This window comes from Anomaloglossus baeobatrachus, chromosome 3 (genome assembly GCF_048569485.1).
Source record: "Anomaloglossus baeobatrachus isolate aAnoBae1 chromosome 3, aAnoBae1.hap1, whole genome shotgun sequence".
In the NCBI taxonomy this organism is placed as follows: Eukaryota; Metazoa; Chordata; class Amphibia; order Anura; family Aromobatidae; genus Anomaloglossus; species Anomaloglossus baeobatrachus.
Window position 1 is genome coordinate 446,008,965 of NC_134355.1, and position 72,089 is coordinate 446,081,053.

A 72,089-nucleotide genomic window follows, 5' to 3' on the forward strand; every position below is an offset into this window, starting at 1 on the left:
GCTGGTTGGACGGGTCCCACATGAGGCTGCGGTTGTTCTCCTCCCGGTAGATTGATGGTGACTGCCTTTCCCTGCACCTGTGTTGTGTTTACGGTTCCAATGGCTTCCCACCGGTAACCCGCTCCCCAGCTTGGATGGATGTTGAGGGAGCCCCTTTTGCCCGCACGCTCTGGCCCTTGGAACTGTAGCCTTGGCGGTGACTGTGTTTCCCTCTATGGTGTGAGCTGTTGCCTTCAATCGGGTCTTGACTGCTGGGAAACCCCAGAGGTTCCCTTCGCTAACGGATTTGACCGGTTTTACGGCGACTTCTAGCCTGGTCGGGGTCCGTAGGCCCTGCCGAATATTGCTGGCTTCTCTTCACTCCCCGATCCGGTACCGGCGGGCCACCGCCCGTTCCCAGTCTGTACGGTTCACTCCAATCAGCCTCTCCTGCAGACAGTCACCACCGTCTGCCAACCTTGCTGTGTGCCCGGGCCACACACCCAGACACGGTCAGTCTCCTCTACTACCACATCACTCTCCAAAACTGATCTGAAACTCTTCCCGCCTCCAGGACCGTGAACTCCTCGGTGGGCAGGACCAACCGCCTGGCCCACCCCCTGGTGTGGACATCAGCCCCTGGAGGAAGGCAACAAGGATTTGTGTTTGACTTAGGTGTGCCTAGCCGGGGTGTAGGGTGTGTTGGTGTAGTACCTGTGACGACCTGGATTGTCTAGGGCGCTACACATACCGGCAAGGGCACAAAAAGAAAAAGGAAACCGGGGGGGCACCTGACAATGAAATGTATTGAACACCAGTATAATAAAGTGCAAACTCTTCATTAAACAGTATACATCCTACAAGTACAAAATATATCATGGTTAAAAATGCATTGATATATACTGTAATTAGTGATAAATTAGTATAAATTTCCCAAAATAAGCCCCCCCCCGTGATCAAATACAAACAGGAACTAAAGGCAGGAAGGGGGAGAATATAAAGCCATGAAACAGAGGAAACAAGGGCCAAAATAAGTCTTATGTTTGAATGGTAATAGCCATAGAAATCATGCTGTGCAGTTTAGGCATTATCTGCAGGATCAGTCAACAGGGGGGTAATACGTAAGTCAGGGCCCCCACCACACCAAAATGTATTAGAAAAAGCACTAAACAGTGTACATAGTGCGATAGAAGCTGTACAATTTTTATTGCTAATAAATTTTGATTTTCTTTTTATGGAGCTGGACCTTCTTTCTTTGATAATGCAATATAGAATCATTCAGGGCCCCACTTTTAATATTGTTCAAGACCACATTTTATCTAAAAACTTCCACATGATCCATATGACACACAATTGTATATCAAATTGTAACGGGGTGCCAGGGGTGCCTCGGGGATTGTAGTCATGGCCCCTCTTTCTCTCAGGCTTACCCCTGGCTCCGCCGTCACTATCGGGACAGGAGATGACTTGATGGGGCAGAGTGTGGTGGTGCAAATGTCGTCCGACGTACAAACACTTTCCAGGCATGATTCGGTGCAAATAAAAGACATTCTTTATTTTACAGTTCTTCCCACAACCGGCAGGTACAGATGCCTTCACGTTTTCTTTAGCTGGGGAAAGCCTGTCCTGACGTCTCCTCCAGTGGGGATGTGCCCGGCTAATCTGCTTCACCTGGCTCCCACTACGGCTACCCACAGACCGGACCCACACCGGTACTGCGTCGCACTTTGAGGTTCCGCGCGCTCCTTTTCTCTCCGGCTTCCCTATTCATCCAGCTCCCACACTCTGCCCCTTCTCTGCTTCTTCTCTCCCGTCCCGGACTCAACTGCCTGCTTACTCCCACTTTTTCCTCCACATCTTTTTTTCTCCCTCCCCTTCATCTTGCCGGCTCCTCCTACCACTTGTTTCTGTGAGACAGCCGTCCCACCCGGCCACTAGGGGGAACCCATTAAAACAGCGTATTAACAATAAAAACATTTTTATTAAACAACATCAACATTCCGGGCTTCTTTGTAAGGGGTCTGCCCACCCCTTACACACCTCCCCTCTTTAAGCCTAAGCCTCCCGGCAAGGCACAAATCTAAAAATCACATTTAAAACTGCGAACATGTTCACCTTAGGACACCCGCCAGGGGCGCACCAGTCCGGTGCCCGGAGTTCCTCCTGGAAGCTCCCGGTCTTAGTCGTGCCCGGAGGCCTTTAGGCAGGCACTCCCGGTCTTAGTAGAGTTTCTGCCCGGAGACTTTTGCAGCACTCCCGGTCTTAGACGGCAGGAACACACATCGGCAAAAATCTTCGTAACAACGCAGAGGAGCCCCTGGCTCAGTCCAGCATCAGGCTCTCTCCGGGCTCAGCAACTTGAACGGTTACAAACAGCAAAACTTCTTCCGGCTCAAAACAACGCCGGTGTTTAACAAAAACAGGCCCGCTATCTTCCGGTCTTGAAAAGTCACTCCGGATGATAGGCACGTTGCCATTCAGCTCGTTGGGCCTTCACGTACTTCGACAAGGACTGCCTGGGCAACCGGCGCAGCCTCCGGAAGGGTTCGTAATTGGCGGGTTGCTCCGATGTCTCAGTCTCCGGCTTTGTCTCTTCTACCCCCGACGGGGGTGAGGGGGTCGCTGCACGGGACGGCTGGGGGCTGCCCATGACGATTACCGGATGAGTAGTCAGGTTTTGGTGAATAGCCAGCACCGCCGGGGTTCCCTTCTCTGGGTCAGTGCTCGGTCCAGGCAGGACTTCCGGGGCTACGGCCAGTGTGCGTCTCGGGTGGGAGAGCTCAGCTAGTACCGGTCTTTGCTGTACCCGCCGCCGGTACTGGCATTCCTCCCACTCAAGTTCTTGCTGCCATTGATCAGCCTCTTGGGTAGTAGGCATCTGGGTCACTCCGACCGCAAAGAGGCCTCGGCATCCCACCTCTCTCATAAACCGCACCTTTTCTCCCGGATATAAAGTGTGCAGGCGTTGCGGCAGGCCTTCAATGTCCAGATTCACCCGGTTATAAAAGTAGTGGTCACCGGTTTCCTCATCCTCGATGAAACCATACCTCTCCTTCTGGTTAAACTTTACCACAGTTCCTATGGTACACTGTTGTTCGAACTCCGCACTCCGGGGACCAGCCATCATTTCCCGGGCCACGGTCTCGGCCAGTAGCCTCTCCTGTACCGGATCCGGTTCTGGGGATGGGGACTTTCGTTGAGGCAGGGGTGACGGCTGTACTGGGTCCCAAAAGAAACCCCACTCGTCCTTTTCTAGCTTCCGGGCGTGTGATTCTTCCGGAGCCGGAACTGGAACGTGTGTTGAAGATCCCACCGCGACAGGCGGGGGTATCTCCAGGTATGGGTATGGGGTTCCCAGGGGCCGGTTTCCCGATGGCAGCTGAGTGGTATACGTTGCTCGGACCTCGGTCGTGGTCTCTCCGGTCACGGCGTCCCAGGTCGTCACCCAGGTCACTTTTGTGGCCCGCCCCGGTCCTCCGGGCACAGCCGGTAAGTGAGAGGGAAATCCCTCCGCAGACGCAGCCGCAATCTGCTTCTGGTGTCTTCTGTCCAGACCAGGCGCGACCAACACAGCTTGTTGTCCCTCGGAGTTCTCCATCTTGCCTGCAGTACGTGTCTCTGGTACGGGCGTCAGGGTCGGTGGAGATGCTGGAGGAAGTGGAGGCGGGCTTACTTTTCCCGCTCTTGGGTATACTCCACCCCCAGTCTCACACATCAGGTTGCCCCCTCCGCGGCGGTTCTTCTTTTTCTCTGGAACACCGCCCACTTCACATGTCTTCATCAGTGCCCTGGGACCGGCACCTCCCCTCTTTGGGCGGAGTACTCCGAACTTCTTTTTCGGCACTGACCAGCCCCAGGCTCTTCTTTTGGCGCCAATTTTTCCCGCGCTTTCTGTGTCCTTGAAGATGACGGCCATCTTGCCGCCATCTTGTGCCCGGTCCAACGCCTTAGGCACCACTTCTTCCCACCATGGGATCGGGACTCTTCTACAATAATCCGGATCCTGTGCCCTAGGCACCACTTGGTCTCCGTCTTCTTGGGTCGGGACCCCTTGTATACAATTCGGATCCTGCCGACTACGCCACATGTAACGGGGTGCCAGGGGTGCCTCGGGGATTGTAGTCATGGCCCCTCTTTCTCTCAGGCTTACCCCTAGCTCCGCCGTCACTATCGGGACAGGAGATGACTTGATGGGGCAGAGTGTGGTGGTGCAAATGTCGTCCGACGTACAAACACTTTCCAGGCATGATTCGGTGCAAATAAAAGACATTCTTTATTTTACAGTTCTTCCCACAACCGGCAGGTACAGATGACTTCACGTTTTCTTTAGCTGGGGAAAGCCTGTCCTGACGTCTCCTCCAGTGGGGAAGTGCCCGACTAATCTGCTTCACCTGGCTCCCACTACGGCTACCCACAGACCGGACCCACACCGGTACTGCTTCGCACTTTGAGGTTCCGCCCGCTCCTTTTCTCTCCGGCTTCCCTATTCATCCAGCTCCCACACTCTGCCCCTTCTCTGCTTCTTCTCTCCCGTCCCGGACTCAACTGCCTGCTTACTCCCACTTTTTCCTCCACATCTTTTTTTCTCCCTCCCCTTCATCTTGCCGGCTCCTCCTACCACTTGTTTCTGTGAGACAGCCGTCTCACCCGGCCACTAGGGGGAACCCACTAAAACAGCGTATTAACAATAAAAACATTTTTATTAAACAACATCAACATTCCGGGCTTCTTTGTAAGGGGTCTGCCCACCCCTTACAAAATTACAAGCAATAGTTCCAACTAAAGGTTTACATATACCCAAATGAAGTACAGCCCCTTTTCAATTTAATACAGGTATACTTTGGTATTTAAAGAGAATCTATCAGCGGGTTTTTGCTATGTAATCTGAGGACATCATGAGGTAGGAGCTGAGATACTGATTTCAGGGATGTGTCACTTATTAGGCTGTGTTGTTGTTTTCTTAGAATGAGTATTTTCTTACCAGGAGATAAAAGGGAACCTGTTACATGAAAAAACGCTATTAACCTGCATATATGGGGTTAATATGCAGGTTAATAGCTCTTGGAACTTCCCTAGTGCCTGCACGTCAAACCTCGCTGCCAGGAGAAAATTAACTTTAATCCTCCTGGCAGCATTCAGGTTTCAGTCACAGGAGAGGCACCGACGCGGGTTCAGTCATCGGTTTGGGAATCGAGACTGTCGGCTGTAACAGTGCCCTCAGCACACACTGACAGCCACTCTTCATTAGAACCTGATATCAATCAGAGCAGGAGGCGTGGTTACAGTCGTTGCTCTCGATACTCAGAGGCGTTGACTCATATTGTGCCGTTACCTCACCCATGACTGAAACCCGAATGCTGCTGGGCGAAATAAAAGTTAATTTCCTCACAGCAGCAGGATTCGATGTCCAGGCGTCTGGTGACAGATTGACTCTAATGCCCCACTCAGGAGCATTAGCTTGTTGTTGCAGAGGTCGCGATCAGCCCAGGGATTGCAGGGGTCTGCCAACCCCTGCACCTACTTCAGCTGGATGTGCATTCTCGGATGCACATCCAGCTGAAATGCATCATAGCACAGAGACCTGCCAGGTCAAGAGACTGCGATACACACTGCCAGCCAAACAGTGGCTGGCAACTGAAGTTTATACCGTCACTGGAGTCAGCGCAGAACAGTGACGTCATGCGCCATGGTGCACACTCCGATGTCAGCTGTCACCCACTGCACACTGGCTACAGAGACGTGAGAGCGGAGGGAAGATGAGTAGAATATTTTTTGCTTTGGTTTTAATTATGTGTTAGAGACAGTTCCAGACCATGTATACCAGGAGGAGGACCATATATACCAGGGTGTGGGCCATATATATCAGGATGAGGACAATATTCACCAGAAGGAGGCTCATACAGTGGGAAAAATAATGTTTTGATACACTGCCAATTTTGCACGTTTTCCCATCTACAAAGAATGGAGAGGTCTGTAATTATTATTATAGGTGCACTTCAATTGTGACAGAAAGAATCCAAAACAAAATCCAAAAAATCACATTGTAGGATTTTTAAATAATTCCTTTGTATTTTATTGCATGAAACCAGTAATTGATCAACAACCAGCAAGAATTCTGGCTTTCACAGACCTGTTGTTTTTTCTATAAGAAGCCCTCCTACTCTGCACTCATTACCTGTATTAATTGCACCTGTTTGAACTCATTACATGTATAAAAGAAACCTGTCCACACACTCAATCACACTCCAACCTCTCCACCATGGCTAAGACCAAAGAGCTGTCTAAGGACACCAGGGACAAGTACAGCCCCAAGAACACGGTCCCAACATGGGAAGCATGGGGGTGAAAACATCATACTTTGGGGTTGCTTTTTTGCAAAGAGGACAGGATGACTCCACCGTATTGAAGGGTACATGGATGGGGTCATATATAGCAAGACTTTGGCCAACAACCTTCGTCCCTCCGTAAGAGCATTGAAGATGGGTCATGTCTGGTTCTTTCTGCATGACAATAATCCGAAACACCCAGCCAGGGCAACTAAGGGCCAAATTTATTTCATGCAATAAAATGCAAATTAATTATTCAAAAATCATTCCATGTGATTTTTTTTTTTTAGATATTTTTTAATTGTCTGTCACAGCTGAAGTGTACTTGTGATAAAAATTACATTCTTTGTAGGTGGAAAACTTCCAAAATCAGCAGTGTATCTAATACTTATTTTCCCTACTGTATATTACATGTATACCAGGATAGAGACCATTCATACCAGAATGGGTACATATATACCAAGATGTGTACATATATATACCAGAATGAAGACCATGTATACCAGGATGGGAATCATGTATATCAGGATGGGGATATATATGCTAGGATGGAGGACCATATATAACAGTTAGTGCACCATATGTACAAGGATGGGGACCATGCATATCAGCATGGGGACAATGTATATCAGGATGGTCCCAGGATGAGGAGATAAATTCCAGGATGGGGAGACACATATACCAGAATGGGAGACATACCGTATATTCTAGAATAGGGGACATATATATATCAGGATGAGGGACCTATATACCAGGATGGAGATCATATATACCAAGATGGAGTTCATATATACCAGGATGGGCCCAGGATAAGGATGATATATACTTGGATGGTGAACATATATAGCAGTATGTGGAACATATACAAATATACCAGGATGGGCTCAGGATGAGGGAGATATATACCATGATGGGAGACATACAGAGACATACAGTATATACCAGGATGTGGATGATTCATACCAGTATGAGGAGCATATACACCAGAATACCAGGTTGGGAGGTTGGGGACATATATACTAGGATGGGGGATATATACCAGGATGGGAGTCATAATACTAGGATGGGGGACATATGTACCAGGATAAGGGACATTACTATGCAATGAAGGGAGAAGGGGGGGCATTTGTATGTCTTTATAGGATTTAGAATGCAACAGGAGCCCATATCTCTGACCAACGTCAGTGGGCGTTAGGGGGCCAGGTCCAAATTGCGCACTGGGGCCCATCACACTCTAGGTACGCTACTGACCCCACCACTGCTTACCAGTGGGCCGTGCATTGGATTTTTTTTAGAGCTGCTTCACAAATAGCTGTCTATTATTCAAACTCTTATTTATCCTTAGATCAGTTACTCTATTGTGTTTATTTTAATCACATACTATTTTAGCTCTATTTTCAAATCTATCTTACAAAATTTAAACTCCATACAAATTACTGCATCCATTGTTTTATCTTTTGCACTAGTACATGATGTTGGCAGTTAATTATGATTTTTGTTGGGTGATGTGTAAAATAACAAAGGAAATTTGACCTATGTACAACTAATATCCACCAGGTGGCACTAAAAATCCTTCACCTAAGGCTGGTTTCACACTATGTCTTTTTAACATCCGTTGAAAACGTTATTTTAGCGGAAGTACGGATCCAGTGCAAATGCGTTTTCATTTCAATGCATTTGCAATGGACTCGCGTTAACATGCGTTCACCTGCGTTTGCGTGCGTTATAGTGCGGATCCGGTGACTTGCAGTTTTTTAACATGTTTCAAAAACGCTACTTGTAGCATTTTTGAGCTGCGTCAAAATACTGAAAGTCACCGGATCCTGACTAAACAGCACGCAAACGCAGGTGAACGCTGGCGTGCTGATAGACAGGATCCTGCTTTTGTACTGAGCATGCCCAGAAAGTACTGAGCATGCCCAGAACCAGTCTCGCGTGATCTGTCTCTCTCTCCTCCTCCCTCCCTCACCCTCTCTCTCTCTATCTATGTCTTTCCCCCTTCCTCTCTCTCCCACCTGAGAGCTGCGGACACTCGTAACCAAGGTAAATATCGCGTAACCACTTCTCTTAGTTACCCGATGTTTACGTTGGTTACGTGTGCAGGCAGCCCTGCTCCTAGCAGCTGCAGACACTCGTAACCAAGATAAATATCGGGTATCCAAGGCCGATGTTTACCTTGGTTACCAGCGTCTGCAGCTGTCAGAAGCCGGCTCCCAGTCTAGTTCCCCTCACTCCCGATCACATGACTCCAATGCCCGCCCCTAAACATCCAGTGCAGGATCCTGCAAAATACAGATGCGTTTGCATACGTTATTTGCTGTAAAAGCAGGATCCGTATTTCCGCTAAAATAACGTTAAGGACGGATGTTAAATAAACGTAGTGTGAAACCAGCCTTACTGAACTGGAAGTTTTAAATGACAGAGGAACAGTAATACTGTATTTTATTATGTGCAATTGTATTGTCACATATTCCTTATGAACAAATCTTGTGAAATCATGGGACAATATCTGCTGATAAAATTTATTTCTAATTACATATGGTCACAACTTGGTAACATCTCCAATTCTTGTATATATTAGTTTTAAAATCAATTGAAGGTTATTGTTTCTATTAGCATTTGCTTTTTTGTATTTAGTGAGTAGCATAAAAAATATGGTTGAAATGACCCAGGGCTTAACAGGGCTGGTTTTAAGTGTGACCCTTGGTAATATTAAATGTGGAGCTTTAAATGCCAAGAAATTGCACAATACAGAATCAAGTACGATGCATTTGCATAAGATGAGTTCAGACCATTAAACAAGCACCACATTCAAATCCTGCTTATTTATGGACCTATTTATACAGGTTGAAGAAGAATGAAGGAGACTGAACACTCACAAATATGATTTTTCTTTATTAGATTACTAGCTGTAGTAACCAGGTATTGCCCCGGATAGTAACTGTGTCTCTGTCTCTCTCCCATTCTCTGTCTGTGTGTCGCTGTCTGTCTGTCTCTCTCTTTCCTTGTCTGTCTGTGTCTATGTCTCTGTCTGTCTGTTTCTATTTCTCTTTCTGTATTTGTATCAGTCTGTCTCCATCTCTGTGTCTGTCTGTCTCTCTCTATCTCTGTGTCTGTCTCTATGTGTGTGTCTGTCTGTCTTTCTCTTTCCCCGACTGTCTCTTTCCCTGTCTGTCTTTTTCTGTCTCTTTCCCGGTCTGTCTCTTTCCTAGTCTGTCTCTTTCCTGGTCTGTCTCTTTCCAGGTCTGTCTCTTTGCCCGTCTGTCTCTTTTCCAGGGCTGTCTCTTTCCAGGGCTTCTCTTTGCCCAGCTGTCTCTTTGCCCGGCTGTCTCTTTCCAGGTTTGTCTCTTTGCCCGTCTGTCTCTTTGCCCTTCTGTCTCTTTGCCCGTCTGTCTCTTTGCCCGTCTGTCTCTTTGCCCGTCTGTCTCTTTGCCCGTCTGTCTCTTTCCAGGTCTGTCTCTTTCCAGGTCTGTCTATTTCCAGGTCTCTCTTTGCCTGTCTGTCTGTTTGCCCATCTGTCTCTCTGCCCATCTGTCTCTTTCCAGGGCTGTCTCTTTCCAGGGCTGTCTCTTTGCCCGGGCTGTCTCTTTTCCTGGGCTGTCTCTTTGCCCATCTGTCTCTTCCCCATCTGTCTCTTTCCAGGTCTGTCTCTTTCCAGGTCTGTCTCGTTGCCCGTCTGTTTCTCTGCCCATCTGTCTCTTTCCAGGTCTGTCTCTTTCCAAATCTGTCTCTTTACAGGTCTGTCTCTTTCCAGGGCTGTCTCTTTCCAGGGCTGTCTCTTTGCCCTTCTGTCTCTTTCCAGGTCTGTCTTTTTCCAGGTCTGTCTTTTTCCAGATCTGTCTCTTATCAGGTCTGTCTCTATGCCCGTCTGTCTTTTTCCAGGTCTGTCTCTTTCCAGGGCTGTCTCTTTCCAGATCTGTCTCTTTCCAGGTCTGTCTCTTTGCAGGGCTGTCTCTTTCCAGGGCTGTCTCTTTGCCCATCTGTCTCTTTGCCTGTCTATCTCTTTCCAGGTCTGTCTCTTTCCACGGCTGTCTCTTTCCAGGGCTGTCTCTTTCCAGGGCTGTCTCTTTGCCCGTCTGTCTCTTTCCAAGTCTGTCTCTTTCCCCGTCTGTCTCTTTCCCTGTCTGTCTCTTTCCAGGTCTATCTCTTTCCAGGTCTGTCTCGTTGCCCGTCTGTTTCTCTGCCCGTCTGTCTCTTTCCAGGTCTGTCTCTTTCCAGGGCTGTCTCTTTCCAGGGCTGTCTCTTTGCCCGTCTGTCTCTTTCCAGGTCTGTCTTTTTCCAGGTCTGTCTCTTTCCAGGTCTGTCTCTATGCCCGTCTGTCTTTTTCCAGGTCTGTCTCTTTCCAAGGCTGTCTCTTTCCAGATCTATCTCTTTCCAGGTCTGTCTCTTTGCAGGGCTGTCTCTTTCCAGGGCTGTCTCTTTGCCCATCTGTCTCTTTGCCTGTCTGTCTCTTTCCAGGTCTGTCTCTTTCCAGATCTGTCTCTTTCCAGGTCTGTCTCTTTCCAGGTCTGTCTCTTTCCAGGGCTGTCTCTTTCCAGGGCTGTCTCTTTCCAGGTCTGTCTTTTTCCAGGTCTGTCTCTTTCCAGGTCTGTCTCTTTCCAGGGCTGTCTGTTTCCAGGGCTGTCTCTTTCCAGATCTGTCTCTTTCCAGGTCTGTCTCTTTGCAGGGCTGTCTCTTTCCAGGGCTGTCTCTTTGCCCATCTGTCTCTTTGCCTGTCTGTCTCTTTCCAGGTCTGTCTCTTTCCAGGTCTCTCTTTGCCCATCTGTCTCTATGCCCATCTGTCTCTTTGCCCGGCTGTCTCTTTTCCCGGCTGTCTCTTTTCCAGGGCTGTCTCTTTCCAGGGCTGTCTCTTTCCCTGTGTGTCTCTTTGCCCATCTGCCTCTTTCTGTATGTCTGTCTGTCTGTCTGTCTCTTTCTGTCTCTCTCTCTCTGTCTCACCACTGACATCTTATTACCTCACACATAAGCTTCTCATACTAACAGTTTATTTTGTTCCTTTAGCAACCACTGACAGCTGCTATTAATAACTTGCCACTCCCAGCTCCATTCAGTTTAATGGAGGCAGGATTTTGGAGAGTAACTGTAAAGCGCAGCTAAATTTTCTCATCAAAATATAGTCTATGACGTTCCCTGAGTCACATGAGGTGTCTGTGCAAAATTTCGTGATTGTAAATGCGACGGTGCGGATACCTTTAGCGGACATACACACATACATACACACATACACTCAGCTTTATATATTAGATGTATGCTGACCAGCATCAGCACATTCCCAGTAGAAAAGACGTCATCTGAAAAGGACATGACTGATCCACACTCTATGCCACAAAAACACATACTATATGTTACACACACAATGCTACATACACACACACTGTTTGTTATATACTTACACTATTTGGTATACACGTGCTCTCTATGCTACACATTCCATGTTAAACACACAGGCTGTATGTTATAAAACACTCAATTCTAGGCACACAGACATTGTATGTTACATACAACACATTGTACAATATATCACAAAAGTGAGTACACTCCATATTTTTGTAAATATTTTATATCTTTTCATGAGACAACACTGAAGATATGACACTTTAATACAGTGTAAAGTAATCAGTGTACAGCTTGTATAACAGTGTAAGTTTGTTGTGCCCTTTAAATATCTTAACACACAGCCATTAATGTCTAAACTGCTGGCAACAAAAGTGAGTACACCCCTAAGTGAAAATGAACAAATTGTGCCCGATTAGCCATTTTTGCTCCCTGGTGTCATGCGATTAATAAGTGTTACAAGGTCTCAGGTGTGAATGGGGAGCAGGTGTGTTACATTTAGTGTTATTGCTCACCCACGCTCTCATACTGGTCACTGGAAGTTCAACATGGCCCCTCATGGCAAATAATTCCCTGAGGAGCTGAAAAACGAATTGTTGTTCTACATAAAGATGGCCTAGGCCAGGGGTCTCAAACTCGGCTGGGTGTATGGGCCGCATAGAGGAAAAAAATAATTTGGGGGGCCGCATTCTTTGCAGGACAAAGTGACATTTTTATTGGTACCATATATATTTTTTTTTACACACCTTTGTATCACTGATTTTGAATATTTTTCACTTGTTTATTATAATAAAGGTGCACATTCTTTGTTTCAATATAAAAAAAAAATTTGATGGTAAAAAAAATGTCATGCCTTACTTTGTTTTTGTTTTTTTTACATTTTATCCCTTTCTTGTAACTAATAGTGTTACAATTGTCACTATATAAAAATTTTGGCCATCTTTTAGTAATGTTCCCCATCTTGTTGTAATGTGCCCATCCTTGTCCCCTTGTAGTATTGTGCCCCATCCTAGTCCCCATCCTACAGTAATGTAGTAATGTCCCCAGCCTTGTCCCTATCTTATCATAATGTGCCCATCCTGTAGTAATGTGTCCAGCCTTGTCCCCATCTTATAGTAATGTTCCCCATCTTTGTCCCCTTGTAGCAATCTCCCTATCCTGTAATACTGTCCCCATCATATAGTTGTCCCATTCTATAGTAATATGCCCATCCTACAGTAATGTCCGTATCCTGTAGTACTGGGCCCATCCTAGTGCCCATCCTATAGTAATGTCCCCAGCCTTGTCCCCATTCTACAGTAATGTGCCCATCCTAGTCCCCATCCTATAGTAATGTCCCCATTCTATAGTAATGTCCCCATCCAATAGTATTATGCCCATCCTTGTAATGTCCCCAGCCTTGTACCTATTCTATAGTAATGTGCCCACCTTGTCCCCATCCTATAGTCATGTGCCCACCTTGTCCCTATCCTATAGTCATGTGCCCACCTTGTCCCTATTCTATAGTCATGTGCCCACCTTGACCCTATTCTATAGTCATGTGCCCACCTTGTCCCTATCCTATAGTCATGTGCCCACCTTGTCCCTATCCTATAGTAATGTGCCCACCTTGTCCCCATCCTATAGTCATGTGCCCACCTTGTCCCCATCCTATAGTCATGTGCCCACCTTGTCCCCATCCTATAGTCATGTGCCCACCTTGTCCCCATCCTATAGTCATGTGCCCACCTTGTCCCCATCCTAAAGTCTTGTGTCCACCTTGTCCCCATCCTATAGTCATATGCCCACCTTGTCCCCATCCTATAGTCATGTGCCCACCTTGTCCCTATTCTATAGTAATGTGATCACCTTGTCCCTATTCTATAGTAATGTCCCCATCCTGTAGTAAAGGGTGGGGGGGCAGTGGCGGCGGCTGAAAGGGGGCAGGGGCGCTATAAGTTACCGATCGCTCTCAGCTTCCACAGACGCCGGAGTAAAGGTGAGGGGAGCGGTCTCCGGCCCCAGATCCAAAGTGATTGGAGAGATCGGTCACAAGGCCGGTCTCTCCAATCAGAGCTGGGGGCGGGTGAAACTGAGGTTACCCAGCTCCAGCCAATGATCGGTGCTACAGCTGCACTGATATGGCTTGGTTTCAATGTTTCAGCCATTTTCAATGGCCGAAGCATTACACTGGCTGTGATTGGCTGAAGAACGCCGCTCAGCCAATCACAGCCTCCGTAGGTCCGGGGAGGAGACACCACCCCTCCTGAGGTCCCCTCCTCCCCGAATCTAAGGTGTTTGCAATGTAAAGCGATCGCAGCCACCGGGGCTCCGGGGCCATGATTTCGCCATGACGTACTGGACACACACACACAAACACCATTCTTCTCACCTGTCCTGTGCTCCCTTGGCTGCCTCATCTCTGCTTCATGCGGCCCCCAGGCCCGTGCCCCTTCTCACTATCGCGGCAGGTGCAGGTGCCACCCGCAGGAACTGTCAGTGATTTATGTCAGATGACTGTTTTGCCGGTGCAAGAGCGTAGAGTCCTTGACTCAGAACGCAGCGCCGCCAAAACATTCATCTAAGACAAAGTGCAGACAGTGCTGCGGCCCCTGCACCTGCCGCTATAGTGAACAGGGGCACAGGCCTGGGGGCCACACAAAGCAGCCTGAGGGGCCGCATGCGGCCCGCGTGCCACATGTTTGAGATCCCTGGCTAGGCAATAAAAAGATTGGGTGGCCAAAACCATACAGTGGTTTCACAAGACAGGTTCCACTCAGAGCTGGCCTCACCAGTGAAACTCTCTCCCTTCTGGCCATTTATAGCAAATGGCTGTGCATTGCAGTAGGGCAGTAACAAGGGGCTCCTAAACAAACCACGTTTCACAGCTGCTCATTTATTTTTTACTGAGGCAGTTGTGTGGACGCAATTTGCACATTGACTGTTCATTTGCTGTAAGAACATAGTCAGAAACATTTTTCATTAAAGGGAACCAATCATCAAGATTTTCGTATATAACCTAAAGCCAGTGCTATACTGTCACTATCAGGCTGATTCTGTACATACCTTTAGTGGGGAGCTCGGATGTTTAGGTTTTGAAATCCAAGAAAGTAAAGTTTATAAAATCAGCAGCTTCTTGAGTGACAGCAGCGAAGGAGCAGATAATATCTGGGGGAGTATTCATAGTTATCCCCTCCCCCTGTTAGAATTAGCATAAGTATTATACAATCATTTTACTCTTTCCCTTGCTGGACCTGTGGTGAAATCATACCCATGTGACCAGAAGGGGCAGGGCCTCAGCCAACAAAGTTGATACCAGCTGGTTACATGGGTATGAAAGCAACACAGGTCCTGCACGTAAAAGTAAATCGATGGTATAATACTTATGCTAATCAGCCACGCCTCCAACTCTCAGCAAGACGGGCGGGCTGGTCACAGACAGTAGGCGGGCCGCATCCGGCCTGCAGGCCGCCCCTTGCCCAGGTCTGTGTTAGAGTATAAATCAAATTTTATTTGACAACCTCCCAATGATGACAAAAAACCCTCAAAATGCACTGTTCCAAAATATTGTGAACATTTTATAAGTTGGAAAGATCACATTTACAGAAATCAGAAGTTTTTCCAATCAAAAACATCTTAACAGGCCAAGCTACAAGTTAACATAGGGCCCCTTCTTTGATCTCACCTTCACAATTCACAACAATCCATTGAACTTGTGAATTTCTGGATAGTTTCTACTCAAATTTCTTCGCAGGATGTGAGAATAGCCTTCCAGAGCTGCTGTTTTGATGTGAATTGCCTCCCACCCTCATAGATCTTATGTTTGAGGATACTCCAAAGGTTCTCAACACCACATGAGTTTCTCTCCTTTTATACTCATAGCCAATGACACAGAGGTATTCTTTGCAATATGAGATGGTGCATTGTCATGCATGAAGAATGTTGTTGCTACAGATGTCAGTTTTTTTGTTTTTGTACCATGGAAGAAAATGGTCAGTCAGAAACTCTATATATTTTTCTTAGGTCCAAACACCTGTTTGCTGCTTTGTAATGGTAATTTAGCAGCAAATAGAAACCTTCCTCACACAGCACAGACAACTTAGTGCAGATAAAGGTATAATGAACCTTTATCTGCACTAAGTTGTCTGTGCTGTGTATCATCCATAAATATCTTAACCCTAGAACGCATACCTGGGGCCTCGCAGGCCTGCTAGGTTACTTGTTTTCCATTGTAGATTTCTATGGTTGCACGTTCTAGGGTTAAACAGTATGATGATCATGATTAAGGCTAAGTTCACACTTCTGTTGTTTTGTATCAGTCACATGCGTCGCTTGACGCATGTGACTGATGCGTTGTACAACGGGTGACAACGGATGACAAAGAAAAGAATTTCATTGTCGGACTCCCTTGTGTGCAGGAGGGGGCGGAGCCGAGTGGGTGGCGGAGCCGAGCGGGGGGGGAGAGCCAGGCGCTGAGGATGTCAGTGGCATTGCTGCGGTCTGCATGGCTGGGGACAGGGGAGAGTGTGAGTGAGTGTTGTGAGTGAGTGTGTGTGTGAGTGTGTGAGTGAGTGTACACATGCGGAGTGCGGGAGGGGGCGGAGCCGAGCGGGGGGCAGCGCCAGGCGCTGAGGATGTCAGTGGCAGTGCTGCGGTCTGCATGGCTGGGGACAGGTGAGTGTGTGAGTGTTGTGAGTGAGTGTGTGAGTGAGTGTTGTGAGTGTGTGTGTACATGTGCGGAGTGCGGGAGGGGGCAGGGCCGAGCGGGGAAGTGTCGGCTCCCTGCACACGTAACCAGACTAAATATCGGGTAAAGCAAAGCACCCAATGTTTACCTTGGTTACCCGATATTTACTTTGGTTACGGGTGTACACCACTTAGCGCTGGCTCCTTGCACCGTAACCAGGGTAAATATCGGGTAACCAAGCAAAGCTGGTGACGTGTACAGGGAGCTAGAGAGCATGCGCAGCGAAACCCGACGGATTGCACTTCTCAAAAAATGTTACATGCTGCGTTCCTCCCGCCCAGCGGTCAGTCGTTCCACGACTGATCAGTCAGGCGGAGGGTGCAACGCAGCATCATCAGTCACAATCCGCCGCTCATACAAGTCTATGGGAACAACGGAACCCGCTAAATGGATTCCGTTGTTTACCAGAGCAGCGGATTGTGACTGATACAATTTAACGGAAGTGTGAACCTAGCCTAAGTCTTTGTGAAATATCTAATGTTTTCATACGTTGTCCAAGGCATTGCACTATTTGACACTTTTTGTCACCAGAGAGATCCTTTCACTTTCCATTATTGTTTGAAACCTGTGGCCTGCTTAACCATTTCCTGACATATGACTTATATGTCGTGTCCATGGCTTTGATGTGGGTAGGAACGCAGAACATTCCCAGCACATGACAACTAATTTTAACCAGTGAAATCCCACTATCAATCTCTGATAATGGGATTTAACATTCATCTGCCAGTAAAGTGCCACTATTCGCTCGCTCGCATCAGTGTGCCGTAATGTCATCACAGGGCGCCGATGGGTTGTTATGACAGCCAAGGGTCATCGACCCCTTTGTGTTTCTTGACAATTCTCCTGTGAATGCCAGCTGTGAACCGGTGTTCTTAGGAGACCATGATTTCAGTTATACAGTGAAATGCTGATTCACTACTCTGTATAGCAGAAGCGATTGGGCAATTGCAGCTATAAGTGTCACGATGACGCTAGGATAGCAGTGAACCGGGGCCCCTAAGCTGTCCCTCAAGCTAGGGGGCCCTATACTATCCCTAATCTCAGGGATAACCCTAATGGTGGGGATGCCTGTGTCTCCTTCCTGGCCCTGCTCCTGACCGATCCTGATCTCAATTCCCTCTCCACCCTGGGAGAGACAGGAGAGGAGTGTGATGCTAACCACAGATAAAGACAGACAAGGGAAAACCAAAACTCTGACACACTGCACACACTGCAAACACACACAGAATATGACAATAACATATTCAGGAGGAAAACAAGAGCCTTGAGGAATCAGCAAATGACAACAAGGGCAAACTTCCCAACCATACAAAGCTGTGAGAACAATGTCCACCAAAAAGCCTGGTACACCACACATCACCAGACTAACTAAGATAAACTATCGCTGGCATGGGTGAAAGGTCTCAGCCAGCATACATATAAGAGAAGCAGACGTGATTGGCTTTGGCACAACATGTGATCAAAGGAGCCTAACAGGCAGGTTAGCAGAGATTAACTCGTGCTAGCCACCTGCCTATGAGTCAGCACGTAGCAGATTGATGACCGACTCTGCCTGTGTTGATCCAAAACACCAAAGAATTTCTAAGGTGGAGGGTCAGAGTCAGTAATCTGAACAGAACCTGACACCGGCGAAGTTTAAGAAAATCTCTGTGTGTCATCAAATTCCCTAAGGGGTCCTGTTAAAACAATTAATACAATTTTTAAAAATAGGGGGGGGACTCACAAAAGTTCAAAACACCCCCTTTTGCCTCATTGAAAAATAAAGGAATTTAAAATATACACATATTTGGTATCGCTGAGTACAGAAATATACAATCTATAAAAATATAAAAAAAATAATCCAATCGGTAAACAGCGTAATGGAAAAAAAATCTAAATCTACATACTCCAACATGATAACAGTAAAAACATCAACTTGCAGCGCACATATTTGGCAAATATAAATAATTTTGGAAATCCTAATTGACCTAAAACAGAAAAGGCATATTATGATTTCATGTCAGATAGTGAGAAAAACATGCATATGTGTCTGTAAACTTCTGGTTTCGACTTTCCCATTGGAGTATGCTGAGCTACTTGCAAAACCTAACGTGGAGCACAACAGAGTTCAGTGGACCAGGGTGAAGAGAGGAGAGTTCCGACCCGGGACAGATGTTTAACAAATCTCCCCCCTCTTAGGGTCCCTCCCAAATGAGTTGGTAACAGCAGAAGCTAGAACTGTCATGTTCCAAGACCGGTATTCTCCGCTCTAAACTTTCCCAAACTTGGCCTGGTTATGTCAGGGATTAACTCCCATCAGCCTCGTTCTGGTTTCAGGAGACACTATATCTGGTCTCTGCACTTGCATTCCTATGCTGATTATACTTTTGCTCTACAGTCTGTGACTGGCTCTGGTGAAATTTCCTGTTTGATCTGACTCCTTGTTACTGTGCCCTGATCTGTACCCTCCCCCATTCGTCCATCTATCCCAGTCCCTGACTTCCCGCTCCTGTCTGTTGTTTGTATTTCCCTCTGCATACCTTATCTCCTTGCTTCTGACTCGGTTCTGTTTACTCACTTGATTTTGATCCTCCCTTTGCAGTGACCTTACTTTGCTGGCTAAGACCCTGACTGTTTGACTACTCTATTGCCCCCTGGTGGCTTGCCTGTTAACTGCCTGCTAAAGTTACTCTGCTGTACTTCAGCTGCCTTCTGTTACAGTGTTACTTTGTCTCTCCTTCACTACTCTGCTGCCACCTAGTGGGAAATACGCTCTTCTACATCTTACCAACTCTTTGTACAGTGTGACACATGCTCAGTCACGGCTTCACCGTGGTTCTTCTTGACCCCTTGGAGAAGACATCTGCAGAGTCCTGATAGGAGGCAGGAACATTAGAGGCAGTAGAAGCAGAGCAGCATTTTTTAGAAGGTATTTCAGGTAGAATCTTGGAGCAGTTATGAGAAGATGATCCCCACTAGACAATCTGCTCGGACGACCAGTCAATGACCAGAGCATGTAGCTTTAGTCACGGAAGTCCCAAAAGTACCAGTGTATCTGTAGCGCCCCTGAAGCCATCAGTGAGCTACAAGGTACTGCATCCTGTCAAAGATGCAGGGCCTACCCCCAGGACCCTGGAAGAGCATTGCTGGTAACAGCAAAACACATTATAATCCCAATTTTTCCCCATCCACAAGGACTGGTGACAGACTAGAGTTGGACCCAATGGATGGCCACCCAGGGGTGAAGCCGATCCAGTCCACTAGACGACAACCAAGTGGGAGGGGATGGGCAGTTAGACAGTTAGTAAGTGGACGTGAGAGAAGACGGACGTAACAGCACCGATAGGAGAGTGTAACGGTGACCTGAGGGCCCAGGCATGTGGTTGCCGGTGGAGAACGGTGTAGTACTCCCGGAACCATAGCACTGACGGGGTACAGAGCCGTAGGGCAGGCAAACGCTCCAGGCAGACCTGATAAAATCTGCACAGTGAGGGGACCATCCAGGACCTCACTGACCATAAAGTCTGGGGGCACCAGCAGTGACGGGAGAACCAGGAACCGGAACGGAATACTGACCCTACAAGGTTCAAACTGCCGCTGTATGGACTGAAGACTGAGAGACTACCAGGAGGGGACCCCCAGACGCTCAAAGCCATGGGGACCCACTAACTTTAGAAAGGTGCAGGGTAAGGAAGGCACCAGGTCACCAAACCAGCACTGGGACTAAGGGAACCAGTGGTGAGGACCAGCCTTCCTCCAGGTACCAGCCATTAAACTGCTGTGAGTAAAGAATCCAGTTACACTGCAATCTCTTGTGTGGCCTACCTTCTTTCCGCGTCTAACTCCATCACCTACCCCTGGGGCCCCGGCCCTACTTGCTGAGAGCCCAACATCCAGGCTGCCGTCAACATCAGCCCCAGCAGAGAGACTGTGCAGCGGCGGTTCTATATTCGTAACCGCAACCTGCAAGTGGCGTCACAACATAAAGTTTATAAATATTCCCCTGTACATAACCCCCTTCAAGCGACCCCTAGGGTCACGGAACTGGGCAACGGCCACCCAGTGAACGGTCCACATAAATAAACGGACTGAGTACCCCATAGCCGACAGGAGAGTGTAACAGAGTGGCAACATTAAAAAAAGAAATTTCCACAACGAGAAGTGCAGCAATCTGAAAAGTTACCTTCTCTGTCTGAAATTGGATATGACCTCCTGGAATTGCAGAGCCATTTGCAGAAATTAGATTTAGATTTTTCCGTAGAGACATAAAAGAAATTTTCAGCTTTTTTTTACCAAGGAAAAGTCCATGAAATTATCTGCTACTCAATAGTCAACGAATGCTTGTCCTGTAAAGACAGAAGAACTGAAAGATATAGACATACAGACATAGTAGGCACGTGTAATTTATCTTTAGTGGAGTACAGTGTTTTCGCGCATAGTGGCTTATGTGCACACGCTGCGTTTTTTTGAGGCTGCGTTTTTGTGCTTTTTTGGCCACTAAAAACGCACAAAAAGGCACCCGCGGCAAAAAAACGCGGCAAAAAACGCATACATTTTACCTAAAGGTAAGTTCACACAGTGCGTTTTTCGTGGCGTTTTTGCGCGTTTTTCAGGTGCGTTTTTGGCCTCAAAACTGCATGACTTTGCTTCCCCAGCAAAGTCTATGAGTTTTCATTTTTGCTGTCCGCACACAACTTTTTGTTTAAGCTGCGTTTTTGAGCTTAAAGGGGTGGTTCATCCATTTTTTTTATTTTCTGTAGGAGTTCTACTTACCTTTCTAGGCGTTTTCTCCATTGGCTTTTGTTTCCAGTTCTGGCACTGAGCGGCGCTATCCTGCACGCTCAGTGCCGGTCACATGACCCCCTGGATCTGTGGCCGCCAGCATCCTCTGACGTCCCGGCATTTCCGGGCTCTCAAACTGGACGGGTACGTCAGAGGAGGCTGGCACCACTCAGATTGAGTGACAGGGCTGTGGGCGGTAACTACCGCACATCACAGCCCAGCATCGAGGGGAGGAGCCGGAGGACGTCAGTGTGGAGCCGGCGTCCTGCAGATGGTGAGGCACGGGGCGCCAGTGTGCAGTACAGGGGGGGGGGTTCTTCAGCTGAATCCCTCCCTGCACGTAAGTATGTGATCACACTGTCCACCCGCCCGCTCTGCTGCGATGTCAGGAGAGCGGCCGGTGTCGGGCAGTGTGATCATCTGCTCCTCCCAGCAGCAAGACACTGACAGGCATGTCACCGCTATGCTCTGCCACCTGTCCTGCTGCATGGGACCAACTGTCTGCACTCTGTCACCTGCACCACAAGTCACAGAGTGGAGACAGTTGGTGACAGAGCACCTCTGCCCCCCCCCGTTCTTTCCCCATTCTCTTCTCTCCCCCCACTCTTCTCCCCCTCCCCTCTTCCCCCTCTTCTCTGCCCCCCTCTTATCCCTCTCTCCTCTCCCCTCTCTTTTCCCTCTCTCTCCCCCCCTCGCTCTCTTCCCCCCCTCGCTCTCTTTTCCTCCCCCCGCGCTCTCTTTTCCTCCCCCCCGCACTCTTTCCCTCCCCCTCGCTCTCTTTTCCTCCCCCCCTCGCTCTCTTTTCCTCCCCCCCTCGCTCTCTTTTCCTCAGCCCCTCGCTCTCTTTTCCTCAGCCCCTCGCTCTCTTTTCCTCCCCCACTCGCTCTCTTTTCCTCCCCCCGTGCCCTCTTTTTCTCCCCCCGCGCTCTCTTTTCCTTCCCCCCATGCTCTCTTTTCCTTCCCCCGCGCTCTCTTTTCCTCCCCCCCTCGTTCTCTTTTCCTCCCCCTCGCTCTCTTTTCCTCCCCCCCTCGCTCTCTTTTCCTCCACCCCGCGCTCTTTTCCTCCCCCCGCGCTCTCTTTTCCTCCCCCCGCGCTCTCTTTTCCTCCCCCCGCGCTCTCTTTTCCTCCCCCCCTCACTCTCTTTTCCTCCCCCCTCGCTCTCTTTTCCTCCCCCCCTCGCTTTCTATTCCTCCCCCCCTCGCTCTCTCTCTTTTCCCTCGCTCTCTCCTGGCATGGTCAGTACAGAAATCTCTCCATCGTGGAGGGGTGAGAGGGAGTAATAAACATGGAGTCCCTACTGTGTCTGTGTATTTATTTCTAATAAAGTATTTTTCTCTGTGTGGTCTTTTTTTTTTTTTTTAAACCCTTTATTGGAGATTCTTAATGGCCAGGTCAAACTTGGCCTGACATTAAGAATCTCGGGCTTTATACCAGCTGGTAAAACATAGCTGGTATTAACCCCTTATTACCCAGCGTGCCACCTGCCACCAGGGCCACTGGAAGAGTTGGATACAGCGCCAGAAGATGGCGCTTCTATGAAAGCGCCATTTTCTGGGGCGGCTGTGGACTGCAATTCGCAGCGGGGGGCCCAGAAAGTTTGGGCACCCTTCACAGCGGATTCCAATCCCCAGCTGCCTAGTTGTACCTGGCTGGACTCAAAAATTCGGCGAAGCCCATGTCATTTTTTTTTTAATTATTTCATGAAATTCATGAAATAAAAAAAAAAAAGGGCTTCTCTATATTTTTGGTTTCCAGCCGGGTACAAATAGGCAGCTGGGGGTTGGGGGCAGCCCGTAGCTGCCTGCTGTACCTGGCTAGCATACAAAAATATGGCGAAGCCCACGTCATTTTTTTAAAAAAGTTTTCAGGCAAAAACCGTTATAAAAAAAAAATGCTTCCCTGGATTTCTATTGCCGGTGAAAGTAACACCAAGCAGCGGGGGTTAGCAGCCAGTAGCTGCTTGGGTTACCCTTAACAATAGAAAATGCAGCGGGAGCCCACAAACAATGTGATTTTTTGTTTGTTTGTTTTTTTTAAGTGAATTTTTAAAAAAAAAATATCGAGCACCAGAGCATTTTACTGCTCAATTAATCCCAAGTAATCAGATGACTCCAGTGTTGGCCGATTACTTGTTCTGTGTCCCCCTGCATCCATTGCAGCGTGTAAGGGCTGTGAGGTCAGCGGAGTTCACTCCAGCACTAGAGTCAGCTGATCTGAACGCAGCTGAACTCCAGCCTGCACACGCTGTGATGGATGCAGGGGGACATAGAACAAGTAAGGTCTAAGCCACACGGCGAGAAACACAATGCGAGTGGAGTGCGATCAAACATCGCATTCCACTCGGACCAATATTAGCCTGTGTATTAGCGCACATGAGTGATTATTTTCTCCGCCCTAATTGGACCGAGAAAACAATCGCAGCATGCTACAACTGTAATGCAAGACTCTCTCTTTTACCCATTCATGTGTATGTGGTGAGAGAAAAATCGCACTTCACTTGCGGTACATCGGTGGACTACGGAGGAGAGAGGGAGAGAAATCCCTCCCACCACTTCTCAGTGCTGGCCCACCCCTCGAGTGGCGGACCGCCCCCCGCAGCTGAGGTCTGCTCGCAGAGTTGGACCTCAGTCGCAGGGACACACGCATGACACTTAGCTCTGCTGTACTAAGCGTGAGCCGAGTGTAATGCGAGGGGATCGCAGTAATCCCCGTGTGGCCCCAGCCTGATCGGCCGACACTTGAGTCAGCTGATCTGAACTCAGCTGAACTCCTGTACACACAGCCCGCACACACAGCCCGCACACGGTCACATGTGATCGGCAGCAGGCAGCGACTGCTGTTAAGGCTACATTCACATGACCGTTCCGTTTTTGCGGGCCACAAAAAACGGTCCTTTTGTTTCACGGATGCATCCTAGTGGCATCTGTGTGACATCTGCGTGCCTTCCGGGTTTTTTTGCGGACCGCAAAAAAACGGAAGCAGCAAGAAAGATAAATAGATGAGTAGATATAGAGATGGATAGATAGATATAGAGACAGCGGGATAGAGGGATGGATGAATGAATGAATGAATGAATGAATGAATAGAGGGATAGATAGATAGATAGATAGATAGATAGATAGATAAGAAAGACATATATAATGTCCTACCCCCCTGCATATTCTAAGCTGGCACCCTTTTGTGACTGTCATGTGGCACTAAGGTGCTTAGTCTTGTATTTAGCCAAAAAATAATTAAATTAAAAAAAAATGACATGCGGTCCCTCTATCTTTTGTAGCCAGCTAGGGTAAAGCAAATGGCTGCAGCCTGCAAACCACAGCTGGCAGCTTCACCTTGGCTGGTAATCCAAAACAGAGGCCCCCACACTGTTATTTTAAATTAACTAAATAATTTAAAACAAAAAACACGGGGTCCCCCGAAATTGGATCACCAGCCAAGGTAAAGCGGACAGCTGTGGTCTGGTATTCTCAGACTAGGGAGGTTCACCGTTATTGGACACTCCCCAGCCTAAAAATAGCAGGCTGCAGCCGCCCCAGAAGTAGCGCATCCATTAGATGTGCCAGTCCTGGTGCTTCACGCCAGCTCATCCCGTTGCCCTGGTGCGGTGGCAAATGGGGTAATATATGGGGTTAATACCAGATGTGTAATGTCACCTGGCATCAAGCCCTGGAGTTAGTGATGTCAGGCGTGTATCAGATACCCGACATCACAAACCCAGGCAGTAATAAAAAAAAAAAAAATAGACAACAAACACATTTTTATTTGAAAAAACACTCCCCAACACATTCCCTCTTTCACCAATTTATTAGAAAGAAAAACAAATCCAGGTCTGGTGTAATACAAGGGGGTCCCACGATGATCCATACCATAGTCAATGTCCCAGTTAATGAAGAACAGAATGTTCCCTATTTGCTGGGAGAGCCGTGCAGTGACCTGAGCTAACATCAATAGGTCAGCCCAGGTCACTGCAGGGCATGACGAGTGCTGCTATCAGGAGGTTAGCGAGGTATATTACCTGCGATGATCGCTGAACTCCTGACAGCAGCGCTGTCACCGAGTTCAATGACCGCCGCCTTCACAAACAAAGTATCGCGAGCGGCCCGTGACGTTACCACTAGTCACAGTCTCGGGTCGACAGCGAGAGGTGATGTGACAAGCGGCGGGCATAGAAGGCAGTGACGACCGCTGACGTCAGGAGGGCAAGACTTCATCACCGTATGTAATGAACTTACTAACCTCCTGACGGTAGTGCTTGTCATCCCCGCGGCTGCTGACACTGCAGTGCGGGCCTCTGCTGACACTGCTGAGCGGGCAGCCACGGGGCTGGGGCTGGAGCGGGACACTGACTGCACGGGCACCCAACGGAAGTCACATGGAAGTGCTTCCGTGTTGCTTCCGGGAATTTTGCGGACCCATTGACTTGTATTGAGTCACGGTTCGTTATTACGGAACAGAATAGGACATGTTCCATAATAACGGAGCGGACATACGGCATCTGATGTGGTTTTTTTTGTAGGATCGGATGCACATGGAAGTGCTACCGCGTGCCATCCGATCCTACACAAAAGACATTGAAAAGATGGTCCTGTCTGTGGGGCCGCAAAAAAACAGGAACTGACCAGGACAAACGGAACGGTCATGTGAATGAGCCCACCTGCAGCCATTGCAGCGTGTGCGGGCTGTGAGATCAGGAGTCAGCTGACTCCAGCGCCGGCCGATAAATTCTGTGTCCCGCTGCAGAAGGATCCGGTAAAATAACGGTTGCATGCGCTGCACATTTAATCCACAGGATCCGGTCATATGCGGTTTGCGGATGATACGGACGACACACAGACTAGGCAAGAGGGAAAAAAGCAATCTCATCACCCCGTCACTTTTTTTTTTCCCCAATTATTTTTTTCACATGTTGCGCCGGCTAATAATTATAATTTCTGTGTACACACACACACACACACTCACTCACACACTCACGCACAAACACTCACAAAAACACACACACACACACTCACACACACACAAACACTCACAAACACACACAAACACTCACAAACACACACAAACTCACACACACTCACGCACAAACACTCACAAAAACACACACACTCACACAAACACTCACAAACACACACACAGTCACACACACTTTCTTCCCCTGGTTGTGTGCAGAGCTGGCAGCTTCGGATGTCTCTGTGTGATGATTTCTCTCATCCACACAGGGAAGAGACAGGGAGGAGGCTTTGTGTGGAGAGCTGAGGGGGGTGTGTTAGATAAGCTAGACACCGCCCTAGAGCCACAAAGAATTCTGGAACTTGTAGGAACTGAACACAGGAAGTCAGAGGAGAGATTAACCCCATCAGAGCTGGAGCCAGCAATGAGCATGTGCTGCTAGTGCACAATAAAACCTAATTTTGCTGAAAAAACATAATAGATGTGTTGAGGGGCACATATTAGCAAGATTTATCAGAAAAAAAAAAAATCAGTTTTGGTAACTGGACAACTTCTTTAAAAAAAAAATGGACATGTCAATTCTTTCCTGCGTTTTTCTGCGTTTTCCCCCCATGCAATGCATTGGAAAAATGCAAAAAAAACGCAGAGATCAAAAACACAGCCAAAAACGCACCAAATCGCGGTAAAAATGCATGCTTTTTTTGCCGCGGGTGCGTTTTTTGTGCGTTTTTAGCGGCCAAAAACGCACAAAAACGCAGCGTCAAAAAAATGCAGTGTGTGAACATAGCCTAAGTTTCCCTCTTTAGCCTGCAGTTTGGAACAACCTGTGTGAGAACTATCCTGTGCATCACAATGTAAACAAAGTCCTTGTGAAAATTGAAGGGATCTTTCAGCCGCTGACAATCACTTCCAATCAATTTGCATAGGTTTCGGTGGGACTGGTTTGGGAAGGTAATTTGAAGATACTCATGGAAGAGAGACATGAGAATCCTAAGTTTTATCAATAGAACATTCCTTAAAACTTAAGTCCAAACTTAAGTAACATTACATCAAGTGATGAAGACAAATCCCTACCCACAAGTTCATCTTTGACATGTAGCACACACCAAAGCATCACCAGAGCATAAAGAAAAAATAGATGCCACTTTACACCGGTCAAAAGAAAAACGCTCAGGACACAATTCAAAGTGTAAGGTGTTTTGATTTACAAACTTTCAGCATGGCTTTAGGATTGCTATTAAATTGTGCAAGTGTCGCGGGCGGAGGAGGGGACGCCGCGCTCTCCCACTGCTCGGGTCCGGCTGCCGCTGCTGCTGCGGCCTGCTGCTGCTCGGTGGCTCGAGCGATGGGCCGGATCCCGGGGACTCGAGCGGCGCTCCTCGCCCGTGAGTGAAAGGGGTTTGGTTGTTGGGATAGTTTATTGTCCGTGACGCCAGCCACGGTTGTGGTGATTGTATGGACACCACCGCTGCTCTGTATGGGGATCCCGGGAGCGGTGACAGGGAGCAGCAAAGTTGTTAGTTCTCCCCTCCGTGGGTATGGGGTGGTTGTCCCGGGGCCCAGTGATGAGGTGGGGGATGCTGGATGGCAGGGCCGGTGCAGGGCTTGGTGGGGTGCAGGGACGCGGGGGCAGCGCTGTGCCTCACGGCACTGTGGTACTCACTCAGCCTGAGACGGTGACACAGTTCTCGGTAAAACACACGGCTGGAAAGACGGTTCCCACGGACGGCTGCAGTTGCTTTTCCCCAGTAGTTGACGGTGACGGTCCCTTTTCCTGCACCTGAGATGATGATGGTAGCAATGGGTTCCCACCGGTAACCCGCTCCCCGACTTGGATATGGGCCGGAGGAGCCCTACTTTGCCCGCAGGCGCTCGCCCTGAGAAACTGGTGCCCTGGCGGTGGCGGTGTCTCTCTCTAACGGTTGGACTGTTGCCTTCAATCAGGACTTGGTTGTTGGGAGACCCAGAGGTCCCCTTCACTGACGGATTTGGCAAATTCACGGCGACTTCTAGCCTTGCCGGGATCCGAAAGGCCCCTGCCAATGGTGCTGACTGCTCTTCGTATACCGCTCCGGTACCGCCGGGCCACCACCCGTCCACGGTCCTTCCGGCAACCTCCAAGCAGCCTCTCCTGCAGACAGTCACCGCCGTCTGCTGACCTTGCTGTCTCAGTCCGGGGCACACACCCGGACCAACTTCAGGCTTTCTCAACTGTCACCTTTACTGTCACTACTCTCACTTGCTCCTCTCTCTTGCTCCTCTACCACTTCCCTCTTAACTCTCACTCTCCCTAAACTCATCTGCCTGGTTTTCCCGCCTCCAGGGCTGTGAACTCCTCGGTGGGCGGAGCCAACCGCCTGGCCCACCCCCTGGAGTGGACATCAGCCCCTGGAGGAAGGCAACAAGGATTTTTGGTTAGCTTTGGTGTACCTATCTGGGGTGTATGGTGTGGTGGTGTTATGACCTGTGACCCCTGGCTTGCCCAGGGCGTCACATTCCCCCTTAGCAAAATGCAGACCGTCCGCGGGCTGCCTGTCCAACACCGGTTTAATTTTCTGCAAAGATATAAAATGTAAACATACAAATAAAATAACTTCATCCCACATCGGGAGGTTCATTTCTTAAACGTTACTAACATTTTAAACGGTTGCGGCTGCCGCTCTCTCCCACCCAAGTAACTGGCCCTGATGCTGCCCCTAAAACCCAGGCAGCACCCCTTGACCCCAGTCCTGAACCAGTTACCCGAGCGGGATCTGTCCTTCCCCTCCAGAGGGTAGCCACCGGTTCCTGTGGTGGCTGGGCCCCAGCCTGCTCCACTGCGGGCCCTCCCTCCATCCTGCCTCTCCGGAGGCGGTAACGGTTAGCTGCAACAACACATTTTATTTACAAGCCACTAATGTTTGTGGTTGCCCTGCAAGTTCACGGGCTTGTCCATAGGAGTTCCTATGCAGCTAGATGGTCCCCACGGGGACAACGGTGCCGGCAATGGCCGGTTTCAATCACGGTTAATCAGGTTACTGTTCGGTAATCATTTATTTTCATTCTTTGGCAAACTTTTCAAAACTTTTGAAACACACATACTTTCTCCCCCCCCCTTTTTAAAGAACGGTTTCCCTGTACCTAAGTGGGGGCCTACCTAGGTTGGGACGGGTGGACCTCCGGGGTCCGGTGTCAGTGGGGCTAGGCAGTGGGGCAGAGGAACAATCAGTTCCTCCTCCCTGCTATCGTGTGGGGCAGGCGGAGGCATAGGGGAGCTGGGCGCAGGTTCATCCCTGGGCACTGGCACTGGTTCTGGCTCACGGTTGACCGCCTCCATCACTTCCTCATCCACAGGTTGTGGGAACAGTATCACTGGAAGAATCACCGCGCCGTTCTGTGTAGGCCAATCTGCTGGGAAGTCACCCATCACAGTGTGGATCACCTCTTTTGCCTTCTCTGCTGGTGGTGGAACCGGTACTTCAGGCGTTGCCCTCAATGCTGGTGGGCACCTTTTCAGATGGTCCCGAGAAACCGTGGCCAAAGTGCCCCCTTGGTCACGACTGATCTGGTAGGCCTTCCCATCTTCCCATCCTGTGGGCTGTATGACGTATGGGGTTTGCTCCCATTGATCATCCAGCTTGTGGGTCTTCCTCTTCCGCTTTAACACCACATCTCCAGGCTGGAAAGGGGCTGCAGACGCCTTCTGATTGAAGCGCCGCTCCTGTTGTTCTCGACTCCAACTTAAATTCTTCTCCACATACTCCTGAATCTGTCGGTACTGCACCCTCCGCCGGGTGTCCCATTCAGCCGTCGAGGGGAGTGTCTCTGGGGCTTCCAGTCCCATTTACAGGTCCACCGGCAGTCGGCCGGGCCGAGCCCTCATCAAATATGCTGGGGTGCACTTCGTTGAGCTAGACGGGATATTGTTGTACATATCGACCAAGTCGGGCAGCTTCTCCGGCCACAGGTTCCGCTCTTCCAGCGGCAACGTCTTGAGGAGGCCAAGGACCAAATGGTTCATCTTCTCACACATACCGTTGGTCTGGGCATGGTAAGGCGTGGTCCGGATCTTCTTTCAGCCGTACAGCTGACAGAACTCATGGAACACTTCTGCTTCAAAGGCTGGGCCTTGGTCAGTAAGCACCTTCTCAGGGTATCCATGGGGTCGACAGAAGTAAGCTTGGAACGCTCTAGCGGCGGTACGGCCGGTTAGGTCTTTGACCGGGACAACCACCATGAACCGGGAGTAATGATCTACTATGGTCAGAGCGTAAGTGTACCCACTTCGGCTGGGGGTGAGCTTTACATGGTCCAAGGCGACCAGCTCCAGCGGTTGATGTGTAATGATCGGGCGTAGGGGCGCCTTCTGGCTAGCTTCGTCCTTCCTCCTCAGCGTACATGGACCGCACTCTCGACACCAGGCCTCCACAGACTCCCGCATCCCACTCCAATAGAACCGCTCCCTCAACAGCATCTCCAGCTTCTTCCAGCCGAAGTGTCCGGCACCATCATGGTACGCCTGCAGAACAATGGGTACATCAGCTTAGGGAATAACCAACTGGCGGATTTTCTTATGAGTCTTCGGGTTGATCAGCTCACGGTACAACTTCCCTTGATGTAGGTACAGCCGGGTCCGTTCCTTCCACAAGCATTGGGCTTCAGCTGGGGCGGCAGGGTCCATCCCAACAGCGCCTTGCTCCACCAGGGTCTTGACTAGGCGGACAGCGGGCGCCTGATTTTGAGCTTCCTGCCACTCCCGACTGGGCAGCGGATCCAGGTTCACCCGTTGTTGGTGGACATGTATCTTCTCAGTTGGTGGCTGGTGAAATGCAGGCAACTCAATCTCTTCGAGGTCGTCATCCTTGCACCCTCCTTCTGACAAGTGGGGCATCCGAGAGAGTGCATCAGCATTAATGTTGACACGACCGGCCCTGTATTTGATTGTGAAGTCATAGTTGGCTAGTCTGGCCACCCACCGCTGCTCCAACGCGCCCAATTTGGCCATGTCCAGATGAGTCAACGGATTGTTATCCGTGAAAGCGGTGAATTTTGCTGCGGCCAAGTAGTGGCGGAACCTCTCGGTGATAGCCCATACCAGTGCCAGGAGCTCGAGCTTAAAGGAGCTGTAGTTCTCAGGGTTCCTTTCAGTTGGCCGGAGTTTTCGGCTAGCATAGGCAATCACTTTCTCCTTTCCGTCCTGGACCTGGGACAGGACTGCCCCCAAACCCACATTGCTGGCGTCTGTGTAGAGGATGAATGGGCAGCCGTAGTCAGGGTACGCTAGGACCTCTTCTTCAGTCAAGGCCGCTTTCAGCTGGCGGAAGGATTCCTCATGCCTGCCCTCCCACACCAGTGGGGCTCCGATGGGTCTACCACCTTTGGTCTGTCCCACGAGGAGGTCTTGCATAGGGGCAGCCATCTTCGTGTACCCCTTGATGAAGCGTCGGTAGTACCCCACCAGACCCAAAACTGCCTTACTTCTATCACGGTGGTTGGTCATGGCCAGTCCTGGATGGCAGTGATCTTCTCAGGGTCGGGGGCGACACCTTCCGCACTCACCACATGCCCCAGGTACTGCACTCTGGGTTTCAGCAGGTGACACTTAGAGGCTTCAACTTCATCCCATATTTGGCAAGGGACGCGAACACCTCAGCTAGGTGCTCCAGATGGGCTTCATACGTCTGAGAGTACACGATCACATCATCCAGGTATAACAGGACGGTCTCGAAGTTTAGATGTCCCAGACAGCACTCCATCAGCCTTTGGAAGGTTCCAGGGGCATTGCACAGCCCAAACGGCATACTATTGAATTCACAGAGCCCCATTGGGGTGGTGAAGGCGGTTTTCTCCCGGTCCTCCGGGGACACTGCCACTTGCCAGGACCCACTGGTGAGGTCAAGGGTAGAGAAGTAATTTGCGGTTCTCAGGGCGGCCAAAGACTCTTCAATACGGGGCAGTGGGTAGGCATCTTTATGCGTGATCTGATTAATCTTCCGGTAGTCCACACACATCCGCATGGTGCCATCCTTCTTCTTGACCAGTACCAACGGAGCGGCCCAGGGACTACAGCTGTCCCGAATAACCCCTGCCTCTTTCATGTTCCTCAACATATCTTTGGCACACGGGTAATGCGCAGGGGGAATAGGCCTGTACCTCTCTTTGATAGGGGGGTGCTCACCGGTGGGGATGTGGTGTTGGACCCCTTTGATCTGCCCAAAGTCTAGTGGATGTTTGCTTAAAACTTGCTCATACTCCCGCACCACCCTGTATACCCCTGCTTTGTGATGAGTAGGGGTATCGTCAGTGCCCACGTGTAACTGTTGGTGCCACTCATTCACCTCCCCTTGGGGCGGGGGATTGCTGGTAGTAGGTGGGGAAGCTGGGGGAGTTGCTTTGTTGATGGTGTGGGGATCCAGGATAAGCAGTTTGGCAAGGGTGGCATACCGGGGAAGCCTGACTTCTTCCTCCCCGCAGTTCAGTACTCTCACGGGCACTCTCCCCTTCTTTACGTCTACCACCCCTCGGGCGGCCATTACAGTGGGCCAGTGCTTGGAAGGCATGGGCTCCATCATGGCAGGGTAGTCACGCCCCTGAGGCCCTACTGCTGCCCTACACCAAAATCATCATCTCACTCCTAGGGGGCACAATCAATGGAGCAACATCCATCACTCTCACTCCACCAATCTCTCCTCCTGTTGAGTTCACATGCTGGCGGTACATCAAGGCTCGGATCTCACGCTGCACAGCTCTCTGTCGGCTCCCCGCCGCCGTGGCGGCCAGCTGCTGCAGTAGGGCTAACACATCACCCATACAGTGCTCCATCACATTGGTTCCTAGCACTATCTTCGGGTTATGATCACTGGGCTCATTCATGATCACAATCATACCCTGCTGTTGCAGTTCAGCTCGCCCCACTGTCATAGCCACTTGTTTATACCCCACTTGGGTCGATGGGAGTCCATTAGCAGCAATCAGTGTTATACTAGTATCTGGGGGTGCCAGCTCGTCTGCCCCCCAATACCGCTGGTACAATGTGTATGGTATGGTGGTTACCTGTGATCCAGTGTCCAAGAGAGCCATCACCGGTATGCCGTCCACAGCCACGGGGATGATGGGCCGGGCCCAGATATACCGGTCCCGCCAGTCTGGGGGGCCACGGGGTTCTACTCCTGAGGATTGGCCCGTGGCCCCAGGGGTTGCTCGTTTTACGGGCACTGTCGGAAGTAATGACCAGGCTTACTGCACTTGTAGCAGGTTGGAGGTCTGCTCCGCGAGTTGTTAGCACTTCTCCGCTGCATCCAGGGAACATCCTCAGGGCTGTCGGCAAGCTGTATCTTTGCTGGAGGCTGGGATTTGGTCAAAGGTTGGAGTGCAGCGAGGATCTTGGCGAGGTCTCTGTCCATGCGGCGGACCTGGGCTGCCAGTTCTTCCATCGTGCTGCTTGGGGCTGTAGGTATTGGAGAGGTTGGTAGGGCAGGGGCCACCACGACGGGGGCCGTCTCAATGGGCCACGGGGCTGGCTCCAAGATTTCTGAAGCTGGGGGTTGCAGAGCTTTAATGGCCCGTTCCTTTAACACAGCAAAGTCCACATCAGGGTGTTCCAGGGCCCACAGCCGGAGTTGTTTGCGATCCTCAGGGGACCTCATCCCCTGCACAAATGGCTCTACTAACATCTTGTTGCTGTCCGCCTCATTGATAGTGTCCACCCGCTTTAATGTGCGGAGGGCGGTTTGCAGACGTAAAGCATAGTCCCGAATGCTATCCACAGACCGTTGCCGGCACTGGTAAAACTGCATCCTCAGCTCAGCTTCAGTACGGGTCTCAAAGGCAGTCTGTAGCTTCTCAAAGATGGTGGCTACAGAGAACCGGTCCCCCTCGGCCCAAGTCTCCGCCTCCTGCTCAGCCGCGCCGGTTAGCTGGCCTAGCACTACCGCTGCACGTTGCTTATCAGTCAAGGGGTACAGTTCTAGCAGCGGATTAAGCTTTTTCCGGAAGACCTGTAAAGCATCAGGTTTCCCGTCATACTGCGGTAGCCAGGTAGCTCCAGGCGCATAGGGCAAGGAGAACGACATCACCTGAGCGAGAGCGGGGGCTGCGGCACCTCCTGTCAGCACGGCCGGGACCTGGGCAGGCCCATTCCCATCCACGGGTGCCACTGCGGCTGCGACCACGGCTCCTCCAGCGGCTCCGTCGGGCGCAGACATCTTGTTTCTGTCCCCCTTAGCCTCTTTCCGGCCCCTCCTCTATCGGGGCGGGGTCTTGGCCTTCGCGCCTCCGCTACTCGAGAAGACGCTCGAGCGGGAACTTTTCGCGCCAAAGATGGCGGCTTCTGAAATTTTGCGGCCGGACACCTCCGGCGGTAACAAGGCGCACCTCTACCCAACGGCAGAGCGGTAAGATCCTGTTCGTGACGCCAAGTTGTCGCGGGCGGAGGAGGGGACGCCGCGCTCTCCCACTGCTCGGGTCCAGCTGCCGCTGCGGCCTGCTGATGCTCGGTGGCTCGAGCGATGGGCCGAATCCCGGGGACTCGAGCGGCGCTCCTCGCCCGTGAGTGAAAGGGGTTTGGTTGTTGGGATAGTTTATTGTCCGTGACGCCACCCACGGTTGTGGTGATTGTATGGACACCACCGCTGCTCTGTATGGGGATCCCGGGAGCGGTGACAGGGAGCAGCAAAGTTGTTAGTTCTCCCCTCCGTGGGTAGGGGGTGGTTGTCCCGGGGCCCAGTGATGAGGTGGGGGATGCTGGATGGCAGGGCCGGTGCAGGGCTTGGTGGGGTGCAGGGACGCGGGGGCAGCGCTGTGCCTCACGGCACTGTGGTACTCACTCAGCCTGAGACGGTGACACAGTTCTCGGTAAAACACACGGCTGGAAAGACGGTTCCCACGGACGGCTGCAGTTGCTTTTCCCCAGTAGTTGACGGTGACGGTCCCTTTTCCTGCACCTGAGATGATGATGGTAGCGATGGGTTCTCACCGGTAACCCGCTCCCCGACTTGGATATGGGCCGGAGGAGCCCTACTTTGCCCGCAGGTGCTGGCCCTGAGAAACTGGTGCCCTGGCGGTGGCGGTGTCTCTCTCTAACGGTTGGACTGTTGCCTTCAATCGGGACTTGGTTGTTGGGAGACCCAGAGGTCCCCTTCACTGACGGATTTGGCAAATTCACGGCGACTCCTAGCCTTGCCGGGATCCGAAAGGCCCCTGCCAATGGTGCTGACTGCTCTTCGTATACCGCTCCGGTACCGCCGGGCCACCACCCGTCCACGGTCCTTCCGGCAACCTCCAAGCAGCCTCTCCTGCAGACAGTCACCGTCGTCTGCTGACCTTGCTGTCTCAGTCCGGGGCACACACCCGGACCAACTTCAGGCTTTCTCAACTGTCACCTTTACTGTCACTACTCTCACTTGCTCCTCTCTCTTGCTCCTCTACCACTTCCCTCTTAACTCTCACTCTCCCTAAACTCATCTGCCTGGTTTTCCCGCCTCCAGGGCTGTGAACTCCTCGGTGGGCGGAGCCAACCGCCTGGCCCACCCCCTGGTGTGGACATCAGCCCCTGGAGGAAGGCAACAAGGATTTTTGGTTAGCTTTGGTGTACCTATCTGGGGTGTAGGGTGTGGTGGTGTTATGACGTGTGACCCCTGGCTTGCCCAGGGCGTCACACAAGCGTAGTCAGATGTGGAGCTGTTTCTCAAGCAAACTGTTATATATTAGGCTACTTTCACACTTTAGTCGTTTCAAATCCGTCAGGTCCATCGTTACGACGGATCAGTCGTTTTTTAGCTGCCAACTGACGCAACGGATGAGTTATTTCACAGAATTCCTTTCACAGGAATCCTGTGAAATAACTGATCCGTCGCCTCCGTTACATCCGTTGTGCGTCCGTTTTATGATGAATCTGTACCGCCCCCGTGTGAGCAGCCGGGCTGCTGCTGCTCGGATCCGGATCCGCGGTGGCTCGAGGGGTCTCCAGACCCGGGGGTTGCACGGCCACTCGATTAAGAAAGGGGGGAAGATATGTACAGGGATTTTTTGGAAAGTTCGTGACGCCACCCACGGTGTGTGGTAATGTAAGGGACCACCGCTGCCGTTGGGGAGCCCGGTGACGATGGTGTGGCAGCCTGATGTTTAACCCCTCCGTGGGCAGGGGGTTTGTGTCCCAGGGGCCCGTTGATGGTTGGGATGGTATTTGGGTGCCGTGGGGGATAGGAAGAGGGATTTTCAATGTACTCACTCAGTCCTAGAATTACAGCTTGTAAACCAGAATTCTGAGCACCACTGCAGCTTGCGGGGACTACGCTTGGATCCGTGCCCTTGGTGTAGCTATTAGCCTGTGGCCCTGTCCTTGGCACCTTCGTCTCTGTTGGACCTGTGGGTATAAAACTCTTCGGGTCCCGCTCACCCGTATGGCTAACGGAGTGAGCTTGCTCTCAGGGTTCACGCGTAGGATTTCTTTGGACTGTAGTGGGAAAGTCCTATCCCATCGGTGCGCTAGTACCCCGATTTTGGAGCGAGTTGGGGATGATACTTGAAGTCTTCACCCTCGTCGGGTAAATTACCGGAACGCGTGAAGCTACTTTCCGGCCTGGGGTCCGTGTACCCCGTTGTGCCCTGGCCCCTGCCCGGTGATAACTCAAGGCCGCCGGCTGCCCTCCTCGGCAGTCCGTGCCCCTTGACACTGTCCCCGCCGACTGGGTTCCAGCTTCTACCAGGCCCAGACCAACGTCTGCCACCTAGTACACATGAGCTCTCCTCCGTGACCTCTCCCTCTCAGAGAGTCACTTCACCTCCTCTCCTTTCACTCTCCACTGCTCAACTCGACTGCTCCAGCTCAACTGTCACTTTCCTCACTTTCCCCTCACCAACTCCCCATGTGGGCGACCCTTTTCAGGCCCCACAATGGTGTGTCTGTTAGGTTAAAGTGGGAAGTGTTCCTAGGATTTTGATTGGCTAAGCTATTAGCAACACCAAAGGACCAGGATCTGTAACCAAGGAGGGCGGATACTGTGCAGAAGGGCAGATTGCACAATACCCTGTGACGACCTGATAGGCCAGGGCGTCACATTCTCCCTTGGTTAAACATAGCTCGTCCGCGAGCTACGGGATGCCAGAGGTTTATTTTTGTTTTGCTTAAACCCGAAAAAGATGAAACATGAATTAACATATTTTTATTCAATGGATCCATCCCACACAGGGGAGGTAATGCACTTAACGTTACTAAAATTCTACTATACTAACAGTTCGTCGCCCAACGGTGGCACGCTACCAGTTTTTATGGTAATGGAGGCTCAACCTTCCTCGTTGCAGCCCCTTCCTGCATCAGTCCAGTCCCAATGTCCCGGATCCCAGTAACCTGCCACCCAAACAACCTGTTCCCCCTGGAAACCTAAAGTGAGTCCGTGACCGGGTTAAGGTCCCGAGTGCTGTAATTTTGACGACTCTGACTGGCACAGGAGGTGCAACTATTATAGAAGACATAAGTTTGTGTTGGTCACGCCAGTCCTGTGACCGTGGTCCATTTTTACTTAATATATATAAAAACTGAACGGAGTCCTTGTACCGGGTGTACACATTTTGACAATTTCTAGCAAATCTGGTAACTTTCGCTCGTTTCATTAAAAACTGGTTGATTCACTAACATTTTCTATATGAAAAATAAACTATGGAAAACGAAAAAAACGATACCTAACATTCTATGGCATCACAACTGCTGGTACTGTATATTTAACACTCTTCTCTGGAAAATCACCTAGAATAGTGTGAATCACCCTCTTTTTTTCTTCTCTCACGGGAGGCTGGGACTGAGGTTCTTATGCTCTTTTCAAAGGTTCTGGGCACTTCTTCAGGTATTCTCTGGACACCGCAGCTACAGTTCGCCCATCATCTTTGCTAATCAAACAAGTCTTCTGGTTGTCGAAATTGGAAGGCTGTATCACATACGGCTCTCGCTCCCACTGGTCGTCCAACTTGTGTTGCTTCCTTTTTCTCTTTAACACGATCTCACCAGGGGTGAAGGGGGCTGCCTTAGCCTGCTTATTAAAATTCCTCTCCTGCCACTCCCGGGCCCGATCCAAGCTTTCTTCAACGCATTTCTGGATCTGTTTGTACTGAGCTTGGCGACGTGAGTCCCAATCTTCTCCAGATGCGTAAGTTTCAGGTAACTCCTCTTCCATTTCTAAGTCCACCGGGAGCCTCCCCGGACAAGCCCTCATCAGATAGGCCTGGGTGCACTTGGTTGACCCTACCGGGATGTTATTGTACATGTCGACCAAATCTGGCAGCTTTTCGGGCCATCGATTCCGTTCCTCAAGAGGGAGGGTTTTCAACAAATTGATCACCAGATGGTTCATCTTCTCGCACATCCATTGGTCTGCGCATGATAGGGAGTGGTGCGGATCTTCTTGCATCTGTATAGGCTGCAGAACTCTTGAAAAATCTCAGCTTCAAACGCAGGACCCTGATCGGTCAAAACTCGGTCTGGATACCGATACGGCCTACAGAAATGAGCCTGGAACGCCTTTTCCGCGGTACTGGCTTTCATATCCTTCACGGGTACCGCTACCAGAAAACGGGAGTAGTGATCAACCATTGTGAGCGCATACGTGTACCCACTTCTGCTGGGTGTCAATTTAATGTGATCCAGTGCCACAATCTCCAGAGGTTGTTTGGTGACAATTGGTTGGAGGGGTGCACGCTGACTGGTACCATCTTGTCTTCGTAAGGCACAGGGGCCACAGTTTCTGCACCACGCCTCTATGGAGTCTCTCATCCGTATCCAATAGAAGCGGCTTCTCAACAGCATCTCCAATTTCTTCCAACCAAAATGTCCAGCTCTGTCATGGTACGCTTCCAGCACCACTGGGACATAAGACTTGGGGACCATAATCTGGCAGATTCTCTCATGGGTCTTGGGTTTGATCAGACTCCTGCACAGTTTACCTTGGTTCAGATAGAGTCAACTCCGATCCTGCCACAACCTGTTGTCTCGATCTTGGGCCTCCTGCCAGCCATGGTGAGGTAGCGGGTTACAGGTCATCTCCCGATGTCGGGCACTGGAGCTGAATTATTTCTCCAGTGGAGGTTGGTGGAATGCAGGTAATTCAACTTCTTCCAGGTCCTCTGCGTAGGGCATCAGCATTAGTATTCTTACGGCCAACCCTGTACTTGATAACGATGTCATAGTTAGCCAACCGACCCATCGCTGCTCCAGAGCTCCCAACTTTGCTGTGTCCAGGTTTGTCAGTGGACTATTATCAGTGTACACCGTGAACTTGGCAGCAGCAAGGTAATGCTTGAACCATTCTGTTACTACCCAAACAAGTGCCAGAAATTCCAATTTAAAGGAGCTATAATTTTCTGGATTTCTTTGTCGGTCGTAATTTCTGGCTGGCATAGGCAATCACCTTCTCTTTGCCCTTCTGCACCTGGGACAAAACGGACCCTAGACCCACATTACTGGCGCCGGTATATAACACGAAGGGAAGGCAATAGTCGGGATAAGCCAAGATCTCCTCCCCGGTTAAGACAGACTTCATTTTCTTGAAAGAATCTTCTTGTTCCGTGCCCCACTTAAACGCGAGCCCTAGGGACTTGCCATGTGTAGTCTGGCCTACCAAGAGGTCCTGTAAGGGGGCTGCCATTTGGGTATACCCCTTAACAAACCTCCGGTAGTATACCATTAGGCCTAGGAACTGCCGCACTTCTCTGACTGTAGTAGGCTGTGGCCAGTTCTGGATGGCTGTGATCTTTTCGGGATCCGGCGCCACACCTTCGGTGCTCACCACATGTCCCAAGTACTGTACCTTTGGCTTCAGCAGATGGCATTTAGATGGTTTAAGCTTCATTCCATACTTTGACAGAGCGTCGAACACTTCAGCCAGATGTTTCAGGTGGGCTTCATAGGTCTTGGAGTAAACAATGACGTCGTCCAAATACAGCAAGATAGTCTCGAAGTTGCAATGGCCCAAACAGCACTCCATTAATCTCTGGAATGTCCCGGGTGCATTGCACAACCCGAATGGCATACTATTAAACTCACATAGACCCATTGGGGTGACAAAGGCGGTCGTCTCCCGGTCTTCCTCGGCGACGGCAACCTGCCAGAATCCGCTGGTGAGGTCAAGGTGGAGAAATAAGTTGCAGACTTTAGGGCGGCTAAGGACTCTTCAATACGAGGCAGAGGGTAAGAGTCCTTATGGGTAATCTTGTTAATCTGGCGGTAATCTATGCACATCCTCATGGTCCCATCCATCTTCTTTACCAGTACCAGCAGGGCGGCCCAGGGGCTGCAACTATCACGGATCACTCCTGCTTCTTTCATGCTTCTGAGCATGTCTTTGGCACACTGATAATGGGCAGGTGGTATGGGCCTGTACCTTTCTTTAATAGGTGGGTGCGTGCTGGTGGGTATGTGGTGTTGTACCCCCTTAATCCACCCAAAATCCAGTGGGTGCTTGCTAAAGACCTGCTCATTTTCCCTGACCACTCTGTAAACCCCTTGTTTGTGATGTGAGGGTGTAGAGTCGGTGCCCACATGTAGCTCCTGACACCACTTCTCTACCGGACCTTGGGGATCAACACTATGTTGACTCTGCTTATCTGAAAACCCTGTTGCATGAATGTCGTCTGTATTTACTGTAAACAGTTTGGTTATGGTGGCATAGCGGGGTAATATGACTTCCTCCTCCCCACAGTTTAGTACACGCACAGGCACCCTCCCCTTTTGGACATCAACTACCCCTCTGGCCGTGAACACCGTTGGCCAATGTTCTGAGTGTAGGGGTTCTACCACTGCCTGTTAACCCTGTCCCCGGGAGCCTATAGCTGCCCTGCACATTATCAACATTTCACTTCGTGGGGGTACTATAAGGGGAGCTGCGTCCATCACCCATACATCACCATCTCTCACCTCCAGAGAGATTTACCTGTTGCCGCTGTAGGAGAGCTCAGATCTCACGCTGCAGGGCCTTCTGTCTCCCTGCTCCTGCAGTCTCAGACAGCTGTTGAAGCAAAAACACTTCACCCATGCAATTCTCAATGCCATCTATCCCCAAAATGATCTTTGGGTTCCGATCACTAGGGTCATTTTGTACTACTATTAGGCCTTGTCTGACTAATTCTACTCGGCCCACCTTTATGGTCACCTTCTTGAACCCAATTTGAGTCACAGGTAATCCATTGACAGCATAGATGGTCAAACTGTCATCTGAGGCATCAAGTCATCATCAAGCCAGAACTTCTTATAGAATACATATGGGATAGTTGTTACCTGGGTGACGGTGTCAAGAAGTGCAGAGGTGGGGATCCCATCCTCTGTACGCGGAGGTCCGCTTCCTCATCCAAGGGATCCTCTGGGCAATCCGCCAGTTGAATCTATCTTGACGGGGTGGTCTTTGACTTCACCTGCATGGCTTTGAGGACCCGGGCGATGTCTTTAGTTAGTTGTTGCACTTGAGTAGATAAATCGGGTGCTCCACTCCCAGTGGCGGCCAAGGGAGTCATTGCAGGCAGAGCCAGGTCAGAGGGGTTTACTTATTATGGGGAGGCCTCAGCTTGCCAAGCCGGGAGTGGGGAGTAAGGAGCCTCCGGGGGTTGCAGGGCCTTAATCGCCCGTTCTTTCAGGGTAGCAAAGTCCAAAGTAGGATGCTCCAGAGCTGTTAGGGCCAGGTGGACGGGCAGACCCAGGAGGTGGATCCACTGGGCTGAACACCTCACCGAGGGCAAGGTGCCTGGTAGCCGGAGCACTAGCAGGACAGTCCGTTTAGAGGAGTGGAGTAAAGAAGTCCCTGGGACCACGGGGTCTCTGATGGTAGTCCGGGTGACGGAGCTCAGGTTCGAAGGCCGAGATGTCGTCAGGCAGAGTCCGGAACCAATGGAGCGAGAAGACGGGTCACCACAGGGATCGGAGATGGCAGGAACTGACGGGATGGCAGGCCGTCACCGTTCGGGGTTCGGGTATCGTCAGGACCGGTTGGCGAGGCAGGAGCGGCTCTACGAGAGAGATAGGTGAGTATATCACAGACACAAGGAGACCTGACTCCTAGCTTAGAAAACACAAAGAACAAGCCCCGCCCACTTGGAAAGGATCCCCCTATATACCCAGTACCTGATCCTTCAATATCCTGTTGGAGGACACTGGCCCTTTAAAAAAGGGTCAATGACCGCGCGCGCGCCCTAATGCACATGCGCGAGGCCCGGGTGCCAGAAGCCAGGGCAGGGAGCGGTGAACAGGAGGCAGGGGAGCCGGCCTGGAGCAAAGCTGCCGACGGGCGCCGGGAGCGGGGACCGAGCCGCCTGGGGACCGCAGGTGATGGGGGCTGGAGGCTGTGGAGCGGGGTACGCCTGACAGAGGAGCCGGGGAGCGAGGCAGGGAAGCCGGGGAGCGTGACAGTACCCCCCCCCACGCCTCCCTCCCCGCAACCGGGACAGGAAGGCACGTATCAGAGGAGTACCCACATTCTCCCGGGGTTCCCAGGACCTATCCTCAGGACCATACCCTGCCCAGTCCACCAGGAAGAACTGTCGGCCTCGTACGGTTTTCATGGCCACGATATCCCTTACCGCATAGATGTCATCATCAGCAATAGGAGGAGTAGCAGAACTGGCAGCAGCGGAGAAGGGACCAAGGACAACTGGCTTGAGCAGGGAGACGTGGAAGGAGTTGGGTATCCTCATCGTGGCCGGGAGCTGCAGCTTGTAGGAGACCTCATTTATTTTGCTGATGACCTTAAACGGCCCGATGTAGCGAGGGCCCAGCTTGTATGATGGTAGCTTCAATCGGACGTACTTGGAAGCAACCCAGACCAGATCTCCTGGAGAGAAACACGGGGGATCCAGACGCCTCTTGTCTGCGTGTCTCTTCATCCGCAGGGAAGCACGTCCAAGGGACGTCTTGACAGAGTCCCAAATTGTAGAAAAGTCACGGACTACAGCATCAGCAGCAGGGACATCCGAGGAAGAGGATACAGGTAATGGGACGGAAGGCTGAAGACCGTAAACGACATGGAAGGGAGAGCTGGAGGAGGACTCACTGACGTGGTGGTTATGAGAGAATTCAGCCCAAGGAAGAAGCGTGGACCAGTCGTCGTGATGGGCGTTAACGTAGTGACGTAAGAAGGAGGTCAAGATCTGATTGACTCGTTCCACTTGGCCGTTCGACTGAGGATGGTAGGCTGAAGAAAAGTCCAGAGTCACTCCCAGATGTTTGCAGAGAGCCCTCCAGAAGCAGGAGGTAAACTGAGTTCCTCTGTCGGACACAATGTGTGATGGAAAGCCATGCAACCGGAAGATGTGCTGTATGTAAGCGTCAGCGAGTTCCTGGGCAGAGGGCAGTCCAGCCATAGGGACGAAATGAGCCATTTTGGAGAACCGATCCACCACGACCCATATGACTGTGTGTCCGGAGGACAGGGGCAAGTCCGTAATAAAGTCCATCGCAATGTGTTGCCACGGAACGGAGGGTATAGGCAGAGGCAGAAGATGACCATATGGCAGGTGTTTGGGCGTCTTGTTCCTGGCACAAGAGGAGCAGGCTGAGACAAAAGAAGCGACGTCCGTGCGAAGGGATGGCCACCAGTAGTGACGTACAATTGTACTCCATGTTTTCTTCTGACCAGCATGGCCGGCTATTTTCGAGGCATGGCCCCAGTGCAACACTTTTTGCCTGTCAGTCTCAGAGACATAGGTCTTCCCAGGCGGTATCTGGGCCAGGGTGACAGGAGCCACCGGAATGATCTTACTAGGACAGATGATGGGCTGGGATGTCTCCTCCTCCTGCTCCATGGGCATGAATGACCTGGACAAAGCATCTGCTCGTACATTCTTGTCCGCGGGTCGAAAATGGAGCTGAAAATCGAACCTGGCAAAGAACAAGGACCACCTGGCCTGCCGTGGGTTCAGTCGCTGAGCGAACCGCAGGTATTCCAGGTTCTTGTGGTCCGTGTAAATGATCACAGGGTACACTGCTCCCTCTAGAAGGTAGCGCCATTCCTCCAGAGCCAGTTTGACTGCCAATAGCTCTTGGTCACCGATGGTGTAGTTGCGTTCAGGCGCTGAGAAGCTCTTGGAGTAGAAACCGCAAGTAACCATCTTCCCGGAGGAGGACTTCTGCATGAGCACTGCTCCGGCTCCCGAGGAGGAGGCATCCACCTCCAAGGTAAACTGTCGGTTTAACTCAGGACGGTGGAGCACAGGGGAAGAAGCAAATGCCTGTTTCAGGGAGCCAAATGCGGCGTCGGCCGCAGGTGACCAGTCCTTTGGATTAGCCCCCTTCTTGGTCAAGGCGGAGAGAGGTGCAGTCAGAGCAGAGAAGTGAGGGATGAACTGACGATAATAGTTTGCGAATCCCAGAAAGCATTGGATTGCCTTCAGTCCGGAAGGAAGGGGCCAGTTGAGAATGGAAGAGACCTTCTCCGGGTCCATCTGCAGACCGGTATCGGAGATTACGTAACCCAAGAAGGGAAGAGAAGACTGCTCGAATACACACTTCTCGTACTTGGCGTACAGGCGATTCTCTCTCAGTCTTTGTAGTACCAGCTGCACGTTCTCTCTGTGGGTCTGGAGGTCCGGAGAGAAGACCAGGATATCGTCAAGATACACCACCACACAGACGTAGAGAAGGTCCCGGAACACGTCGTTCACCAATTCCTGGAACACTGCTGGTGTGTTACAGAGGCCGAAGGGCATCACACAGTATTCATAGTGCCCATCGCGAGTATTGAATGCGGTCTTCCATTCGTCCCCAGAGCGGATGCAGACCAGGTTGTAGGCACCCCGAAGATCCAACTTGGTAAACACACGAGCTCCTCTAAGCCGATCAAACAATTCGGGGATGAGCGGCAGGGGGTATTTATTTTTCACGGTGATTTGGTTCACTCCCCGGTAGTCAATGCATGGGCGTAGATCGCCTTCTTTCTTCTTAACGAAGAAGAAGCCTGCTCCCGCAGGAGAGGAGGACCTCCGAATGAATCCCCTTGCCAGGTTCTCCGTGATGTAGGCAGACATGGTCCTTGTTTCAGCAGGAGACAGCGGATATATCCGTCCTCGAGGTGGTGTAGTTCCCGGGAGTAGGTCGATGGCACAGTCATAAGGACGATGTGGCGGAAGTACCTCTGATTCCTTTTTATCAAAGACATCCGCGAAGGACCAATAGGCCGAGGGCAGTCCCGGTAGGGACTCCGGAACTGGAGGTCGTCGGATGGGCTGTATAGTCTTCAGACAATTCTCGTGGCAAGAGGAGCCCCATCGGGTGATTTCACCAGTACCCCAGCTGACTGACGGTTCGTGTGTCCGTAACCAGGGGAGTCCCAGCAGGATTTGATGGGACATGTGTGGGAGGACGTAGCGAGCGATGTTCTCGGTGTGCAGGGCACCGATACGTAGTTCCACCGGCTTGGTGATCCACGAGATGGTGTCAGAGAGGGGTCTCCCATCTACAGAGGCAATCACGAGGGGTTTGTCGAGTGGAGTAACAGGCACCTGGTACTTGTCAACCGTGGCCTGCTGGATGAAATTGCCTGCTGCCCCGGAATCGAGGTACGCCTCGGCCGTGAACCGCGTCTCTCCCGTTGTCACTTGAACAGTCCACGTAACCGGGTCTGAGAGAGTCCCAGCACCTAGGGTGGCCTCTCCTACCAACCCTAGGCTTTGGAGTTTCCCGGCCTCTCTGGACAGGAGCGTAGAAGGTGTGTGCCCTCTCCGCAGTAGAAGCAGAGGCCCTTGGCGAGCCGTTCTGCTCGGCGTTGTTCGGACTGCCGCAAACGGTCAATCTGCATGGGCTTGTGGACAGAGACACCAGACGACGCTGACTGAAGTACGGCGGGCTTCTGCGGAGGAGAGGAATGCCGTATCGGACGTCTCTCACGGGACACCTCTTTGGATCGTTCCTGGAATCTGAGGTCCACGCGGGTGGCTAGTGCGATCAGGGCATCCAGGGTGGAAGGAACATCTCGGCCTGCCAGCTCGTCCTTAATACGGCTGGAGAGTCCTTCCCAGAAGGCGGTGGTGAGGGCTTCATTGTTCCACCCCAATTCTGAGGCCAAAGTGCGGAAGCGGATGGCATACTGCCCTACCGTCGTAGTCCCCTGACGTAGCCTGAGGAGTGATGAGGCGGATGCAGCGGCACGACCAGGTTCGTCAAAGGTGTTTCTGAATGCCTGCAGGAAGTCCTGGATGTTGGTAGTCACAGGGTCCTCCTTTTCCCACAAGGGGTTCATCCAGGCCAGTGCCTCACCCTCTAGATGGGACATCACCAACGCCACCTTGGCTTGGTCGGAGGCAAACAAGTGCGGAAGCAGCTTGAAATGAAGGGAGCACTGGTTTAGGAATCCCCTGCAGGTCTTGGGATCTCCGGCGTACCGGGGTGGTGAGGCCAAACGAAGTCTGGAAGCATCCGAGGAGGCTACCATGGGAGCTGTGGCCGTGGATTGTACAGTGGAAACCTGAGATGCCAAGGATGTGGCCGTTGCTTGTAGCGTGTTCAGGCGGGTATCCACAGAAGACATGAAGTTCAGCATGCGGGTCTGGGTCTCGCGCTGGCGTGTGAGTTCCTGCTGCAAGGCCGCTAGTGCTTCGGCGGGATCCATGGCCTGTTCTTACTGTTAGGGCCAGGTGGACGGGCAGACCCAGGAGGTGGATCCACTGGGCTGAATACCTCACCGAGGGCAAGGTGCCCGGTAGCCGGAGCACTAGCAGGACAGTCCGTTTAGAGGAGGGGAGTAAAGAAGTCCCTGGGACCACGGGGTCTCTGATGGTAGTCCGAGTGACGGAGCTCAGGTTCGGAGGCCGAGATGTCGTCAGGCAGAGTCCGGAACCAATGGAGCGAGAAGACGGGTCACCACAGGGATCGGAGATGGCAGGAACTGACGGGATGGCAGGCCGTCACCGTTCGGGGTTCGGGTATCGTCAGGACCGGTTGGCGAGGCAGGAGCGGCTCTACGAGAGAGATAGGTGAGTATATCACAGACACAAGGAGACCTGACTCCTAGCTTAGAAAACACGAAGAACAGGCCCCGCCCACTTGGAAAGGATCCCCCTATATACCCAGTACCTGATCCTTCAATATCCTGTTGGAGGACACTGGCCCTTTAAGAAAGGGTCAATGACCGCCCGCGCGCCCTAATGCGCATGCGCGAGGCCCGGGTGCCAGAAGCCAGGGCAGGGAGCGGTGAACAGGAGGCAAGAGGGCCAACCTGGAGCAGAGCTGCCGACGGGCGCCGGGAGCGGGGACCGAGCCGCCTGGGGACCGCAAGTGATGGGGGCTGGAGGCTGTGGAGCGGGGTACGCCTGACAGAGGAGCCGGGGAGCAAGGCAGGGAAGCCGGGGAGCGTGACAAGAGCCCATAGCCGGAGCTGTTTGCAGTCTTCCACCGACCTGAGGCCCTGTAGGAACTGCTCCACCAGCATCTTGTTCCCTTTCGGCTCTCCGATGTCATTGTTCAGTTGCAGGGTCCGCAGTGCTGCTTGTAATTTCAGGGCGTAATCTCGGATGCTATCCTGGGGTCGTTGCTTGCAGCTGTAGAATCTCATTCTGAGTTCCGCTTCCGTGCGGGTTTCAAACATAGCTCCCAGTCTCCTGAAAATCGTGTTTACTGACGTCCGGTCAGCCTCAGTCCACGTCTCCACTTCCAACTCAGCAGCACCGGTCAACTACCCCAGTACCACCGATGCCCGCTGCCGTCCATTCAAAGCATACATTTCCAGAACATTGGAGATTTTTCTCTTAAATCCCTGTAAGGCATCGGGTTTGCCGCCATACTGTGAGAGGCAGGCCTCGCCCGGCACATATGGCAAGGTTATGGGCATGATGGGGACAACCACCTCCGCTCCCGGCGCCGCCGCTCGTGCGACCGGAGCGGCGTCCGCCGCTCCATCATTACCTTGGTCCGGCAGAGGAAGCGCCGCCACATTTCCATCATCTGGAGCCGACATCTCTGCGCGCCCCCTCGTTTTTTTCGCAGCACTCTCTCGCTGACCGTGGCCCTCTTGGAACTTCCGGTTCTGGCCTCTTCAGGAAGATGAGGGGCGGGGCTTAATGTTTGTGCGCTTTCTCGGAAAAGACGGGGTTTTGGCGCGAAAAAATGGCGGAAAATGGCGGACTTGGCGGGAAACAGAATTTTGACTCGCGGTCTTCGGTTTTTAAGGCGCACGTCATCCAGGTAAGTGGGTCCTGCTCGTATCCTGTTCGTAATGCCAGGTTTTTCGAGGTATACCGCCCCCGTGCAGCTGGGCTGCTGCTGCTCGGATTCGGATCCACGGTGGCTTGAGGGGTCTTCGGACCCGGGGGTCGCGCGGCCACTCGATTAAGAAAGGGGGGAAGATATGTACAGGGATTTTTTGGAAAGTTTGTGACGCCACCCATGGTGCGTGGTAATGTAAGGGACTACCGCTGCCATTGGGGAGCCCGGTGATGATGGTGTGGCAGCCTGATGTTTAACCCCTCCGTGGGCAGGGGGTTTGTGTCCCGGGGGCCCATTGATGGTTGGGATGGTATTTGGGTGCCACGGGGGATAGGAACAGTGATTTTCAATGTACTCACTCAGTCCTGGAATAACTACACCGACAGCTTGTAAACCAAAATTCTGAGCACCACTGCAGTTTGCGGGGAGCATGCGTGGATCCGTGCCCTAGGTGTTGCGGTTAGCCTGTGGCCCTGTCCTTGGCACCTTCGTCTCTGTTGGACCCGTGGGTATAAAACTCTTCGGGTCCCGCTCACCCGTATGGCTAATGGAGTGCGCTTGCTCTCAGGGTTCACGCATAGGATTTCTTTGGACTATAGTGGGAAAGTCCTATCCCATCAGTGCGCTAGTACCCCGATTTTGGAGCGGGTTGGGGATGACACTTGAAGTCTTCACCCCATCGGGTAAATTACCGGAACGCGTGAAGCTACTTTCCGGCCTGGGGTCCACGTACCCCGTTGTGCACTGGCCCCTGCCCGGTGATAGCTCAAGGCTGCCGGCTGCCCTCCTCGGCAGTCCGTGCCCCTTGACACTGTCCCCTGCGACCGGGTTCCAGCTCCTACCAAACCCAGACCAATGTCTGCCACCTAGTACATAGAAGCTCTCCTCCATGACCTCTCCCTCTCAGAGAGTCACCTTCCCCTCCTCTCCTTTCACTCTCCACTGCTCAACTCGACTGCCGCAGCTCAACTGTCACTTTCCTCACTTTCCCCTCACCAGCCCCCTATGTGGGCGGCCCTATTCCCTTCAGGCCCCCCAATGGTGTGTCTGGTAGGTTAAAGTGGGAAGTGTTCGTAGGATTTTAATTGGCTAAGCTGTCAGCAACACCAAGGACCAGGATCTGTAAGAAAGGAGGGCGGATACTGTGCAGAAGGGCAGATTGCACAATACCCTGTGACGATCTGATAGGCCAGGGCGTTACAGATCCGTCATGATCCGTTTGTTTTTGGGACAGCCCAATGGGAGTGCCAGACATTTTGGTGACCTATTAGGGTACGTGCACACACTGCGTTTTTTTGACGCTGCGTTTTTGTGCGTTTTTGGCCGCTAAAAACGCACAAAAACGCACCTGCGTCGAAAAAACGCGGCAAAAAACGCACACGTTTTGCCGCGATTTGGTGCGGTTTTTTGCTGCGTTTTTGCTCACTGCGTCCTTATGCGTTTTTTATCAGTGAACAAAAAAAAAAAGGTCTGATGTTATTTCCTTCTTCAATGTGTTCTTCATTCTCCACTAGTGTATGCAGAAGAGCAGACAGCTGCAGAACTACAAGGCTCAGCATCCTCCATCCAATAGTGTATGCAGGAGAGCAGACAGCAGCTGTCGAACTACAAGGCTCAGCATCCTCCTTCCAGGACTGTATGCAGGATTTCTTTGCCCCCCCAAACAAAAAAAATGACGTGGGCTTCGCCATATTTTTGTATGCTAGCCGGGTACAGCAGGCAGGTACGGGCTGCCCCCAACCCCCAGCTGCCTATTTGTACCCGGCTGGGAACCAAAAATATAGGGAAGCCCTTTTTTTTTAAATTATTTCATGAATTTCATGAAATAATTTAAAAAAAAATTACGTGAGCTTCGCCCAATTTTTGAGTCCAGCCGGGTACAACTAGGCAGCTGGGGATTGGAATCCACAGTGCAGGGTACCCATGCTTTCTGGGCACCCCCGCTGTGAATTGCAGTCCCGCAGCCACCCCAGAAAATGGCGCTTTCATAGAAGCGCCATCTTCTGGCGCTGTATCCAACTCTTCTAGCTGCCCTGATGCCGGGTGGCTAGCTAGGTAATAATGGAGTTAGGGCTAGCTGTATATTATCAGCTAGCCCTAAGCCCGAAATTCATGGTGTCACGCCAATATTAGACATGGCCACCATGAATTTCTAGTAAAGATAAAAAAAAAACACAACACACAGAAAAATATTTTTATTATAAATAAAACACAACACAATTAGTGACTCCATCTTTATTGAAATAAAGAACCCCCCTCCGCAGTAATCCTGGGTCAGGGTCCCGCGCCGTCCAATCCGGATCCAATATCATCTGATCGGTTTGCTGGAAGGCAAAGCGATCAGATGATGTGTCAGGATCAAGTGCCTGAATCCCATCACACATCAGCTGATTGTATAAAAGCCATTTATACAATCAACAGATGCATCGGTGCAAAAAAAAATAAATAAATAAATAATACTCACTTATGTGCTGATTACCGGCAGCTCCTGCAGCGATGGGGCGGGAGTCTGATCCTGTCCGATCGCTGCAGCAGCTGCCGGTAATCAGGGATGAAGTCTCCTGACGCATCCGCTGATACCGGCCGGGCGCCCGCGTCACCGCGATACTTACGATCACCTGATGCGTCAGGTGACTGCATCAGGTGATCCATCGCCAGGTCCTGCATCCTGCAGGCATACGCACCCGGGGAGACTGCACACAGCCAGAGCGGCGGGACCGGGAGGAGATGGTAGCGGGCATGGCACCGGGAGGCTGCAGACAGGTGAGTATAACTTTTTTTTTTCTACTGTTAACTTTTGTTTTCGCAGCCGCTTCCACCTCCCGCCCAGACATGGTGCCGCACAGCAGCAGACATGCACAGGACGGGAGATGGAAGCGGCGGTGACGGTACCGGGAGGATTCACGCTTCTGTATATACTGACAGAAGGAATCCTCTTCTTGTACACGTCACTTTACTACCCACCTCCTGCGTTTATAGCTGCGTTTTTGGTCTTAGAAACGCACCAAAACGCACCAAAACGCAGCTATTTGCGTTTCTCATTGCGTCTTTCAACATCCCATTGAACTCAATGGATGAAAAGCGCAGTGAAAAACGCGGGAATAATTGACATGCTGCGCTTTTGTGGTCACCACAAAAACGCAGCTGAAAAAAAACGCTGTGTGGGGACAGCAAAAATGAAAACTCATAGACTTTGCTGGGGAAGCAAAGTCATGCAGTTTTGAGGCCAAAAACGCACCCGAAAAACGCGCAAAAACGCTGAGAAAAACGCACTGTGTGCACATAGCCTTACTGTGTTTTCATAAGCCATCTGTGACAGTTTGTAGAGAAAGGGGAGCAATAAATGTTGTTATAGCTAAAATTGAGTGTGGATTATTCCTATCAAGCCTATCTGGAGCCTTGCAATGCGATTGTGTACATACTGGGCAAGCTCAGTAGCAAATAACGGAATCCAGCACCATAGACAACCATTATACCTCTTGACGGATTGCAACAGAATCCTGCGCTGTGAGTTTTTTTGCCACTACAAAAAACGTTACAGTATCAGTTGTTTCCACCCGATGGTCAGTCATTCCATGACTGATCTGTCGAGCGGCGGATGCAACGCAAGGCCATCAGTTGCAATCCGTCATTAATACAAGTCTATGGTGAAAAAAACAAATCCTGCAAAATATTGTGCAGGATACCGTATTTTCTCAAGGCAATGGATTATGACTAATGGAAAAAGACTGAAGTGTGAAAGTAGCCTTAAAGTATGTGGCAGGTGTTGAGGAGATTGTGGAGAGAATGCAGGAGTCTGAGGCAGTGCATCCGTATGGGCTGAGAGGTTTTGCACATCCTGGAAAAGTTTACATTGGCTGACATCCAATTGTACCACAAGTCCAGGCAATTTGTCTGTATCCCAAGGCAACGGTGTTGTTGTTGCTGCGCCTTTAAGATCCATGGTCTTGGTATTCTGTTTAGGCTCACCTGGTGAGGTGAAACCAGGGCTGTGGAGTCGGTAAGCCAAACCTGCGACTCCGACCCCGACTCTGACTCCTCAATTTCCCTTACATCGACTCCGACTCCCACATATATTGCTTATATTTAAGTGAAAAATGTATTGTAGTACAATATGAACATCAGACATTTAATCATTTTTATGACACAATAATCAAAATATTTAGATAGAACATAAAATATATTTATTGGAATACAACTTTAGAACCCAAAAAACTGTAAATAATTGTAAATATGTAATACACTATGTAATATAGATTACATATAACACTATGTAATAAACTATGTAAGTGGCAAAAAACAGTTTTCAACAAAAGCATACTAAAGAACATTTGTGCAGTCTATGAATTTGTTGTAAGAAATAGAATTGCCTCCATCACATCCTCCTTTGCAGATGACCTCAAATCTGACCTAATAATTTTCAGGCTAGAGAACAACCTCTCTACACTAACTTGGGTTGGAGGCAAAGCCGTAACCACATGGGCAACATCTCTAATACTTTCCGGGTATAAAGGAATTGCCTCATGCACAGTCAGTTTTGATGAACGGTTGAATTTTTCTATTATTTGAGAGCAAGTGAAACATTTTGCAGAAATATGGTCAATCTGCTGCTATAGGAGACGAAGTGAAATATTTTTCCTTGCGGCAACGCTTTGCTTACTCCATGTCATCCAAATACTTGTTATAGTTAAGCTCCTCATCTGATGAAGATATTGCAGCAGTAGCACTGTCAGGAACCAAGTCCTCTTGCGGCTGGCAGTCCTGTAGGCCACTCATCCTTACTGCTACCTCAGTCAGAGCTTCTTTTCCTTTAGTAAGCTGTTGATCATCAAGCAGTATACGATGACTTGGGTCCACATAAACAGCTGCCAGAAGAATTTTATTTTCCAATAGCTGAGTCTCTCTCCATTTCATTGAAGCAGAAATGCCATCTGCGATTAAACCTCCTCTTTGGGACAGGGAAAATAGCAAGTTCTTCCACTCCCTTATGAAAATGCCAGGAGTTAAAGGGAACCTGTCCCCACTTTTTTGGCGTATAAGCTGCGGCCACCACCACCGGGCTCTTATATACAGAATTCTAACATGCTGTATATAAGAGCCCAGGCCGCTGTGAGAACATAAAAAACACTTTATAATTGTCACGCTCCCGGTGTCCCAGCAGCGCTCCTTACCCACTGGTCCGGTCTCACCGTCGCTGCACCGCTCTGTACTCACTGATCCGGCTTCACCGTCATTGCACCGCTCCGTAACCACTGATCCAGCCCACGTGTCCACCGGTCATGGCTGCCGCTCCCGCTCGTGCTCTCCTGCGTCCTGCTCCTGGTCTCATGAGTCTGACCCTGAGTCTTAGACTCATGCCTCTCTATAGGATCGGGCCGCGCCCACTCTTCTGGTCTTATAGGCCCAGCACACCTGCAGCAGGAAATGACATGAGGATGTGCTGGGTATATAAGACTGACCTTTCCATTAGGGTGGGGCCTGATCAACGTATCTTGAAGCCTTGTCTTGTGAGCTAGGTGCTCAGGTCCCCTTGTGCCATGTCCTGTACTACTGCCTGTCATTACTACCCAGCACCTGTACCAGTATCCTGCATTGTCTGAAGGAACTCTGTGACCCCAGTGACTTTGTTCTACCCGTTCCCTGTGGGATGCTGTCCCTGCCCCATTAGTCCTCCGGCTATCGTGCATCCTTGCCTCCGGTGGGGTACACGGTCCAGTGGATCCACCTCCTGGACCTAACAGTTTGATCAGGCCATGTATTCCGCCGGAGCACAACCGTCCGAAGTGGGCGAACTGCGCCAGGAACTGGTGAACAGCGAGACCCTGACCCGTATATTGCACTTCTTGACGTTTGTGGACCACCATTTGTTTACACTACAGACCGCCGCCTCGACCCCATCGACGCAGCGAACAGCGACTACGTCCGAACCCGTTGTCTCTCCGGTCTCGGAACTCCGCCTCGCTGCACCACCTCGCTATGCGGGAGATCCCAAGACCTGCAGAGGCTTCTTGAACCAGTGCTCTCTGCATATCCACTTGCTCCCGCACCTGTTTGTTTCGGACCAAGCAAAAGTGGCATTTCTGATGTCCCACCTGGAAGGCGAAGCATTGGCCTGGATAAATCCGTTGTGGGAGAACGAGGATCCGGTAACGACCGACATCTGGGAATTCCTTCAGGCTTTTCAAAGTACCTTTGATGAACGCACTACTGCGGTTACCTCCTTGCTCCTCCGGCTACGCCAAGGAACCCTGACGGTGGGCCAGTACGCCATCCAGTTCCGCACACTTGCCTCCAAGCTAGGCTGGAACAACGAAGCATTGACTGCCGTCTTCTGGGAGGGGCTCTCCAGTCGCATCAAGGACGAATTAGCCGGTCGTGATGTTCCCCGCACCTTGGATGCTTTGGTATCTTTAGCCACCCGGATTGATCTCCGTTTTCAAGAGCGAACCAAGGAAGTATCCCGGGAGAAACGACCAATCCGTCACATCTCCATTTCGCAGCAGTCTACCGTTCCCCCGCCACTACCGTCCTGCGATTCTACTCCCGAACCCATGCAAATCGACCAATTGAGCCAAGCTGAGCAACGCCGTGCAGAGCGACTCGCCCGGGGCCTGTGTTTCTATTGTGGAAGCGGTTCACATCTGCTCCGCTCTTGCCCCGAGAGACCAGGAAGACCCCAAGTCCAAGGGATGGTGGGAACCGCCACCCTTGGTACCGGAATCCCCTCAGTCCCGGTTACACAGACTGTCCAGGTAACGACCGAGAAGATCCGGTTCACGGCAGAGGCTCACATTGATTCGGGGCAGCGGGTAATTTCATCCTGCAAGCTACAGTGGACCGATATCAGATACCCGTCATCCCGCTTGCTAAACCCCTCTGGTTCGCCTCCGTGGACGGAGAACCGTTATACGAACCCGTCGTATATACAACCGAACCCGTGAGACTCCGTGTTGGTGCTCTGCACACTGAGACTATTGCTTTATATGTCATCCCGAGAATGGCTCCCGCGCTCCTGCTGGGTCTGCCCTGGCTACAACTCTGTGACCCTGACATCAGTTGGCGCTCTGGCTCAATCACTCGCTGGAGTCCCTCGTGCCATGATAACTGTCTACAGCCCGTTTCTCGGCCCCTGGCACCTGACCCTGTCATGTCGCAAGAATAAGAGGAAACGACGCAGTCCAGCGCCGTACCACAACTCCTGTCACTTGTGCCTGTGGTGCCACCGGATCCAGAAGAAGAGACGACACAGTCCAGCGTCGTTCCACCGTCCCTGGCAATTAAGACTCAGATACCACCGACTTCTGATGAGACAATGTCCTGTGCCCGGTCCGAGACACCCGAGCCGGTCGTTCTCGATACCCTCTCTTCTACCACCTGTACTACCGAGCCGGTCGTCCACGATTCCCCCTCTCCTGCTGCCAGTACTCTCCCTCCCTCCATTGTCACTGACATGGGTTCTCCGATAAGGGATATTGTGGCCATGAAAACGGTGCGGGGTAGGCAGTCCTTCCTGGTCGATTGGGTGGGTTGCGGTCCTGAGGCCCTGTCCTGGCTGTCCCGGAAGTACATTGCTGCTCCTCTCCTGCGCGACTTCATGTCCCGGCCGCGGGGAGGGGGCATAAAGGGGGGCTACTGTCACACTCCCGGTGTCCCAGCAGCGCTCCATACCCACTGGTCCGGTCTCACCGTCGCTGCACCGCTCTGTACCCACTGATCCAGCTTCACAGTCATTGCACCACTCCGTAACCACTAATCCAGCCCACGTGTCTACAGGTCATGGCTGCCGCTCCCGCTCGTGCTCTCCTGCGTCCTGCTCCTGGTCTCATGAGTCTGACCCTGAGTCTTAGACTCATGCCTCTCTATAGGACCGGGCCGCGCCCACTCTCCTGCTCTTATAGGCCCAGCACACCTGCAGCAGGAAATGACATGAAGATGTGCTGGGTATATAAGACTGGCCTTTCCACGTGGGCGGGGCCTGATCAACGTGTCTTGAAGCCTTGTCTTGTGAGCTAGGTGCTCAGGTCCCATTGTGCCGTGTCCTGTACTACTGCCTGTCATTACTACCCAGCACCTGTACCAGTATCCTGCATTGTCTGAAGGAACTCTGTGACCCCAGTGACTTTGTTCTACCCATTCCCTGTGGGATGCTGTCCCTGCCCCGTTAGTGCTCCAGCTACCGTGCTTCCTGGCCTCCGGTGGGGTGCACGGTCCAGTGGATCCACCTCTTGGACCTAACAATAATACTTACCTAACGGTCGTGCGGTTGGCCATATGGGTGTCTCCGTTCTCCGGTGCCGGCGCTTCCTCTTTCGGCCATCTTCATCCTCTTTCTGAAGCCTATGTGCATGACGCGTCTATGTCATACACACTCGCCGATCCTGTGCAGGTACACAACAATACTTTGCTCTGCCCTGCTCAGGGCAGATAAAAGTGCACCTGCCCAGGACCTGAATGCCGGCGAGTGTGGATGACGTCGGACACGTCATGCACCGCGGCTAGAGAAGAAGGAGGACAAAGATGGCCGAAAGAGGCGGCGCCGTCACCGGAGAATGGAGACGCCCATACGGACCACCGCACGACCGTTAGGTGAGTATTATAAAGTGTTTTTTTATGTTATACCGCCAGCCTGGGCTCTTATATACAGCATGTTAAGGTAAGCTTTCTGATAGGGAAGGCTAGGTTGTTCTGCTGGGGAAGTTACATTACCTGCAGAATGAGCTGCTACCCTGCTAACGGCTGGGGCAGGCGAAGGCTCGTGGAGAGTGGAAAACGGCAGTTGGAGATAATGGTCTCTGAGAGAGAGGATGGACATGTAGCTGCACCATGGGTAGAAAGAATATGCCAGAGGGTTTCACGGTCTAGGAAGAAGTGAAGAATTACCCTGAAGTGTAACATACCTTGTAATTACTTGTTAACAAGTTGATTCCAAGTAAAGAAGTGCTGTTAGCTACTACAGTGGAGTGCCGCCTGATTTGTATGCAGACTGGTAATCCTAATTTATGTAGTAGTGCTGAGGATTACACCTGACAATGACTACCGCACCCTCAAGTACCCACCTACACACAGGAGACGTGCTGGAGACTGCAGACAGGTAGCAGAGGTACTGGACGTTACAGCCACACAGGAGACGTCCTGGAAACTGCAGACTGTTACGTCGCCACCGGAGTCTGCTCCAGCGACTTCTGCTGCGATCACCAGGCGACGCCGTGTTTCTGCCGTTGAGGGTGCTGGTGATGGGAAAGGAGTCAATGCCAGCGGCACCGGTGGGCGCAGGCTCCGATCATCCACTGGGCTGGGTTATCTTGGGATCTGCAGTACCACTGGCTGACTGTGGGTGGCGTGTGTCTTCCAGCTGAAGTTGCCAGCATACAGCTACAGCCAATGGGAAGACACCACACCCTTCTTAGTTCCCCTCCTGTCTGCTGACCTCTGCTAGAGAGTTCTGATTTCCTGGCTCCTGGTCCGCCCTATTCTGTTTTGTGATTTCTGTGTGCTGACTTCTGCATGTTTTCTGACTACCTCTCCTGCCTGCTATTTTTGTACCTCGCTGCCCGATCCGGATTTGACCTCTGCTACGTTTTCTGATTACGTCCTTGTCTGCCGATTCTGTCCCTGTTCTGCTATTCCTGGTTTGACCCTGCCTGAGGCTATGTGTCCACGTTGCTTTTTACCTGCTTTTTACCTGCTTTTTTGCTGCTTTTTCAACTGCAGCATTTAATGCCAAAATAGATGTGTTCTGCTTTTCAAGCAAAGTCTATGGGAATTTGGGTTTCTTGTGCCCACTATGCAGTTCAAACTGCAGCCTTTTTCTGGCAGAAATTTGGTCAAAAACTCTGCTTTGCAGTTCAAAACGCAAATGGCAAAAACAATTGACATGTCAATTGTTTTTGCCATTTGGGTTTTGCACTGCAAAGCTGAGTTTTTGTCCAAAGTTCTGCCACAAAAAGCCTGCAGTTTGAACTGCATAGTGGGCACAAGAAACCCAAATTCCCATAGACTTTGCTTGAAAAGCAGAACACATCTATTTTGGCATTAAACGCTGCAGTTGAAAAAGCAGCAAAAAAGCAGGTAAAAAGCAGGTAAAAAGCAACGTGGACACATAGCCTGACGACTACTCTCATCGGGCTGCTGCCTTCCACAGGTAGTGATCTCCAGGGCCCTGTGTAATTCCAAATCCCTGTATAGGGGTTAAAGGGTTTCAGGGTTCTGAGGGTCCTGCTTGGTGAGTGGCTTCCCTCTAGTCTGTCCATTACATCCCACCTGAGTCTGTTGATCCAGGCAGGCATTACATTATCTCTGGCCCATCTAACAAGGAGAGAAAAAAAAATGGATTCTCTCCATGCTGTGGTAAACCAGGGGCACACCCTTTCTGGCCTTGTTCATGGACTTGCACAGCAAATGCAGGATCTCAGGTCTGCTCAGGTTCAAGCCCCTGCAGCACCTACCTCATAGTGTCCAGAGTCCCTGGACAAAGCGTCTGCCCGCACGTTCTTATCCGCAGGCCGAAAATAGAGTTGGAAATCAAATCGAGCAAAAAACAAGGACCAGCGGGCTTGTCGTGGGTTCAGTCTTTGGGCAGACCGCAGGTACTCCAGATTCTTGTGGTCCGTGTATATGATCACAGGGTATACTGCTCCCTCCAAGAGGTAGCGCCATTCCTCCAAGGCCAGCTTAACGGCCAGTAGCTCCCGATCCCCGATGGTGTAGTTGCGTTCGGGTGCCGAGAAGCTCTTGGAGAAGAATCCACAAGTGACCATCTTGCCGGAGGGGGAGTTCTGCATCAACACTGCCCCGGCTCCTGAGGAGGAGGCATCCACCTCTAAGGTGAACTGTCGGTTCAATTCAGGGCGATGGAGAACCGGGGAAGAAGCAAACGCCTGTTTCAAGCAGCAGAACGCGGCATCGGCCGCCAGGGGCCAGTCCTTAGGATTGGCTCCTTTCTTAGTCAAGGCAGAGAGAGGCGCAGTCAAGGCAGAGAAATGCGGGATGAATTGACGATAATAGTTCGCAAAGCCGAGAAAGCGTTGGATAGCCTTCAGTCCGGAAGGAGGAGGCCAGTTGATGATGGCAGACACTTTCTCTGGGTCCATCTGCAGGCCAGTGTCCGAGATTACATAACCCAGGAAGGGAAGAGACGACTTTTCAAAGATGCATTTCTCATACTTGGCGTACAGACGGCTCTCTCTAAGCCTCTGGAGAACTAGCTGCACGTTCTCTCTGTGGGTCTGTAGATCCGGAGAGAAGACCAGGATGTCATCCAGATATACCATGACACAGACATAGAGGAGATCTCTGAACACGTCGTTCACCAATTCTTGGAAGACTGCCGGAGCATTACACAGACCAAAGGGCATGACACAATACTCGTAGTGCCCATCCCGAGTGTTGAATGCAGTTTTCCATTCGTCTCCAGAGCGAATGCGAACCAGGTTATAGGCCCCACGGAGGTCCAACTTGGTGAATACACGGGCTCCTCGGAGCCGATCGAATAGTTCGGGGATAAGCGGCAGAGGGTATTTGTTTTTTACGGTGATTTGGTTTAAACCCCGGTAGTCAATGCAAGGGCGCAGATCACCTTCCTTCTTCTTGACGAAGAAAAAACCTGCTCCGGTAGGGGACGAGGACCTCCGAATGAACCCCTTTGCCAGGCTCTCGGTGATATAGGCAGACATAGCTCGTGTTTCAGCAGGGGACAAGGGGTATATCCTTCCTCTAGGAGGCATGGTTCCTGGCAGTAAATCGATGGCACAGTCGTAGGGACGATGAGGCGGTAGTACCTCTGACTCTTTTTTTATCAAAAACGTCCGAGAAGGACCAGTAGGCAGAAGGCAGTCGTGGTAGAGACTCTGGAACCGGAGGGCGTCGGACGGGCTGGATGGATTTCAGACATCTCTCATGACACGAGGAGCCCCATCGGGTGATTTCACCTGTACTCCAGCTGACCGTAACCATGGGAGTCCCAGCAGGATCTGATGAGACATGCGCGGGAGGACGTAGAAGGTGATCTTCTCGGTGTGCAGAGCACCGATCCGTACTTCCACAGGCTTGGTGATCAGTGAGACGGTGTCAGAGAGGGGTCTCCCATCTACAGAGGCGATCACCAGCGGTTTCTCTAGTGGGAGGACAGGCACCTGGTACTTATCCACCGTGGCCTGCTGGATGAAGTTGCCTGCTGCTCCGGAATCGAGATACGCCTCTGCCGTGAACCGGGTCTCTTCTGTAGTGACTTGAATAGTCCAGGTAACGGAGTCTGAGAGAGTCCCAGCACCTAGGGTGGCCTCTCCTACCAAGCCTAGGCTTTGGAGTTTCCCGGCTTCTCGGGACAAGAGCGTAGCAGGTTTGTGCCATTACCGCAGTAGAAGCAGAGACCCTTTGCTAGTCGTTCTGCTCGGCGTTGCTCCGACTGCCTCAGGCGGTCAATCTGCATGGGCTCGTAGGTAGACGCGCCAGGTGACGCCAACTGGGGAGCGATGGACTTCTGTGGTGGGGAGGAGTGCCGTATCGGACGCCTCTCGCGGGACACCTCTTTGGATCGTTCCTGAAAGCGAAGATCCACTCGAGTCGCTAGAGCAATCAGGGCATGCAGGGTGGAAGGCACGTCACGACCAGCCAGCTCATCTTTAATGCGACCCGAGAGTCCTTCCCAGAAGGCGGCGGTTAGGGCCTCATTGTTCCACCGAGTTCCGAGGCCAAGGCGCGAAAACGAATAGCATATTGGCCCACTGTCAGAGTCCCCTGACGTAGCCAGAGGAGGGATGAGGCAGACGCGGAGGCGCGTCCGGGCTCGTCAAATGTGCTACGAAACGCCTGCAGGAACTCCTGGATGTTGGTGGTTACCGGATCCTCCTTCTCCCACAAGGGGTTCATCCAGGCCAGTGCCTCTCCCTCTAGATGGGACATCATGAACGCAACCTTGGCTTGGTCAGAGGCAAAAAGGTGCGGCAGCAGCTTGAAATGGAGGGAGCATTGATTTATGAATCCCCTGCAGGTCTTGGGATCTCCGGCGTACCGGGGTGGTGAGGCCAAACGAAGCTTGGAAGCATCCAAGGAGGCTGCCACGGGAGCTGTGGCCGTGGATTGTGCAGTGGAAACCTGAGATGCCAAGGACGTGGCTGTTGCTTGTAGCGTGTTCAGGCGGGTATCCACAGAAGACATGAAGGTCAGCATGCGGGTCTGGGTCTCGCGCTGTCGTATGAGTTCCTGCTGCAGGGCCGCTAGTGCTTCGGCGGGATCCATGGCCTGTTCTAGCTGTTACGTCCGGGTGGTGGAAACTCTGGACCGTACACCGGTTTCCCTTGAGGAGGCAGCCAGGCCGGTCACCCCGCCAGAGGGTCTGGATGCACGCCAGCCGAAGCACTGTTGGTAGTCAGACAGTCCGTAGAAGAGCTGGAAAGGTGGATGTCGTGGAACAAACGGAGTTCTGGACGGTAGTCCGGGTGACGAGGCTCAGGGTCGAATGCCGGGTAGTAGGGTCAGGCGGGATCCGGAACCTGCTGAGCGATGGGACGGGTCACCAAACGGAGCCAGGGACTGGAGACTGGCGGAGCTGCAGAGGTGGTGGAACATCCGCCGAAGTCACCGTCAGGGTACTGGCACGGACGTGGTTCGGAGCGGCTGGCGTGGCAGGACAGGCTCTACGAGACAGGACAGGGTTAAGACAGAGCAAGCAATATGGGGACCTGAACTCCTAGTCTATCAAACACGTAGAACAGGCCCCGCCCACCAGGAAAGTGACTCTTAATATACCCTGTACCTGTCTATGCAATTTCCTGTTTCTAGGTGCTGGCCCTTTAAGAAAGGGTCAATGACCGCGCGCGCGCCCTAATGCGCATGCGCGAGGCCCGAGTACCAGAAGCCAGTCCAGGGAGCGGTGCAGCGGAAGCAGGGGTGCCCGGCTGGGTGTCCCACGCCGCAGAGGAGCGCCGGGAGCGGGGAGCTGGACGCATGGAGGCCGCAGGTGGGGAAGAGGAGGCCGGGACCGGAGTGGTGAGCAGGGGACGCCGCCGGGGAGCGGGGAGCGGGCCACGGGGACCGGAGAGCGGGGCCAGGGGACCGGGAAGCGTGACATATTGATAGCACCCCTCTCACTCAGGGCGTGGTTACTTTTGTAACTCCAGAGATCTCCATGCTGGTTGGTGCTCTGCATGTAGAATCAGTGTCATTTTTTGTTCTTGAGAATCTGATGTCAGCAGTGGTATTGGGCATGCCATGGCTGCGCAAACATTACCCGGCCATAGACTGGCACCAGGGTGAGATTGTGCGCTGGAGCCCTGAGTGTCAGGAGACGTGTATGTCTTTATCTGTTAACCTGACTAGAGCTGAACCTATCTTCATACCTTATGCATTCAGGGAATTTGCTGATGTGTTTTCTGTATCTGAATCTGAAAAATTACCTCCGCACAGAGATTATGACTGCCCCATTGATTTGGCCCCCAATTCCCGACTCCCCAAGGGTAAAATGTATAATCTTTCTGGTCCGGAGCGTCATGCCATAAAAGATTATATAGCAGACAGTCTGCAGAGAGGGTTCAACAGACCATCCAGGTCACCAGTCGGCGCTGGATTCTTTTTCGTTGATAAAAAAGATGGTGGCCTCAGACCTTGTATTGACTACTGTGAACTTAATGCTATTACTGTAAAGAATCAGTACCCACTCCCACTCATCCACGATCTCTTTAACCAGCTCATAGGAGCACGGTGGTTAACCAAGCTGGATCTCAGGGGAGCATATAACCTAATCCGCATCAGAGAAGGAGATGAGTGGAAAACGGCATTTAACACTCCAGAGGGACACTATGAGTACTTGTTAATGCCTTTTGGGTTAAGTAATGCGCCGGCTGTCTTTCAGAACTTTGTTAATGACATTTTCAGAGATATTTGTGGTCAATATGTGGTGGTCTATCTGGATGACATCCTGATTTATTATCGGGATGCTAAGTCACATGTCCAACATGTATGCACTGTACTCCAGAGACTCAGGGAGAACTCCCTATTTGCTAAGTATGAGAAATGTGGGGTTTTTTTTAGGCAGAGGTTAATTTCCTGGGTTATATATTGTCTGCAGAAGGCTTCCGCATGGATCCCTCTAAGCTTCAACCGATTAAGGAGTGGGTGCAACCCAAGTCTCTGAACGCCTTGCAGCGTTTCCTTGGGTTTGCTAATTATTATCACAAATTCATTAGAAATTTTTCCAAAATTGCCAAACCCCTCACCGATTTGACTAAAAAAGGGGCTGATGTGGTTAATTGGAAGCCAGAGGCGATCCATACCTTCTCTACATTAAAAGAATGTTTTTCCTCAGACTCGATTCTGGTTCAGCCTGACCTTATGCGTCCGTTTATTGTAGAAGTCGATGCATCCGAGGTTGGAGTGGGAGCGGTGCTATCACAAGGTACTCCGTCTCTCACTCAGCTTCATCCTTGTGGCTTCTTTTCCCGCAAGTTTTCTCCCACGGAGAGAAATTATGACATTGGTAATCATGAGCTGTTGGCAATTAAATGTGCCTTCGAGGAATGGCTCGACTTCCTCGAAGGTGCCAAACATAAGGTCACAGTCATCACAGATCATAAGAACCTCACTTATCTGGAATCTGCTAAGAGTCTCAATCCTAGGCAAGCTAGGTGGGCATTGTTCTTCTCCAGATTTGATTTTGTGGTAATATTCTGGCCCGGTATCAAGAACACAAAAGCTGATGCACTTTCCCGTAGCTTCTGTCCCTCTCAGTCTGAAAACTCTGAACCAGTGCATATTTTAGCTAAAGGCATTATGTCATCTGTTTCCTTAGATTTGATAGAAAAGGTCCATAATACCCAAGACCAAGCTCCTGAAACTACTCCTGTCCACAAACTGTTTGTCGCCCCCTCACTTCACCTACGGGTACTCCAGGAATCCCACAATTCTGTGCTTGCAGGCCACCCTGATATAGGTAATACCCTCCGACTACCGTAGTAACCAGGAATTTTTGGTGGCTAACCGTAGCGAAAGATTGTAAGGAATATGTACTGGTTTGTGAAACTTGTGCTCAAGCCAAGGCACCCCGTACCAGCCCTGCCGGATTTCTCCAGTCCCTACCTACTCCAGTAAGCCCTTGGACACATCTCTCCATGGACTTCATCACTGACCTTTCACCCTCAGAAGGGAAGACTTGTATCTGGGTAGTAGTGGATAGATTCAGCAAACAGTGTCATTTTGTTCCTCTGTCCGGATTACCCAATTCTGAAACTCTTAGCAAGTTGTTTATTAGGAATATTGTGCGGTTACATGGTGTTCCGGAAAATATTGTTTCTGACCGAGGAACACAGTTCGTCTCGAAATTCTGGAGGGCGTTTTGTAAAAAGATCAATATAGGGCTATCTTTTTTATCTGCCTACCACCCAGAGACCAATGGTCAGACTGAACATTCCAATCAAACCCTTGAACAATATCTCCAGTGTTATGTTTTTGACCGTCAGTCTGACTGGGTGGAATATCTGCCGCTAGCTGAGTTCGCTATCAATAATCAGTATCAGGAATCCATCAAGACTACCCCCTTTTTCTGCAATTTAGGTTGCATCCACGTTTTGGTTCTTTTTCTTCCGCCGTGGTGGATACTCCTGAGGCTGAATCAACTGTGGACAAACTGAAGGCTATCTGGTCTGAAGTGAAAGAGAACTTGAAGAAGGCAAAGGATGGTCAAGCCTCCTCTGCTAATAAGAGACGTTCCAAGGGCCCTAGCCTTGGAGTTGGGGACAAGGTATGGTTATCAACACGGAATATTAAACTCAAGGTCCCTTCTGCTAAGCTGGGTCCCAGATTTATTGGACCTTACGAGATAATCGAGGAAATTAATCCCACAGCTTTCTGCCTGCAACTCCCCCCATCCTTTAAGATATCGAATGTGTTCCATAAGTCCCTCCTCAAGTTATATCGTGTCCCCGTTCACCCAGTCAGTGCCCCCCTCCTCCTGTTTTGGTTGAAAGTATCTTGGAGTATGAGGTACAGAGAATACTTGAATCCCGTATTGTCAGAGGGGCGGTACAGTATTTGGAGCATTGGAAGGGTTACGGCCCTGAGGAGAGGTCATAGGTCACTGCGAGCAATATTCATGCTAAGGGTCTGGTTCGGCGGTTTCACCTCCAATTTCCTGGCAAGCCGGGTTTTGAGGGTCTGGAGGCCCCTCGTGGAGACGGGGGGGGTACTGTTACGTCGCCACCGGAGTCTGCATCAGCGACTTCTGCTCCGATCGCCAGGCGACGCCGCCTTCCTGCCATGGATGGTGCTGGTGATGGGAGAGGAGTCGATGCCAGCGTCACCGGTGGGCGCAGGCTCCGATCATCCACTAGGCTGGGTTATCTTGGGATCTGCAGTACCACTGGCTGACTGTGGGTGGCGTGTGTCTTCCAGGTGAAGTTGCCAGTGTTCAGCTACAGCCAATGGGAAGACACCACACCCTTCTTAGTTCCCCTCCTGTCTTCTGCCCTATTCTGTTTTATGATTCCTGTGTGCTGACTTCTGCATGTTTTCTGACTACCTCTCCTGCCTGCTGTTTTTGTACCTCGCTGCCCGATCCAGATTTGACCTCTGCTACGTTTTCTGATTATGTCCTTGTCTGCCGATTCTGTCCCTGTTCTGCTATTCCTCGTTTGACCCTGCCTGACGACTACTCTGATTGGACTGCTGCCTTCCACAGGTAGTGATCTCCAGGGCCCTCTGTAATTCCAAATCCCTGTATAGGTGTTAAAGGGTTTCAGGGTTCTGGGGGTCCTGCTTGGTGAGTGTCTTCCCTCTAGTCTGTCCATTACATCCCACCTGAGTCTGTTGATCCAGGCAGGCGTTACACAGACAAGTAGAAGAGGTACTCAAAGTCACAGGTGCAAAGGATATGTCCTGGAGACTGCAGACAGGTAGCAGAAGTACTGGAAGTCATAGTCAGAGAGGACTCAGTAAAGCCAGCTTTACACCTTACAATTAGGTATGCGATCTCGTATGCGATGTGACACGCCCAGGTCGCATATGCGATCTAATGAGATTGCACGTAGGTCGTTCATTTGCTGTCACACGTGCGTTAGTAGTCTATGTTAAATTGATCAATTTTGTGTGCGATCCTTTAGATCATGTGTTCTGTGACGTATGCATTGGGCACCTTTTTTTTTTTTTATTTATTGACTTGACAAGCGTGTGTAATGTGTAGGGATGCGTTTTTACTATGTCATCTGCCATTCAGCTCTGCTACATGGCCGCTAACAGCAGACACAGACAGCCATGTAGCAGAGCTGAATGGCAGATGACAGCAGACACAGACAGAGCCACACTGTCAGAATGAACTCGGGTGAACCTCACCCGACTTCATTGTCATGCTGCGGCTCTGTCTGTGTCGTGTCCTGATTAGCGGTCACCTGTGAAGACTCACCGGTGACCGCTAATCTCCTGAGTAAGTGAATTGAGCAGCCCTCTCTCATATACTCACCGATCCCCGATCCCCGGCGCTGCGCGGCGTTCACACTGCTCCGGCGGCTTTTACTGTTTTGAAAAAGCCGGCCACCCATTAAACAATCTCGTATTCCCTGCTTACCCCGCCCACCGGCGCCTATGATTGGTTATAGTGAGACACGCCCCCCACGCTGAGTGACAGGTGTCACACTGCACCCAATCACAGCAGCCGGTGGGCGTGTCTATACTGTGTAGTGAAATAAATAATTAAATAATTAAAAAAAACGGCGTGCGGTCCCCCCCAATTTTAAAACCAGCCAGATAAAGCCATACGACTGAAGGCTGGTATTCTCAGGATGGGGAGCTCCACGTTATGGGGAGCCCCCCAGCCTAACAATATCAGCCAACAGCCGCCCAGAATTGCCGCATACATTAGATGCGACAGTTCTGGGACAGTACCCGGCTCTTCCCGATTTGCCCTGGTGCGTTGGCAAATCGGGGTAATAAGGAGTTATTGGCAGCCCATAGCTGCCAATAAGTCCTAGATTAATCATGTCAGGCGTCTATGAGACACCTTCCATGATTAATCTGTAAATTACAGTAAATAAACACACGTCCGAAAAAATCCTTTATTGGAAATAAAAAACACACACACAATCCCTGGTTCACCACTTTAATCAGCCCCAAAAAGCCCTCCTTGTCCGGCGTAATCCAGGATAGTCCAGCGTCGCATCCAGCGCTGCTGCATGGAGGTGACCGGAGCTGCAGCACACACAGCCGCTCCGGTCACCTCCACGCAGCTAATGAAGACAGCTGCGCGATCAGCTGATCTGTCACTGAGGTTACCTGGATCCAGCGGTGGCCGCGGGTAACCTCAGTGACAGATCAGCTGATCGCGCTACTCACCTCAGTTGCTGACTGGAGCTGACCGGAGCGGCGGTGAGTAGCGTGATCAGCTGAGCTGTCACTGAGGTTACCCGCGGCCACCGCTGGATCCAGTGACAGCGGGTAACCTCAGTGACAGCTCAGCTGATCGCGCGGCTGTCTTCATTAGCTGCGTGGAGGTGACCGGAGCGGCTGTGTCTGCTGCAGCTCCGGTCACCTCCATGCAGCAGCGCTGGATGCGACGCTGGACTATCCTGGATTACGCCGGACAAGGAGGGCTTTTGGGGCTGATTAAAGTGGTGAACCAGGGAATGTGTGTGTGTTTTTTATTTCCAATAAAGGATTTTTTCGGGCGTGTGTTTATTTACTGTAATTTACAGATTAATCATGGAGGGTGTCTCATAGACGCCTGACATGATTAATCTAGGACTTATTGGCAGCTATGGGCTGCCAATAACTCCTTATTACCCCGATTTGCCAACGCACCAGGGCAAATCGGGAAGAGCCGGGTACAGTCCCAGAATTGTCGCATATAATGTATGCGGCAATTCTGGGCGGCTGTTGGCTGATATTGTTAGGCTGGGGGGCTCCCCATAACATGGAGCTCCCCATCCTGAGAATACCAGCCTTCAGCTGTATGGCTTTATCTGGCTGGTTTTAAAATTGAGGGGGACCGCACGCCGTTTTTTTAATTATTTAATTATTTATTTCACTACACAGTATAGACACGCCCACCGCTGCTGTGATTGGGTGCAGTGTGACACCTGTCACTCAGCGTGGGGGGCGTGTCTCACTGTAACCAATCATAGGCGCCGGTGGGCGGGGTAAGCAGGGAATACGAGATTGTTTAATGGGCGGCCGGCTTTTTCAAAACAGTAAAAGCCGCCGGAGCAGTGTGAATGCCGTGCAGCGCCTGGGATCGGGGATCGGTGAGTATATGAGAGAGGGGGATAGACTGACATGGACAGAGAGAGAGGGACAGAGATAGTGACGGACTGACAGAGATTAGTGAATGACAGACATTGTGAGGCGCTTCAGAACGCAGCTTTTCAGCTGCGCTCTGAAGCAGACCTTTTTTAAGCTGCGGTGCAGAGCGCACACCTGCGCACATAGCATCAGACACCAAAATCGTATGAGGGATGTCACACGTTACAATTGACTAGGTTCGTGCAACAAAACGTCCAATGTATGAGGAATAAACGACGTGTATGCGATCACCATATTTTCGTTCAATATCGATCGCATGTAGGTTTCACAAGCAAATACGTCACGAACGATGCCAGATGTGTGTCACTTACAACTTGACCCCGACGACGGATTGAAAGATCTATTGAAGTGTGTAAAGCAGGCTTTACACTAAAGTTAGAGATGAGATAGTACCATAATATTCGTATTCGCTATACTCGTAACGAGTACTTTGTAATGCTTGCGTATTTGTTCCGAATAGCGAGTACAATGCAAGTCAATGGGAAATGCGAGTAAGTTTCTGCTGGACCCAATAAAGAGGTCTGGCGGCCTGAGGAAAAGGCTGAAATGGATGGGAAAGTGATGAAACTGAATGGGGAGAGCCTGGAGAATATGCCTGCATGCATTTCTGACTCACATATGGTTTCTGGGAATGAGGATGACACAGTATTACACCACTTTTACAGATGTACAAGAACACCTACCAAACCAACCTAATTGCATTTTACAGGCCAAAAAGGTTAAGAAACAGTTTTTCCTGCATAATCACTGGTATATAAGGCTAAATAAACTGGATAAAAAAATATCCATTTTAGCATTTGTTCACAAGTAGCGTTTGGCTTTTTTTTACTTTTACAATTGGGAGGAACCTGACTACATTTTGTAGGTCCCTCTGTCATACATAATTTCTAGTTAGCTATTCCCCAGCACTTTACAAGGCCAGCTAGAACACACCCGTTGATATGTTGATCTTTGACCTGAGGCGCCTCAAGTGGTCCTGTAACATACGTTTTGGAAAGACTGCTGTTACTTATACATTTGGCGGTCCCTTCCTCATTGACACTTAGATAGTGGAATACATTTTCCATAGTAGTTTATAATGTGCCCATTGTATTCAGTGGGCTTTACCCTCCTCCTTCTTCTCCACCTCCATGTCATTTGAGGCCCTAAATTCAAGTTTTCAGGGGTGTCAGGAAACCTGACTTTGGTGAGCACCAAGAGATGGCCCAGTAACATTCGTTTGTGAGGGACTGCTCTTACTTATACGTTTGGGCGGTCCCTCCTTCATTGAGACTCAGATAGTGGAATACATATTCCACAGCAGTTTACAATGTGCTTATTGTGGCGGTAGCTTTTACCCTCCTCCTCCTCCTCCACCATGTCATTTTTCAGCCCTTCCCAGTTATGTATATTCCTCCCAGCCCTCCCCAGTGATGTAAAGGCCCCCCAGCCCTCCCCAGTGAGGTATATTCCTTGCAGTCCTCCACTGTAATGTATAGTCCTCCAAGCCCTCCCCAGTTTTATGCCTCGCAGCCCTACCCTGCAATATATAGTCCTCCCAGCCCTCCCCAGTGATGTATATGCCCTCAGTGTCTCCTTTATGATGTATAGGATACAGCAGTCCCAGCCGACACAAACCTGGAAAATCAATTGTGAGAAGCAACAAGATCAGTATCGCCTAATATCACAACTGCAGCAAAAACAAAAAGATCCGGCCACGTCAGTGAGTCAATTGTTTGACCAATATAGCAGAGTAATTTTAAATTTGAGAATTTTGTGTGGCCCCTGTATGATGGTAGAAATTTCCAAATGGCCACCGGCAGAAAAAAGGTTCCCCACCCCTGCACTAAACACACTGGTCCTGTTTCAACAATATTTAGGGGTTCACAGCCTGCATTGTGTCATCTACATCAGCCACATGAATACGCTGCTAGTGGGCTTGCAAAATATAAACCAGTTGTAGCGCCCCTGAATACATCAGGGTGCTACAGGGAACTGCATCCTGGCATCCAGGGTGCAGGGTCTACCCCCCATGGTTCCAGGTTCCCAACATCAGTGTCACTAACATCCACACTACAAATCCCAACCACACCTCACACCATGACCTGTACAGACACACCAGTGGGTTGGTCAAGTTGGAGCACGGCCGCCCACCTAGGGGTCAGGCAGTCTGGTGCGAGGGGAGACAAGAGAGTTGAGAGTTAGCCCTCAAAGAGAGACGAGCTAGGGGGTTGTAGCTCCCAGGGAGGCGACAGGTTGGGTCACAGACGGTGGTCCGGGTCCACAGGAGTCAGGGAACGGTAACAGGAACACTGGACAGGGGTGTGACGGACGCAGTTTAGGAGAACTGCTGGCACTAGAAAGCCCAATTACCTTACCGCTACCGAGCACGGCGAGGTACAGGACCATAGATCAGGGAAGAGTTTCAGGCGCCTTGATAATTAACCTGTGGAGGATAGTCTCTTTATGAACTTTGCCCAAGCGCTCAGAGATTGAAGGCATCAGCACAACGCAGGGGATAGGGTTCTCCAAAGCACACAACCCACTAAAATCCCAAGTGCCAGCCATCAAGAGCACAGCTGCCATACACAAGGGTAGCGGGGCCCCGAAAGCTTCAAGCCAAGGGGCCACAACAGCTAATAAATTTGGGCATGGAGGCAGGGCTCCGGACTTACCAAGTGACACTGGTGGGAACGGGACCTGGACGAGCTCCCCCGCAGAGACTGCGACACCTAGAGACTTTGGGTTACTATCTGTGTGAGTGTCTGCTTATTCCACCTGGTCCAGCACCAAGACTACCGAAGTGAGTAACCTGACCCCCTGCACCCTGATTTCCAAAAGCGATGCCATCCGACCACCAATCCTGCTTTCCCCCCCAGCATCCGGGACCTTCCCTACCTGCAAAGGGACTGACACCTTGCTGCCCCCACACCATCTGCCCCAGTACTCCCCTTACCGCAACCCGAAGGTGGCGTCACAAACATTTATACCCTGTAAATACCCCCTTTAAATTTGATTGGCCGCGAGCCTCCGAGTCCAGAGACCCTCGAGCCACAGCAACCCCGGATCCGAGCAGTTCGACTGCTGCAGGGGCGGCACAGTACTACTAGCATTTTGTGCTGCTTTTTACACTAAATACACCTCTCCTTATATGCCTTGGAGGTGCTGGCCTGCCCAGCTACTAGTGTAATGTCAGAGTGTGTTTTCAGCTGGGCCAAAAGTAATCTAGTAACATACATTTTGGAAAGACTTCTGTTACTCATACATTTGGGCAGTCCCTCCGTCATTGAGACTCAGATAGTGGAATACATATTCCATAGTAGTTTATAATGTGCCCATTGTGTTCGGTGGGCTTTACCCTCCTCCACCTCCATGTCATCTGTGGCCCTAAATTCAAGTTTTCAGAGGGCTTGTAGGTGTCAGAAAACCTGACTTTGGTGAGCACCCAGAGATGGCCCAGTAACAGACGTTTGTTAGGGACTGCTCTTACTTACAAATTTGGGCGGTCCCTCCCTCATTGAGGCTCAGATAGTGGAATACATATTCCATAGCAGTTTACAATGCGCCCATTATAGAGGGTCACAGCCTGGCTTGTGCCGTCCATATCAG